At 43.2% G+C, this 71,033-nt stretch overlaps 5 protein-coding genes across 6 annotated transcripts; 1 reads left to right on the top strand and 4 right to left on the bottom strand.

Moving 5' to 3' along the window:
- Positions 1-5,010: 5,010 nt before the first annotated feature.
- LOC127305339 (3-ketoacyl-CoA thiolase 2, peroxisomal) lies at positions 5,011-8,613 on the bottom strand. The gene is made up of 14 exons (XM_051335749.2): positions 8,425-8,613; positions 8,236-8,312; positions 7,610-7,694; positions 7,376-7,502; positions 7,180-7,278; positions 7,023-7,090; positions 6,839-6,946; positions 6,674-6,751; positions 6,328-6,460; positions 6,143-6,239; positions 5,920-6,043; positions 5,732-5,840; positions 5,488-5,571; positions 5,011-5,367 (listed from the first exon to the last, which is right to left on the bottom strand). The coding sequence occupies exons 1-14, from the start codon at positions 8,509-8,511 to the stop codon at positions 5,255-5,257; spliced, it is 1,389 nt and encodes a 462-aa protein (XP_051191709.1). The 5' UTR covers positions 8,512-8,613; the 3' UTR covers positions 5,011-5,254.
- Positions 8,614-12,845: 4,232 nt separating this feature from the next.
- On the bottom strand, positions 12,846-16,866 carry LOC127305338 (telomere-binding protein 1). Its single transcript, XM_051335748.2, has 10 exons — positions 16,500-16,866; positions 16,295-16,415; positions 15,208-16,180; positions 14,937-15,074; positions 14,658-14,750; positions 14,484-14,563; positions 13,972-14,216; positions 13,540-13,791; positions 13,387-13,450; positions 12,846-13,153 (listed from the first exon to the last, which is right to left on the bottom strand). Exons 2-10 carry the CDS (start codon positions 16,382-16,384, stop codon positions 12,998-13,000), a joined length of 2,091 nt encoding a protein of 696 aa, XP_051191708.1. The 5' UTR covers positions 16,385-16,415; positions 16,500-16,866; the 3' UTR covers positions 12,846-12,997.
- Positions 16,867-23,495: 6,629 nt separating this feature from the next.
- LOC127305336 (uncharacterized) lies at positions 23,496-24,903 on the top strand. Of its 2 annotated transcripts, none has more exons than XM_051335747.2 (5): positions 23,496-23,824; positions 23,923-24,099; positions 24,278-24,347; positions 24,430-24,501; positions 24,628-24,903. In XM_051335747.2, exons 1-5 carry the CDS (start codon positions 23,561-23,563, stop codon positions 24,681-24,683), a joined length of 639 nt encoding a protein of 212 aa, XP_051191707.1. In that variant the 5' UTR covers positions 23,496-23,560; the 3' UTR covers positions 24,684-24,903. The 2 variants fall into 2 exon arrangements, with proteins under 2 accessions (XP_051191707.1, XP_051191706.1); XM_051335746.2 differs by having other exon boundaries at positions 23,497-23,824; positions 23,920-24,099.
- LOC127305335 (protein LUTEIN DEFICIENT 5, chloroplastic) lies at positions 24,442-31,287 on the bottom strand. Its single transcript, XM_051335745.1, is given in 17 exon segments — positions 24,442-24,875; positions 25,466-25,724; positions 25,800-25,865; positions 26,149-26,209; positions 28,108-28,239; positions 28,615-28,697; positions 28,771-28,851; positions 28,950-28,982; positions 29,123-29,224; positions 29,313-29,408; positions 29,502-29,663; positions 29,772-29,963; positions 30,055-30,165; positions 30,274-30,345; positions 30,443-30,668; positions 30,777-30,955; positions 30,958-31,287. Coding segments are annotated over 16 exon segments (2,127 nt in total). The 5' UTR covers positions 31,273-31,287; the 3' UTR covers positions 24,442-24,875; positions 25,466-25,508.
- Positions 31,288-57,239: 25,952 nt separating this feature from the next.
- LOC127309176 (CASP-like protein 1U1) lies at positions 57,240-58,414 on the bottom strand. The gene is made up of 2 exons (XM_051340130.2): positions 58,152-58,414; positions 57,240-58,039 (listed from the first exon to the last, which is right to left on the bottom strand). Exons 1-2 carry the CDS (start codon positions 58,313-58,315, stop codon positions 57,313-57,315), a joined length of 891 nt encoding a protein of 296 aa, XP_051196090.1. The 5' UTR covers positions 58,316-58,414; the 3' UTR covers positions 57,240-57,312.
- Between the last annotated feature and the right edge of the window lie 12,619 nt (positions 58,415-71,033).

Genomic DNA, 71,033 nt, shown 5'->3' with positions numbered 1-71,033 from the left:
CCGAGACGGACCAGAACACCGAAGGGGAGCCGGAGAGGAGGCCCAGGGCCTCCACAGCATAGGCTGGCGCGACCTAGGAGGGGGGCGCGCCGCCCTATGGGGTGGGCCCCCCAGGCACCCCCTTGCGCCGCCTCTTCGCCTATAAAATCCCTCGCGACCTAAAAAACCGACAACAATTGACGAAACTCCAGAAAGACTCCAGGGGCGCCGCCGCCATCGCAAAACTCCGTTTCGGGGGACATAAGTCTCTGTTCCGGCACGCCGCCGGGACGGGGAATTGCCCCCAGAGTCATCTCCATCGACACCACCGCCATCTTCATCGCCGTTGCTGTCTCCTATGATGAGGAGGGAGTAGTTCTCCCCCGAGGCTGAGGGCTCTACCGGTACCTATGTGGTTCATATCTCTCTCCCATGGTGTGATCTTTATGAATATGTAGATGTTACTCTTGTCTATTATGCACTCTAGAGGTTACTTTAAATATGAACTCCGGATGTTGTGGAGCTTGTTTACTCCGGCTTGAGGGTGCTCTTGTAGCCCTACACAATGAATGGTGTTTGTTATCCAACAAGAGAGTGTTTGAGAGTAGCATTTATTTGTTCATCTATGTGATCATAGGCTTTGCAATCTAGATGTCATATGCTATTCAAGTGTTTTATTATGTGAATTTTGGAATTACTGTGACCTCGGTGTAATGGTGACAGTGTGTGCGCCGTGTGTAACTCCCTTATGAATTGTGGTGTGTTAGTACCTCCTATGAATGCTCACGGTGACAGTGTGGGGTGTTTACTAGTACTTGGGAATACGCCTTTGAGGTGTGCTTTTGCACACTTGCCCAGTGAATTTGAGTTCTTTATCCAACAGGAGAGTAGTATGATGAAGTGCTTATATTTATATTCAATTATGATTGCAATGTTGAGAGTGGCCACTAGTGAAAGTAGGATCCCTAGGCCTTGTTTCCAAATACTGCAAACATTGCTTATTTACTTGTTTCTTTGCATCTTTACTTCCTGCAATATTTACTTCAGATCGCAATTACCGTTTACCACCATCTATACCACCTGCGTTTTAATATCTCTTCGCCGAACTAGTGCACCTATACATCTGACAAGTGTATTAGGTGTGTTGGGGACACAAGAGACTTCTTGTATCTTAATTGCAGGGTTGCTTGAGAGGGATATCTCTGACCTCTACCTCCCTGAGTTCGATAAACCTTGGGTGATTTACTTAAGGAAAACTTGCTGCTGTTCTACAAACCTCTGCTCTTGGAGGTCCAACACTGTCTACAAGAATAGAAGCACACGTAGACATCACTAATCCACATCCTAGAGACCAGATCAAATCAAGTGAGTCCCCATTTGAGATTAATGTGTTATTCTAGTTTTCTCTCTAAAATTATGATGTTGTCATCAACATGCTAAAATTTCGTTGCATACCTACAAAAAAAGAATTCTATTTTATCAAGAGCATGTGCTATTAGTAAAGAAATATGTTGTTTTAATACATATGTGTTGACGCTTATCGTTGAATCTAGGAACATGAAAGACCTATATGACCACGAAAGAACAAATAAACACATAATACCAATTATTCGGTAACAAACCCCGCATAGACACCTTATATACTCTAGAATTTTCTGTCTACTTACACATGCACTCCCAAAACCTTTATGGATATATTTAAAAGAATATAAGCTTTGAAGCTCGTAAATAATATTCAAAGGATAATAATATAGTGCGAACACATAAATATACTTGTAGATCATCTATGCAAACTCATGCTTGTTATTTTATTTTAAAAGTTACTTTATTCTTACAAAGATGTGAAGTTTTTTATGTCACAAAATATGTAGTGTTCCAATTGAATAGTGAGTCTTATATAAAATATTTTGTCCTAATATCACAATAATTTTTAAGTAACTACATTTATTGTGTAATTGGAAAAATATGTAAAAAATAAGTTGTATGTTGATAGAATTAGTTATAAAGGACATCTTGCCCTAATCACATTTACATGGGAGGTGGTGTGGTTAAAATACATTAATGGGAGCGAGTCCGGTTAGAATATTTCCCCCAATTATTATTTGCAGGCTTGAATAAAAAAAATTAACCTGAAGATTCTAGATCGCATTCCATCAAAACAGAAACATGGGCTTGCATCTTAGACAACATAGTCTTATGCTAAGGAATTGATTTGAGTATTTTTTTAGCCATGTTGTGTTCTATAAAACATTGTAGTTTTTAGAGACATTCGATTTAGTTTTGGTATAAAAAAATGTGTTGTGCGTTGTTCATCTTTCGTAGTTTCACTCGGTGTATGCATGTTATTTATCCAATTACCAAACGAAAAAGGGTACACCGGGAAGTGATTGTTCTAGAGAAGAATTTGTGAAATGTTTGGTTGAAACGGCCGACATTTGTGACTTTTTTTTTTGCCATTATGTCCAAAGCTAAGCGATCAAAACGAGAGCCACAACTTGCCAGACCTGAGGGAAGTTTGAGAACTTTTCTCCTAAGACGCGTGTTCTATGTCGCACGGAAAAGCAAAACGTTTACAAAATAATCTCATTGAATTTGTACATCTTTTAATTTCCCGCAATTGAGAGTTGGAAGTTGAAACTAGGGCGTCATGTTGTTAGCAGGGGTCGAGACATTTGGGGGCGTAGCATTTTCTCATGTTCCTTGATGGTTGCCCGTTTGAGCGGTGGGGTCCGGGGTTTGCTTTTTTGGGCGTACGAGATTGAAAAGACACGGGAAAAAGAAGTGAAAGGTAAAGAGAGTGGAGTGCGGAAATGGATGGACAAAAAGCCATGGTTATCAGCAGCAGGGGGTAGTACAGTGCATCCCGCACCTATCTACATCGCCGTTTTTACTACCTGATCGAACGTCTCCTCCTCTCCACATTCTTGCGAGAAAACGTCTCCTCCCCCTGTCTGGCCTCTCTCGGAATTTTGGATGGGCGTATCTTCTGCTAGCGGTACACCACACCAGTAGGCACTTGTGTTCCATGGAAAGAGAAGGCTCTTGCATCGAAATTTTCCAGATTTCGCTGGTACCAAACGCACGAATGCGGGAGAGCTGGAATTGGAAGATTAGGATGAAAACCAGACTGGTAGAGAATTCGTTATTTGGGCTCGATGTCGTGTGTGTCGTGTGTGTGCGCGTAGCAGGGTGGCAGAAGGTAGTGGTGGTGGTGGCACACTCCTCCTGGCTGCAGCTAAAATTGTGGTGGGTTGCGTGGGGGCAGCGGGAAAGGGAAGAGGGGACAAGCCGACAAGGAGCGCAACTGCTTGACCCCGTGCCCCGCCGACACCCTTCAGCATCACCGGCCCCGCCACCCGCTCCTAAATTAATTAATGCACACTTCGCACGCACACACACTTCTCTCTAGTCTACCTGAACTTCTTCTCCTTTTTTCATTTGGAGAAAAATGCATTTCAAGCCCGAGCTAACAGGATCCTTTTTATTTCGAAAATTCGAAAATAACGTTTTCAAGTTTCAGAAAATCTGAAAGAACATCTACATATAGGAAATGGCGTTACGGCATCTCCAACTGCCCGACGCTAACATACCAAAAGGGGCAAACCTTTTTCTTTTCCACGTTGATGAGAACGGATACTTTGATTTGCCGGGATGAGTACTTAAGGTTTGCCAGTGAAGCGAACGCTTGCGTTGACCGAGCTGTGTCCAAAAGTATCCGCTCTTAAGTACTCGTTTTGATTTTACTATTCAGCGGGATTAGGAGTATCTGGGTTCTAAAAATTTCATCAATTTTTCAGAAAATTTCTGTTGGAATTATGAAGGCGGGGCGTCTGCTAGAGTTACTATTAGATGCACAAATGAAGCAGTAATAACTCACCTACTATCAACATATAATTCTTTTTCAATAGACAAAATGGCTTCAGCCCTCATCCTACACATGAAGCAAGAAAATGGAAACGACAACTATCAGTTTGTTCGCGCCATGAATGCACCTATGCTACCTCACCAACCGATACGCAGCGTACGGGCTCCAGGAGAGAGGGAGACAACTTCTCAAACCCATCTAGGTTTTGTCCTCTTGTCGGCGATGCCGGCGGTCTGCTCCGTCTTCGGCGGCCTTAGAGTCTTGAAGGTGTGGCGGACCACGTCTCCTCACTGGCGGGAGGTTTCTTATTTCTTTTTAGGTTGTTTTTACTGTCTTTTTAGGGATGATGAGACGACGGCTACATCCTGATGGTAGAATAAAGTCTTCTCCGCCCTGTCCCCGCTCTGGTTGTGCACTTAGTGCCAGTGGAGGGCGCGTGGAGTTTTGTGTTCGGCGGATCTCATGAGATCCGATCTATCTTTGTGTTCATCGACATGGTTAGAGGTTTGGCTTTTCCGATCTACAGTTCTCATCGTTGCCGTTTCTTGCTGCTCTGCTGTGTTGGTTCTTTGGGGGTTTAGCGTAACCCATCTATCTACTATAACAAGCTCTACTTCGACAAATTTTGCCTAATTTTGGTGATGGAGGGGCGATGATGGCGGCGCGCCTTCAGCAGGCTCTAAGGTTCATAGTCTCCACTAGGTGGTCCAAAGATTTTCTTTCATAATTTCTATTACTTTTGGTATTTTTTATACTGCTTTTTATGATTGATTAATAGATCGATAGTCCTTTTCGCAAAAAAAAATAATACACCTGTTCTAGGAGCACAGTGGCGCACGTGCCCAGGCAACTGAGCGGCTGGCGGGGCCGAGCGGCCCACCACCTAGGTACGCAACAACGGCCCCACAATCAGCTGACTCGCGATGATGTGTGGCCCAAGATGCGCACCTATGGTGGCAACTGGCAATCATGTCTAGGCAATACCAGCACCACCAGCAGCCTCTCCTGGGTCATGCACTCATAACAAGTACTGCTGTACGAGACTTGTGAAAGAAATGGAAATACTCGTACAAGACCGACACATACTGTAAAATACGCAAGGGGATTTTGCACTGCACGCACTCCCATGCTCGGGCAGGATCGGAATCAGGCAAGAGAGTCAAGGCTGACAAAAGAATACAGCAGACCCATTTTCATCTTCACCGTTGCAACTGTGCTTGTTACAGTGGAAAATCATCTTTATTTGTGGCAAGTGCAAGGGTACATGGAAACTTTATGACACCACAACCATTTTTATGTTCCAGGAAATTACACTTCTTTCTTCTTTCTTGTAGTTATTGGTATCACCCCGTGGGCATTGCTGCTTGAGGATCTATACCTCGACACGTTGAAAATGAGTTCAATTCTGCGCTAGTGCTTCGCATCCCTGGACAGGAAATTGTGGGACTGGATTGGGCGTGCATTGGAGAGCTCGTCCACCGAGTCGCCCCTCTCAAAGACAGCCCCCGCGCCCATGCCAGATCCTGCGATAGACACCCAGCACAACATGGTAAGCAAGTTTACCAGCATGATGTTCTTTAACCAACACCCGTGTGGCGCACACCAAAGTGAGCATCAAAATTCAGAGAGAAGGGGAAACTAACCGATGCACATGGTCACGACACCGAATCTGCAGTCCCTGCCACGGCGCTTCATTTCATTCAGGAGGGTCGAGATGCAACGAGCACCTGAGGAAACAACAGGATCAACGTTACATCATTTGCCCAGATAACGCAGAGAACAGTTTACTTGCGGCGGTAGTGCTTCTGTTAGCACTTAGCACAACTAGTAGTACATTATAAGGTCTAAATGAAAACCTTGCATACAAGTCAGCAAATGTTCGGTTACCTGTTGCGCCAAGAGGGTGCCCCATAGCGATCGCACCTCCGTTCACATTTACTTTCGACCGGTCGAGTCCCAACTTGTTGCAGCAGTACACAAATTGAGATGCAAATGCCTGGGGCATGGATGAATCGGGCATCAGCAAGTGCAACATAAGATGACAGAAAAACTGGGATTGAAACAACTGAACATACCTCATTCAATTCAAAGAGATCAATGTCATCAATCTCAAGGCCAGCAGCCTTTACCGCAGCAGGTATTGCCACCGCAGGACCAACGCCCATAACAGCTGGATCCACTCCAACAGCAACGAAACTCCTACAATGGTGATTAGAGGGGACACAATAATCAGTAATGTAACTCATCAATAACTGGACAGATGCTCTTTCTATACATAAGGAAAGGCAGATGCAACACCTGAAAACACCAAGTATAGGAAGCCCCTTGCTCACTGCTACAGATCTCCTCATGAGAAGAACAGCTCCAGCACCATCACTCACTTGACTAGAATTGCCTACATAGGTTCAATAGAATCTTAATGACATTTCAGCTACAGATCTCGGCTTGCAGTAGTAGTGTCAACAGAACGAGTTCTGCAATACCTGCTGTTGTAGTTCCATCCTTCTTAAAAACTGTTTTAAGCTTCGCCAATCCAGATACTGTGGTCCCTGGCCTAATTCCATCATCAACTGATATCACAACTTTCTTTGCCTCTCCAGTTTTTGGGTCAATTATCTGAAGAATGATATAGTATTAGTGAATACTCGTATCAAATAAACTCTTATAAATATGAAGTATAGTGTCCTTTATCGGCAGAATTAGTCGTGGCCAGATAAAAACACATTTGACAAGAAAAGTTTCGAAGCTCTTAAATGCACCCTGATAAAAAAAAGGTTATCCTGACGAAAACACCAATATAGTGCAAAGACAAGGAACAATGCCGCTTACCTTTGTATGCACTGGAACAATCTCTTCCTTGAATTTTCCAGAAGCCGTGGCTGCGGCAGCTCTCGCATGAGATTCAACCTGTTAAAAAGGCAAAGTTTTGAACACATTTTTTATTTGAGTCAAAGCAATGGAAATAAAACATAGCCGATGCTCCAAAGAACTCACAGCAGCCTGATCTTGCTCTTGTCTGGTTACCCCATATCGTTCAGCAACATTTTCAGACGTTATTCCCATGGGCAGGAGACAATCCTGTGCTTTCTGTAATTCAATTACCTGCAAAGAAGAACGTGTTACCGACACATGAGCAGAGTACATGGATCAAAATACAGTGTGTGCACAGAACCCGTACTCTGGGGTTCACTTCGCCTTCCCAACCAACAGAATTTGTTGACATGGATTCCAGACCAGCACCAATCCCTGTTTTGGATGAAAAGCTGCAGCTCAGCACCTCAAACTCGATATAAAGCAGCTATGCGTAGAAATAGCATAAAGCGTATCGTAACTACCTATGTCATAGAAGCCAGCTTTAATAGCAGCGGCAACATCAGCTACAGCCTGCAGCCCAGACGAGCACTGCCGGTTCACAGTTCTCACAGGAACGGTTTCTACATCAACGAAGAAGGAATTAGTAAAACAGAAACCATGAAACCCCTTCCTTCGTACTATGAGGGTGACATATATGATTGAAAACGTTGTATTTACCAGGAATTCCAGCCAGCAAAGACGCCGTCCTGCACTCGATTGCACGCTGGGAACCTGGGCCTAGCACCGTCCCAACTACAACGTCGCCGATCTCAGCTGGGTTGATCCCAGTTTTGTCCAGAACAGCCTATATATCAAAATACGAAGCGATCAACAAACTGAGGGAACAATAACCTTTTCGGTTTGAAGGAGCCACGGAAGTGTAGCACAAAGGGTGACACGACGGGTGCGTACCTTGAGGACAGGGGTGAGAAGGTCCTCCGGGAACGTGTCCTTGAAACCTCCACGCTTGGCCTTGCATATCGGTGTCCGGTATGCACTGCAGGTAATATGGCAAACAAGAAAGCGATTAAGCATCTCGTCCATTTACGGTCATATTGATACTGTAATCTGAATAGCAGGGTACAGTACAAGTATCTGTCCTCTACACAACCTGGACCTCAACTGTGGTGGATTTAGCACGATCTAGTATAGTATGTCTGGTGTGTATGATGATAGGTTGTGGAAAGCATCAGTCCCCTTCATAACCACCTGAAGTCAACTACAGTTGGGGGACTTGGGGGCTCGGCTGCCTCAAGCTCAAGAACTAACTAATTCATTCCCTTCATGTAAGGGATTGGCATAGATTGGAACTATCGATTTGCCATTAGCGCACACGAGATGCAAGTATAAATCAGGCTGTGGAAAATATCAGGCCCCTTCATAACTACCTCAACTCAGATGCAATTGACTCTGTATCAGCTCAATAGCAAACTAGTTGACCTTCATAGTTTACGCGGGACGGGGATGTAACAAGAACAGAATGGCTGGATCGAGGAGCAGGCAGGCAGGTAGGCGGGTAGGGTGGGAGGAATGCTTACGCGACGATGACGACGTCGTCCCCGAAGCAGGAGCTCCTCTGGTATGCGGCGCTGTCCCCCGCCGCGCACTCGGACGCCTGCACCCCAACAGCGAATTCAATCAGCTCAGCTCGTCAAGCTCCCGGAGGAAAAAAATCGCGGGAAGACGAAAAGGGGAGATCGCGGGACGGGAGGTGAAGGAAATCTCACGGATAGCTGGGGCTGGCCGGTGGCGGCAGAGGAGGAGGGGAGGAGGTGCGCGAGGAGCACGCGCTGCCGGTCGATCGCCTTCTCCATGGCGGAGATGTCCGAGATCGGCTGCGGTGTGGTGGTGCTCGGAGTCGGGGGATAAGTTTGGTGTGATGGGTCTGGTCTGGTCTGGCTGCTGTTCTTATCGAAAAGTGGGGGAAGGAAGGAAGCGAATTAAAGCGGTTGTTTTTTTAGGTTGCAGTTGCGGGTAACGTGACGCAACCGTGTAGAGATTGTGTAGTCTACGTACGGCGCTGCCAACTGCCATGCCACGGCACGTTCGTTCAGACATGGATCGGTATGGTGGTGTATTTAACAGAAGATTTTGGATGTATTTGTGTGTTCTAGAAATGCAGAATTGCGCTGTCAGAAACCACACAGCAGGTGCAAAAACAGCATACAAATTCAGACCACCACTATAATCTTTTTAAACCATTTAATAGAAGATTTTGGATGTACTTGTGTGACCTCGTAGCTACGCGATACCTCCCGCCCGGGAGGATATCTCCTCCTTGCTCCAAGAATCAAACTACCATTCCTCCGGCGTAGTTCACATGTCCCGAGGTACACTTCGCGAGGGCTTCGCCGTTTAGGGCTAGGCTGCCACGACGAGAGTGGTGCAGCAATACGACGTATGTGGAGAGGGAGATAGATAGACACGGCCAACCAAAGGATCGATAGAGACTTCGAGAAATTTGCTTACCAATTTAAGTTGGGAGCACCTCTACAACCTTAAGCGTGTGACCCGACAGGTTCCGTATAGCGCAATCACGAGTACGAAATCTTCAGATTGACCAATGTTGCGATCTAGACATCCACATTGGCTCTTTTGCATACTCAAAGTTTTTTTAACGAGCTTCCCGTGTTGTTATATGTTGTTCTCTTTGTTACACGATGTGTTGATAACCCGAAGCAAGACTTTGGTATCCCCGTAATCAACACTTGATTACTATACCTGTTATTTCATTGATCCGGTACCAATACACTTTTTTCTCGTTTGGTGTATATTGATGATGTCCTATGATTACTATCACAATGTGACTGCGTAGACATGTTACTTACCATCACAATACCAAGATGGCCTAGTTCATATCTTTCCTTTAAATCATTAGGTTTCCCGCACCTTCAGATATACCCGAGTCTTAACCTTTCCAACACTCGGGGTTAACCGGTGAGTGTGGATAAGATCAAAGCATACCTGGCATGGGTATACCATATCGGGTACTCAGTATTACCATCCCTGGTGCAAAGTCCAGGAAGTAATAAGGGAAGGCCCATGAAGAAACCGAGATGAAGTCGAAGCCTAGTTCGTATGTAAATAGCAAAGTTAGGCCCATTTCGGGTGTACCAACATATGTTATGTAAGTAGACCACGAGGTGGAATCTGAGACCTAGCCTACTATATAAGGGCTAGGAGGAGCCACCGAGAGGAGACATATTCCACAACTCGCAACACCCTGTAACTCTAGATCCCGAATAATACAATCTCGTGCCCTAGATCATACTTTTTATCGGCTACCTAGTTTGGCTGACCGGTCTGTTGATTCGCCAACGTTCTCCTTCCTTGAAACCCACCTTATCAATACCCTCTGATATGAGTCACCATAATATTTTCATGGTCAAACGACTTTTACATAATTAAACATTTAAAGATGTATTTTGGTACTAATCATAAAGAATGTCTCATAGCCAGTTACTTGGGTCTGTTCAGTAAGGCCGTTGAGCCAAATGATCCACCCTCATTGTTGTTAGCATAGCCATGCTCATGATCAGAAAATCTTGATTATCTCACAACAAAGAGCTAGTCTTATTAGATGCATAACTAGCAACTATTTTTTTTTATCTTTCTACACATGCTAGTGAGGTTTTTCTTCGTATCTCATATTCGAGGAACTTCACACTTATAGCATAAGGATAAACTTAATAATAAACATGGAATTATAATTAATAAATAATTCTTATTATTATTTCCCCTCTAAGGCATAACTCCTTCACCTCAACCTTGCTCGCGCCCGCGGCGCATCCTGGAGCCTTGCCGCCGAGCAGGGCACGCTCAATGCCACATCTGAGGAGAAAAAGAAGATAAACAGAGGAATATAAATAAAAAATTATGGGAAGAAATAGAAAGAGGACATATATAAGAAGATAGAACATATGAAGGTTTTTTTTGCAAAACTATGCTCTGCTTGTCTGAAATAGCGTCCAACGACATAAGCCACCCGATCAGTGCTATCTGCAACAACTATAGTGACGGGTGGTGGTTTTCTGAGAGAAAAAATGAATAGTGGTGGCGTTTTGTAGTTGTTGCCTAAAATGTGGTGGTATTTTGCAAAAAAAGTATGATATGTTTGCTCTAAGGGAGCTGAAAAGTCAATGTTTGATTGCATTACACAAAAACCACACGATTTTTATGCCATATTAGTTGTCGAAACATACGGAAATTTACACGAGGTTGAATTTAAGAAATATTTTTCCATACAATTACGTGCAAAATAGACCATGGAAACAACTTAATAGATTCAGATCCTACAAACCAAATAAGATATAACGGAGAATTCCGCATTCTTATGAATTTCCTTTGAACCAAAAAGACTCTCAAACATTTTCTTTACATTCATATATGCACAAAGAACATGGTAAATACCATAACATGGATAACCATGACCTAATCTCACATTTGCACTTTTTGCCTTGATTTGGTTGTGCTTTTTTATAATTTTTTCGATAAATGATGCTTTATTACTTTGGATAAGCAATTACATCCAGCCTCTGCATAACCAGGATGCACATAGCCGTTTATGTGTCCAAGTGAAAAGCCTGATAAAACAAAACTAGGCGAAATACATATCGAAACGATGAAATATAAAACGCCTAAGGTGTGGATGGGCCTTCAATCCGTAGACTATGCTGCCACCCATGTAAGGAAAAAATATCTCTCGCCGTAGCCTCCAACCGTGTACAGACCTCCGTAAACAGGTCTCGGTTCTCCACTCGCTGAAGAGGTAACCACGAACGGAGAATAGCTGTGCTTTTTTACAATTAATATATCTTTTCTATCCGCCTGGATCAAACACCTAATTTCGCAAAAATATCGTATTATGTTTTGCAAATGCAATTATAACTTTTCTCTTTTTTTTGGTATTTCTTATGTTTTCGAAATCGCATGAATCAAATGAGCCCTTACGTTTCTCAAAATAGACGAGGGTTCATACCCAAATGCGTGTTCTTAATGTTGTGATTTTATAACCACTAACACAAATATCTTACTCTATAACAAATTCACGGCCCAAGCACAAATTAGACAATCAAAATGTGATTCGTATTGCAGAATGGAAAGAGTACACAGTTGTACATGTACAGGTGCACATATGCAGAAAACCCCCTAACATATGGGAAAACTACAAAATACAGATATATACATCTAACAACAGTTATATGTATTTGGCAATAATTTGAATATTTTAGCCGCATTCTTTTAGAGGTAAAGGCAGGCAGTCTGCCATTCCATTAGATAGAAAGCAGTTCATTACAAGGGACCTTTTGGGGAAAAAGGCGACCAAAAGGATGGCCGAAAAGACAATAGTTGTATTTAGGGGACCTCTAGCCTCATCTATTAAATGCCTATTATCTTAGTTATGGATTTGGCTTCTATTGTTATTGCATTTAGATTTTTAAACAGCAAATTTTCAAGGACTTCTAAAAATGACCAAAGCATAGAAGTTCAAATTTTCGATATGGTGAGTGAATCATAACATTGTTCAACAACTTCCCACGAGCTAAACCAGCATGAAAGACTCTTTCTTCGATCGGATATACGGAGTACGTACTACAGTATATGCTCATAATATTCGCATCCATATCTGCATGGGATGAACCGCCGGATGATTTGAGAGTTCGTCAGGCGGCCTGACGCCGTCGCCCTTGGAGCGCAACAGCCCGAATTGCTTTTTTTCCAGAAACGAACCTATTTGCTAAGCTTCAGCATCAATGCGCCTTCTAGAACTGACCTACACCATGCTACACCAAAACTGACATCGCAGTTTGCAAACAACATTGGCCTCCCCTCAAAAAAGATAATAAACGCACACAAACTTCGCATTTTTATCTATCTTCCAGGAAAGAACCTGGAATTTATTTCCTTAAAAAATACTGGCATCTGGTCTCATCTATCAAATTAGAATAATGTCAATTAGAAACTAAAATTATGTTCAAAAGATAGAAACTACTGGCAGGTGGTGAAGGCAGCTGCACAACAGCTGCAAAGGAGAAACAACCAGTTTCTTAATTTATGGACAGACACACAGTTTGCCGTTTTTTTTGTTCTCCGAATCATTTTTAGTTACAGGCCTCCAACTCAGACCAACCCTAGCTAGGGTTGTGAATTTGGAGCCACACAAACAAAACTAGTCAATCATACCCAAATCTCTTTGGGTAGAATCCCCTAACATACATACATTGTCCACCAGGGACAATTTTTTTACACAAGAACCAGCTTGCCTTCTATCTAGGCAAGACAGGTCGCAGGGTTTCAGCATCATGGTTGGTGGTGGTCCTCGAGCTTCGGCTGGCGGGCGGACCAGTAGGCTTGCGCTGCGAGCACACGGTCGAGGAGGTCCTGCGTCGGGATCGCCTGGCCTCTTCTCAGCTGAGGGGGTATGCTGGCAGTGTGCACTAGGTTCTTCCACTTGTCCTGGTCCATCAAAACATTTTCGGAGATTTTAGGAAACCAGTACGTTTGATCTGATAGAGAAAAATCCAATCCAGTGCTCTGCACTAGCAGAAAGATATGGCAAACAAGGAGCTAACGAGGAGTGTTAGGCAGGGAGGTATAAGCTGTGAAGTGGAACAGTGTCAGGATGAAATTATAGTGATGTCTGCTAGTCGCTTCAAGCATTTCCACCAAACCGTTTTCGAGGGAATTACCTTAAGGTCAACATAGGTCCTTTCTTGGTTGTCGCCGAACGCATGGTATTTAACGTTCTTCCACCTGGACAAACAGATAAACAGGCCCAAGTGAGACAAAATATGGTGTGCAGTGACCTTGCGCCAACTGGAAGAATTATTCTGGGCACAGACCTTCCAAATCCAAGCTTTTCGACGGCTTCCACCAGCGACACCACCTCAGGAATAGAGAAGGGCCTTCGTTTACGTCTTTGCCCGAAATCCCTTTGCTTTGACCTGGGATGTGGCACAATAGCCAGCTCACCTACATTTGAAGTTCCAGCTACATCGATCCCTTGGATTTCTGACTTGACTTGTGCAGCTCCTCCAAAAGAATAAACAGGATCGCTTAGAGCGAAGCTTGGAGAAGGTTCTTCGCACTTCACCCTGAATGGAAATTAAAATCCTTAGATGAGCATAAACAGCGGAAATCAATCAAAGCATTGTTTCAAACATCTGCAGAACAGCTACGCTAGCACAAATTATCATATGCATCTCGACAACCAGTGCACCTAATCCAAATCTCAGTCTAATATTGCAGGAAGAGATGGCTTCGTGGTAACTTACTTATATAACGGTTGCACAATACATGTACCAACAGGGCGCGTTTCTTCAGGAGCTATTACTGAAGGATCAGAATCTTGTTTAGCTTCGCATTCCAGTGAAAAGCCTATGCTATCTAGTTTTGCCCCGTGGCAAATCCCAGCCTGCTGAAGTGTCGTATTGTCATCTTGAATGATCTTTCCTTGAAGAAGTACACGGACACGGAGGCCGCCTTCGATTGTATTAGTGACAGCATCCGTTACAATTCTCTAAAGACAAATTGAAACATGTTATTCATAAGAAGGTAATGTCTATGCAACAACAAATTTTTTTAAAAGACAGAAAAATGATACTAAAATTTAGAATGCTGGAATTTAGAAACCTCATAAGACAAGGAAGCAACAATTGCTGCATATAATATCAATGATAATAGGTTACTCACAGCAATGAGGTAGAGAATATCTTGCTACACTGGGTGCATGGTTGCTAATAAGCCAATAGTTTTTATAAATTTGGATGCCCAAATAGTGTTTTACCTTCAATGAACCAACTGTTGCATCTTCAGGGACCTCAATTAATACCTCAGGGATGTTGAATGACTTGATGATGAACTTGACTGGAAAAAGACAAAAACAATAGTAAGTCATTGTGTTGATGAATTAAGTAATGGTTCCATGTATGTATGCACTACAGAAACAAATAAAGTATACCATTATAACCCTCAGCACCACATGGCTTTTTTTGACCAGACCCAGAAGCACATGGTGGATCTTGACCTCCCATGGGGACTGATGTCCCGCTGGCTGGAAATGGCAACAGGCATTTCAATTCAGGAAATTTACCAAAACAGGAAGTAAGGCTATCCAAATACTGTGCATAAAATGCTAAGTTGTACGAACTGTGTGCAATACTACAATTTAATCATCCTAAATAACTTGCGACCTTGAAATACCGCAAAGGTGAAACAGTAATATAATTAGGCTCCATACTTTCAGTTAGGGTCTCTTCATCAGATGGTTGTGCAGAGTAGCATTCAGCTACTTTCTTTGTCTTGTGCATTGTTCGTTGTGTTTGCGCCCTTCGGCGTGTAGTGGATATCTTCTTTCCACGGATACTCAGCTTGCTACCTATAGATAATGCAACACAATTCAGTACAATTCCTGCTATAACTAGACCAGATAATATAGATTAGCAAAAGAAAGAACTCTTCTTTATGGATGCTATGGAGCTGTAGAGGAAATGATGGTCAACTCCAAATACCTTTATTGGACATCTCTCCACATATCTTATTACGAGCTGCCTTCCTCATCCTGGTGGCGAAGAACCTCCTTGTCCTACAGTCACCTAAATAATGTGGTAGATAACCACCCTTACTTCTCGAAGTGCTTGGATGGACGCGGGGAAATTTTTCGTCGTCATCTCTATCTGCAGCATGCTGCACTTTATAGGAACAGGATGGATCAGACTTAAGGCCCACGTCAGGGCCATCCAAGTGCACTCCTGAGCTACTCCCAGCGATAACCACAGGTACAGGTTTGACATCCATTTCCATGGTGTCAACCGCACTATGCCGGGTTGCAGCAATACCATCTACTTGACTTGTGATCATTACTGGTATGGACTGAGGCTCTTGTTTAACAACTGCTAACCCCGTGGAACAAGGAGGGCACACTCCAACAGTTTCATACTCTGGAATTGTGCCAAGGCCATGGCCCATTGGGTATGGCTTTGTACAACTAACCAGCGAGCCCTCAGCAAACACACCTGGCTCTTTTATTAGCGACTCCGATGATACTGTATCAGCAACATTCTGGGTCGATACACCCTCCCTCATGCGTAAGTTAGTTTGGCTGAGAGATGCACAGATCCCAGCACAGCCCATTGCGTATCCTCTGCAGCAATCATTCTCCAACGCTGCGCTATCGAGCGGCGGGCAACCATTCTCCAACACTGCGCTATCGAGCGGCGAGCAACCATTCTCCAACGCCGTGCTATCGAGCAACATCAGTGGGACTTCAACCAATTGCTCCATTTTAACAGATGTCCTCTTTGAATCCTCATCCAATTGCTCTACCTCAACAGATGTCCCTTTTGAATTGTAACCCTCCTCTGATTCCCCCACGTCGGTCCCGCTGGAGGAACCATCCTCATCGGACGAGAGCGATTCCGCGACCGTGGCGAGCAGATTCAGCGCGTACATCTGCTTCTTCTTCAGCCGCGCCGAGCGTTTCACCTGGATTACAATCAACCATCAGATATGCAGTTGTAAAATATTACGATACAGAATGGGATAATTTGAACCAGAGCAGAGTATATCACACACAAAAAAAGGGAATTGTGTATGTACCGGAGCCAGAGGCGCAGCGCGGGGTTTACGGGGTTGGCGGGTGCCGCTGCCGCTGCCGGATCCTTCATCCAGCTTCTTCCGGAACACCATTTCCGGACCTGAGCCGTGGGCAGAGCGGGCGCTGAGGGGATCTCGAAAGAATTGCAGAGTCAGGTCGGTGGGGTTTAACCAATCGTACGACGGAATCGATTAGACGGGCTCGTACCTTGGGAGGAGCCCGAATGGGCAGAGGTTGCCGACGGGGAGGGGACGGGCAGGCGACGCGCGCGCGCGCGGCGGGGATTCGAGGGGCGCCGGCGGTAACCGCTGGGCTACGGCAAGGCGGATTCGGAATGGGGTTTGGTCGGGTTGGTGGGTGGGTCGGGGCAAGAACCGGTGGCAGAGGAGGCGGGGGGGTTGGTCTGATCCGATCTGGCCGTCGGCGGGGTGGGAGGGGGAGGAGGAGGCCTCGCCGGCGACGGGGACGGCGACGGGGCGGAGGATGGCGGAGAGGAACGGCCGGGTAAAACCCTCCGATTTGGGGTATCTCTGTGTGTGTGTGTGGTTTGGTTCTCTCGCTGGTTCCGATTGCTTCTACCTTGGTAAAACCCTAGCATCTTTTTCAGTCCTTTTTTCTGTACAAGAAAATTTTACACCTAAAACCCACCCACTCGCCCGTCCACCGTGTAATTCCATACCGTGTACTGCAATACTGGATTGGATTATAGAGTGTAGTGGCCAGTGGGTGCGATGTAATGTGTCATGGACATGGGTCTTATACCAAGGCCGGCCATAGGTAAAGAAGTAGACAACCAGGTTTTCGACTCGATTTTAAGGGGATGTTTGGTTCATAGCCACATTTTGCCAAGCTAAAATTTAGTTGACATGTGTTTGCTTTTTTGCTACACTTTTACTGCATGTAGCTAAAATTTAGTTGGCATGTGTTTGTATTTTACTACACTTTTACTTTTACTACATGTATGATTCACTTGTCATAAAGTCCAATTTTTTGCCAACTTTTGCCAAAATTTTGTTTCAGCATTTGAAGCCGCACTTTTGTGGCTAACCACACTATGGCTTGAAAAATTATGGCTAGAAACCAAATATGATCTAAATAAAATAACAATATCCATACGAAGGGATAACTGAAGTGCTCAACTTATGGCTCGAGCCACAACCAAGACTGCAACTTTGAATGCCTTTCTCGCCGAGTATAGGTTAAGGGACAGTGAATGATTATACTTCATGGATAACTTATCTAGTGTAGATGTTCTTGGCAAATGACCAAGATCTTCGGTAAGCTAGAGAAAATGTAAGGTCGTGCAGAAATGTTCCTCGCTTTATGCGGGATTTGAAAGATGGTTGTAAAAAAATGGTGGACCAAGTCAACTCATTATCCCTAAACGAGCTTCTTGACACCGCACCTGTTGTGGATTGCAGGACGTATAGAGACAAAGTGCTTTTTTAGTGGGTGTGTCTATGTCTCAGTTGACTGAGATTTTCTTAAGTCAGAGTCACCTCAGAAAAGTGCAACTGCAGTTCAAAAAAAAGTGAGAAAAGTGCAATCGGTCCAGTTGCACATTTCTGGCAGAAAAGTGTAATTGTACCTTTTTAACAGAAAAGTAACTTAAGCACCTTTTTGTAAGTGACTTAGACTTATGAAAATCTTAGTTGACTGAGACGTAGCAAAACCATTTTTAGTACCTTTACCACTTATTTGCTACCCAAATACACATGCTTCGCTAAAAAAAATCACAGTGTCAACCTTTTTCAAAAATCATCACAAACTTCCACACAATAGCTCGTTTGATTCGCATGATTTCCAGAACCTAGGAATAAAAAAACATAGGATTAAAAATGTCATGTCTTCTCCAATCATATAGGATTAGGAAACTACATGATTTTGGATCCAAAACGAGCGTTTGATTGCACAAGAAACAAAAAAAAAATAAAAGGAGGTTGGAGTGAAGGGAAAATTTCCTCCAATCCATAGTGCAAATGAATCCATTGCAGAAATTTCAAAGGATTGCAATCCTATGAATCAACAACGTTTGTACTACCTCCGATCCAAATTCATTGATTTAACTTTGTCTAGACATCTATATAAAGTTAAATCAATTAATTTGAATCAGAGGGAGTAGTAAAAATCTTATGGATCTAAATTCTTCCAAAATTCGTTTGAATTGAACAAGCCCTAATTAGCTGGGGTGGGGTGGCGGGATTGGCGATCCTCATTCACATGTGTCGCCGCGGGCCTTGTTTTCTCAGCTCCCCACTTTTCTGAAACCCTCTGTTTTGCTCCTGATGGCGTCACGACTTATCTTCTCCGGCCATGGTTGGGGTCGTCGGCATCCTCTGTCTCGCTTTCAAAAGAGGGTGGTGAGTGCGGCAGCATTGAGCTCGAGCAGAGGGACAACCGAGCCACCACGTTCTTAGGCCATGGGGTGAATAATCAGATAGAAAATCATGGTGGTGGCAAAGGCATGGGTTGCATCGATCACAGAATACTGTGTGATCCTAATTGGCTAGAGGTGACCGAGTGTTTGGTGCTTCGAGCAATGATTCGAGGGTGATCCAGCAACGACACCGTAGTATTCAAGGTCGACACACTTCGGCGAATCATGGCATTCTCCAGGCGTGTCCGTCGCTACCACGTTCGTGCGTCCCAAGTGGCTGTAGCGACGAGTTAATATGCCCACACGGACATGGTCGAAGCAGAGCCGGTCTCGATGCGTACGCTCTAGTAGGATGAAACTCCTTGACTCGGCCTTCATTGGATTGGACGGAATATGGATCCGACTTCCTGGAGGCGTTTGCTTTGGATGATGAAGCTCACCTACCTCATCTCGATGACTCGATCGGTATATATCTCGTGAATTCCACAGCTTTGAGACCACCAGTGAGGCAGTGACGGATGCAGAAGCGAGGGACTAGAACTTGAGACGCAAGCGGCAGGCACCAGCTACCAGCTCTCCTAGTAACGTACGCAGCCAAGTTCTTCTCCACAACCCTCAGCTGGCAAGAACAAGTCCAAACGAATCATCCATCATATATATCGCCTCTAAATTGGACAGCACAGGAGCACAAACGAACATAATGTACAGCCAGTGAGTTAACAATCTTTGCATCACATCAAGGACGACCGCATCCATCTTGCTTTGGTCTAATTAATCTGTATTTAAACATAATATTTTAAGTAATAAAGCATCTATTATCGAGAAAAAAAAATCTACTGCTATGCTATATCTGCTGCTTGCATTCACCTGCTGCAGCTCCTCGGCCAAACTCCATATTTTGCATCGTCGCATGCAAAGCCCTCTGCTTGTACAGGTGACGCAGTCATCTTCAAGACCATTCGCGCAGTAGGTTGCGCGCAACCATGCCATCGTTCATGTACCACTCTGAACACAGCGTGGTTGGTCTTGGATTATTTGATGCTCAAGGACTTGCCAACTTTCGGCCAAGAATCCATTAGCACATTGATGACCTGTCCAACATCCTTGAACAGTTGAACACAACGTCGCAGACCCTAAGATCAAGAATCAAAACCAGAGGTGCTGCAAAAGATAATAGAAGCAAGTTATTCTACAATTCAAAAGTAAGTCGGAGAATAGAAAGTTCATACGACGCTTACGCAGAATCTCGGACTCAATAAGCTTTGCTTCCGCCCCAGCAGCTTGAAGTTTGGCATTCAGCTCATTTACTTGCCGTTGGGTTCGCTCGAGCAGCTTATCTTTCTCTGCCAAGGATTTTACCTGGTCGGAAAGCTCCTGAATCTTGAGCCCCCCGATGAGTCTCTTTGCTTTTTTCGGCCATGTTTGCATTGAATTTCGAGGTCTTATTATTTAGCTCCGCTTTCAGCTTGCTGGTCTCTTCAATGGTTTCCCTCAGTGTTTCAAAGCTACTGAGAAAAATCTGTATGTACATACAGATTTTTACTCTGCAAGCACGCACTTGATGTGAAATACATTATACTCTACTACAAAAAGAAAAGTAATAGAGCCAAATTGTTGATCCCGAAATAGTGAGATGTCCACCTTTTAGTATCTTTTTGTGTGTGTTCTTTGTGTAGACTAGATGCAAGCAGATCATCTTAACGAGGTCAACAATAGAAGCAGGACTCACAATATTAGATACAACAAATGTCAAAACGGAATGACTTCATGAGCTCTTGACGGATTTGCCAATGGTTGAAAAACCAATATCAACTATCCTCATGAACATTGATAATCAAACTTTGTTTGTCAAAGTGAATAGTTCTAAGGATAATATATAGATTTCAAAACATGTCAAGAGGAGACTAAGGTCTCTCACCAAACTGAAAAACTCCATAGTTGTTACGCTGGATCATGTTCCAACGGCTAAGAATCTGCCAGATCCTTTTACAAATGGACTATCACGAAATATGATATATCTTGCATTGATGGAAAAAGATTTGAGACTTGGGAGTTGCCGAGGGGGTAACCCAACCTATGTGATTGGAGATCCCGTGAATTAGGATTTGGGAAAACATGTCCTAAGCAACTAAGTTGAGAGAAACTATATACTCCCACTCCGTTGTAGATGCGAATTCTCTCAAAGCTATTGTATGGCAGGTTGACTAAGTTTTAATGTGTTCTAAATACCTCTATGTGACAGAGACACCATCCTACAGGTCGATCTTGAAAGAACACACATATATAAGTGACATTCCTAGTCACAATGTGTGGGATTTTGGTGAATCCGAGTAAGCTCATTTTTCGATAAAGGGAATATATTAATATCAAAAAGATATCAATTACACCCAGCCTCTGCAACAACGCACCACCCTAATGGCACTACGGATGCACACAGCCAAAAAAAAGGAAAAGAAAACTAAGAAATAAAAGTCCCGCTACAGTATCTCGGGCCTAACAACAACAATAGATCCACCGCCAAGACAACACATGAAATACAGACTCTCCAAAAACGACGCCTCCAAGAAGGGAACAGTGCTCTAACACCGTCGTCGCCCGATCAACGATCTTAGGTTTTCACCTAGAAGATAGTCCCCACTCTCAAAACAATGCCTCCAACAAGGTCATTGCCAGGCACAACCAGTTAAGGCTAGACCTTGGGTTTTCACCCTGAAAGGTAGGACTCTGAACTTCACCTGTGTTGTCGCCCCCACTATCATACCGCTGTTGTGAAGCCCAGAACACCAAGCAAGTCCCTCAACAGCGCGAAGAATTGAACCTCCCTTAGCTAGTCCTCCCCTCCGGCCTTCATGTACTTCTCTTCTTCTGACTTTCATCATGGATCCATAGTCACTTGATGTCAACACAGAAAAAGAGCTTCGCGCCGCTCCCTCCAGAACCAATCGGTCGGAATAAAAGCATGGGTGCGCACGACCGAATACCACCGATCCGACAAACTCTGAGCACAAAACACTTGTTACATTCGCCGGCGGAGCCTTCCGAACTCAACACTCCGGCTAGATCACGAGTCCGAGCCTCCGTAGGTCTTCCTCTTCACGCAACAGAGTCCCGAGGACCACATCCTTTATACAGCTCGGACCCCCACGAAGGCGACAATCCCGCGATGTCCACTACAACCCTCCACCGGCGACTCCGTCGCCGGCTTCCAAGCATCTCCATCTCGCCGCCGGAATGCGGTGATAGATCGATAGATCCACCACCACCAACCGCAGGCCGACTCTCTCCGGCGAAGAAGAGGGCCACCTCCACCGTCGTACCCAAGGCTGCTGCCCCGGGCGACCTCGTGTCGCGGGTGAAGCCCAAGATCGCCTCCACTCACCGGCGAGAGGCGGGGGGAAATTGGCGCAGGCCATGGGCCTGGCCGCCGCCCACCACCAGCCCCTGCCGGGAGTGCTGCGGAGAGCCGACGGGAGGAGGGAGCGCAGCCGCAGGCCGCCGCCGCCCATCCCAACCGCGCCGGCCGATCCACCATGGGAGAGCCGACGGGAGAAGGCGGCGCAGCGCAGGCCGCCGCCACCCATCCCATCTGCGCGTCCGCCATGCTCGAGGAGGGGAGATCCGGCCACCGTCCACCATGCGTCGACGAGGAAGGCCCCCCGCCGCCGCCACGCCCCGTGGGTCTTTGCCCCGGAGGCGTTACCGGCGGCAGCGGCGGCGGCGGAAAGGCCAATGAATATGACTTATAAGCACCACCAACGGGTAATCCTATGACTGCTTAGTATCAAACCGAATTGAGTGAAACTTGTTGCACAAGGTTGATGATTTAAGGCTTAGTTCATTGTTCAGTTGTAGTTAACTATAGTTTTCTTATCTAGATGGAAGTTCAACTTAATAGTCTGTACTCAAGTGCGGTTATATTAAATAGTAACAAATGCGTCTCAGATGGGCTACAACCCATGTAGGCAGCCGAAATCTCAAAGCCCATCTATGATACCATTTTTTTGATACTTCCAAAGATCTAGAAATACCATTTTTTTGATACTTCCTTGCCATTTTCAAAAAAAAAATTCAGGCTCTAGCCTCAGTCCAAAGACGCTGCTTTCTCTCTCTGTAGGAAGAAAAAGAAGAGTTTACTTCGATGCATCCGGTCAATTCCGGCGAAACCATCGGCCGTTAGCCCTTCCGGTTCCGACGAGACAGCACGACAACCAACTGGCCGGAGTGAAATAAACGCATGCGACATCGAGCTGAAGCTCTCCACCAACCGTACCAGAGAGACGGATCGGCACTCCTTATCCGCTGCCACGTGACAGGGCCCCACGGGAATCTCGCCGGCCACTCGCTGCTCGCCACATAGGCATCCGAGTTTTTGTACCATTTTGAGAAGAAGCACCGCGTGTCCAAAATTCCACGTCAATCCACATCCGAACCTGGACCGGATTCAGAATTTTGGAGCAGTGACAAAAATGCTGGAAACCAGGTGCAGCAGCAACTTGTTTTCAGAGTTAGGTACATATCCAGATCATCCAGTCCTGTATTAACCACCCCATGGAGGGGTAAAAACACCATGATCAGCCGTTCAGTTTCTGCCACTGTTCTTCACAAAACTACCATGATTCAACCTTTACTGAGCTCACTGCATGTTTTAGATATTTATCAGCACACTTGTCACTCATCAGGTCAAAGATGCAATAATAGAATCTCAGCAGTACCAGTCACTCACTGGTAGGCCAGCCCTTCCCTTCCCATGCAAGCATGCCCATCCAGCCCGGCTCATTGACAATAGACAGAGTGAGCTCCTCCAGTTTCATTATAAAAGCACTCTCCTTGCTGGGATCTGCAAGAGAACACAGTTACAAACCACTGGAACATCCACACAAGAGAAGAGTACATGGCTTGCATCAATACCTTGCAGAGCTGCTCCATGTTCAAAGGGGCCAAGGCCGAGGGCGGCGCCAGGAGGGGCAGAGCCAGCGGCGTCGGGTGTCGGGCGTCGACGTTCATGGACGGGAACGGGCTCCGGCTGGGCCTCGACGAGAACCCTGACGCCATCATCTCCGGTGAGTGGCCCGAGAACTTCTCCCTCATCAGCTACGACGATTTCCGCGTATATCTTCAGTCCCAGCAGCAGCAGGATGCCCAGGCTGGGGATCAGGTGCTTGTTTGTCCTGGCACTCTTCTTGTTGTTGTTGTGTTTGTTGATCTTCTCCGGGTCCTTGCTTGACTCTGAACTTGGATGCTTGGCTACAGCAGCGGGTGGCACTCTTGCGCGAGGCCATGTCGACGCCTGTCTTGATGGCCACAGCAGATCAGACGCTGGAGGAGGTTGAAGGCCACTTTGAGTTTGTGTCGGGCCTCCCGGTTGTAGACAGTGCTCGGAGATGTGTTGGGGTGCTTGTCAAGAGCGATCGAACAAGAGCTTCACATGGGGTCAGCTTCCTCCTTCCTCACTCTTTGTCTGTTTTACACATGTATATACACAAGCTCTTGCCGCAAAGAGAGAAAAATAAAACAAACCCACACCCGCACACATATACAAGTTGCTACCTTATATCAGAGGACATAAAGACATCTTGTTTGCTAATCCATTTGCTACTTGTTGCAACAGTCAAGGACAAAGATTGCACAAGTGATGACCTCTCCAGCGATCACGCTATCATGTGATAGAACAGTGACCGGTAATCTTTGTTTCCACTCATTTTATTTTATTTTCCATTTTTTCCCAGTTAGTTTGACAGTACACAAATGTGATGCCAACAGATGCCGCAGCTCTGATGCTCAAAAAGAAGATCCACAGATTACCAATAGTAAATCAGGACAACCAAGTGATAGGTGAGTAACAGAAACTGTGACAAACCAGGAACAGACGACTCAATATACTAGATCTGTATTATCTCCTTAACATTGACTATTCAGAGTATGTTGCAAGCTTAATGGGATTCTAAACACTATTAACAGGTATAGTTACCCGTGATGACGTACTTCGTGCGTTGGAGGCCATGCTGAAGATTTAGAGGTGCAGGAGGTGCTTGGTACTTGTGGATTTGTACATATGTGTCCGCGGTACTTTTGAGTAGCAGGGAGATGTATAATCTGTATAACTGTTGTAGCCTGAATCACAAAAATAAGCCTGGGAGAACTTAGGAGAGCTTTTCCTTGTAAAGAAGCACACCAGGAAGCTTCTGCTCTATTGTACGGTCTGGTGTCTGCAAATGAAAATGTTTCCATGAGCAATGAATTCCACTGCAAAAAATCACACAACTTAAAGTAATGTTTCAGAAGAATGGTGGCAATATGCTTAAAAAATGATATGCCTAAATTGAGCATGAAATCTAATTAAGTGCAGCCATGCAGATTCATAGAAACTGATGATGATAATAGGATACGGTTTCAGAGGTTGTCAAAGAAAGTTGTAAAAAAGAACACGGTTTCAGAGCCAGTGCAACAGTCTTATCACCAAAGAAGTATAACACAACCAACTAAATAAAAGAGATGACTACAAGATTAACAATGTGAATTAGAAATTCCTTTGCCCTAGCCACTTGGAGGACGAGGACTATATTGCCTCTGAGCACTTCTTTACTGAAGATAAAAACAGCACATCTTATTTACTGGATGTACAGCATCCTTTGAGCTCTTCAGGTAATGATTTATCACAGAAAAAACTTCAGTAGTACAATGCAAGAGAAAGGTGGGAAAAAGGCCAATGAATGCACATAACGAAGAAAAGAACTGACTCAAACGTGAAGGAACTATAACTAGGTCAATTTTCATGTAGGTCTGAGATGTGACGTACTCATTATGTATGTCACTGCAATCTGAGCGTAAAAAATAATAAATCACACTCGACTTGTCGACACCTCCTCTTGCTGATCTTCTCCAGAAGCAATACTAGCAGTAGAAACACCCACCGGTGCAGTAGAAAATGTGCGTCCTTCTGAATCGGAAACAACTTTCATCTGTAAGTTTGGAATTACAGGTGGCCTTGTCCTCCGAGTAACAGTCATGTTCAAGCCCTTGGTTGTGTGAATTGTTGCTCCGGTTGTCATCTCGACCTATAATATATTGCTCGAAATATGAGAATATATTTTATTAGTTATGATGAAACCGAAAGCTGGTTGCAAACATACCGGAGGTGCTCCTGGAGCCATCTGAAAATCAAACCGCTTGACAAGCATTGCCGTTGCCACAACATTCTGAATAGAAATTGCAGAGTGTCAGTGGTTCTCTCAATAGTCATAGAACAAATGACTATCTGAGGGCTGTGCACCCTCTTGGTGCATCTGCTAGGAGAGCAACAAATCTTGATTTTCACAAAAGAACATGAAATCGAAGATACCAAGAAGCCTAGAAGGTGAAATATTGAAAATAAAGACCTTAATACTGCTAAATCAAGAACATCATCCAGTAGATTTCATGAATTCGCAATGCTATTTCGATATCATCAGATGGGAATCCATAAGTATTAAAATGGATTACCTCAAAAGTAGCAAACATATCACCTACACATTTCCTTGGTCCGCCACCAAATGGTAAGTAACTGAAAATTCAACAAGATATAAATAAATACAATTAAGTTATAACTTATAACAAGTTTATCAGGCACTAGTTAGAGTGATAGCAAACACATGACAGAAATATTCTTCAGAAGGAAAGCTGCCACAACTACACAACGGATATCTAAGAGCTTGACATGGAACCTAGGATTATAACCTTTCTTTTGTTGTTTATTTGAAATATGTGCTCTCGCAAGAGATATATCAAGTCTACAGCACTAATAGTGCTGATGTAAGTAGGATGCTTAAGATTTAGGACTGCATCTCAAAAAACATAAACCAAGGACTTGACAGACAAAAAATAGTGACACAAAGAACCAGAAGCCAAAAACACAAGACCCTAGTTGTATAATCTTTTTTTTCTTTCTAATTTCGAGTTTCACGGGATGCTTACGAAATGACATTTATCTACTAAATGGTGACCATCACTTCTTTGTAAACTAATATGTCAACCCTAGTTCAAACTGCCCGCTGCAACCATGGTTCGTATTGTTACATTCACTGCAGCTGAAGATATCTTATAGTCCATACTCCTTTAGAAATATATCGCATGAGCACTATGATTTATCATTCATAACAATATAAAGAATATACAAACTCCACTAATTATGTCGCATTAAGGAAAGAGTCATCTACACCTTTGATCTTTTCTGGTCCTAAAAAGGGATCTGCTGTTAAACCATTTTACTGGTCACTACAGGGTAGGTAGTAAAGTTATGACACATAAACCTACCAGTCTATTCAAAGTTAAAATTCTAATGGTTATTGGAAAGACATATACGTGAATCTTTTTTGGGACATTCACAAAGCAACAATATAGTCACAAAAAAGTGCGCCACAGATAACCAGTGCAATGGATTCCTGCTTCTTGGAAAATCTTAAGATGACAAATCATTGCTGCTTTTTCTATCAGTAGTGCGATTTCCTGTTGCTCACTGGGGCAGTATTTTAACATGATTGTCATTGATAAGATTTTTTATTCATTAACCATAAACTTTAATTCAAGTTATTAATCTCTGCATCACTTTTCATCCTCAATAAGATTCATCTATTGAACCCATCTCATTATCTCTGCATCACATTCTAAGATTCATCTAACTATATTCCATGTAATTGTTGTCTGAAACTCTGAATACATTCTGCAAATCATAGGGATGTGGCTATGTGCTAGTGTGCTACTATCGGTTGGAAATAGATGTGATTTTGGGTATCAATAAGGTCTCCTGTAGATGCATTTTACTATTTTTTCTAACTATATGTTAATAAAAGTATATTGACTTGGAAGCACTTTTCACAATGAATCTATTAATATCATCCGCACAGGACAAACATAAATAATTTTATGACCATCAGTGGTAATATTCAAATTTTGACTGCACCCATCTGAGGACAACATCTAGGTTGGAGCATTGTCACTTATACATGAATAGGTAGTTATATAACTTAACTGATAAGAATCTCAGGGGCAGGTTAGATGCTCTGTGTCATAGTATAGTAGAACATAAGAATAAACAGGAGTTGCACACTCGGTGAACGACTTTGGTCATTTGACCTAAAAAGGTATATGTTTTGTTCTGGCAAGAAGAAGAAATATAACTACAACAAGCAATTAAACATATTCAAAGGTCTCCCAATTAATTCGAAAAAAAGGTCTCCCAATTGTTGCAACAGAAAGTAGAAACAGCTACTCCATTCGTACCAAAAAGGATGTCGCAGATTTGTCTAAATTTGGATGTATCTATTCGCAATTCAGTGTATAGATACATTCAAATTTAGACAAGCCTGTGACGTCGTTTTTGGGACGGAGGGAGTAATAAACTTGATAACTGTAGTGGCAAATGGTGTACCAAAAAACATTTCATTGCAGTATAAGGTATGGAACCTGAATTTTTGGTTTGTCTCATTTGGGTTGGGTCCATCCAAAGGCCACCTTTCTGGATTGAAAACATCTGCATCCTCCCAATGCTTTGGGCATCGATGAAGGTTCCAGACAGATATAAAAATGTCTTCTCCCCTTGGAAAATATAATATATATCTTTAGAATTATAGTATAAAATTTTAGCTTTATATGGAGCAACAATAAAATAAGCTTCGCTACATCTACCAGAATTGACATTAGGACAAGCAGAAAATAAAATATGTTGAGTAAAATAGTCTGCACAAGATTGGGAAGAGGCTGTAATACTGTATGTTAATATATTACTCACACGAGTATCTAAGGAAAAAAAAAAGCGAAAAGACAAAGGGAGCAGAACTCAATGGTTGCCAAGGTGCTTTTGTGATAAACACATAAATAGTCCTTACTCCCTATACTTGACTTGAGACTAAAGCTGGCCTTGTCTTTTGTGACTTAACAGGTGGAAATGGAATACTTATGGAAAATGTTTACCTGCCGATTGGGTATTCCCCTAGCATATCATCCTCAAGGGAGCGGCGAATCAAAACTGGTGGCTGTGGATATAGTCTCAAAGACTGCAACAATGGTAATGTTCTTGTTCAGTGGGAAATTCATTATTGGGGTGAGGTAACACTGTTTGACACTTACTTCGTTAATAACTCGAGTAGTGTACTTTAGCTTTTTCAGATCCTCAAGCGTTGGTAAACCATCTCCTAGAACAGCATCAACCTGTGGATAATTAAGCAAAGAAAGGACAATTATCATTTGAAAGATTCAGATGTGTGAACCTCCATGAAAGAAACACCTTAAAGATAAAGTGAGTCTACCTCAGCTTGGAGCTTGGACATTACATTCGGATACTGCACATTAGCAATATAACCCAATGAGAATAAGTAAAAATATAACGGTTTAGTGAATACGAACATGATCAACGTCACAGTATATTGGATATTGCTATACTACTAGAGCATTAATTTTTTGGTTATTGACCATATCACACCTTAGATAGAAGATAAAATGTCCATGTTAAGACTGCTGCAGAGGTCTCATGGCCAGCTATGAGCATTGTCATCAGATCATCACGGAGCTGCTTGCTGGATACCTAAGGTAGATGGATTGAGCATCACAGCAATGTGAACATTAGAAGGTCCAGACATCTAAAAAACTTTACAAATGCAGCTATATCATACATCATCTCCAGATGCCAACAGGAAGTGAAGAATACTAGGATCTTGCTCATTCATGTATTCCTCATGAAACTGTAGATCTTCTTCATCTACCATCCTCTGCAGCAGTAAGAAAGATAATTCCTAGCGTCATAATTTCGCGAAATACAGCACACAGTAATAACAAAGGTCAAAGTATAAGAAAATGGTTACCTTGCATGTAGCAATTAGTTCGTCGAGAATATTATTTATCAGTACAAGAGCTTCATTGACTTTCCTCTGCCGAGGGGAGATGTCTTTCCATATGGGTATTTCCCAAGTTGGTATAGGAGAAGTGCTCCGCATCTCTGCTTCTCGCAGTGTTACATACACAGCCTGGTCATACACCAACAAACCAGAAAGGTAAGAGTCACAGAGAATAGGGTAAATAAGAAACAAAAAGTAAATGTACTCAGGAACATGGCAAAGTCTGAGAAAGATAACCTCGACTATTCCATTGTCGTAAGATAATGAATCGAACTCATAATTGAACACCGCCTTCCCGATGACATCCAGCGTCAGCCGAGAGAAGAGAGATTCCATCTCCACGTCCTCCCCGTCCATTGCCGCCTTGTCCAACTTCTGGCAGAGCCTGTCGGATGCTTTGCCGAAGAGACCGATCATCGCCGTCACATACTGCCGAGCAAAATTTCAAGTGAATACGAAAATTACACTAGAAAGAAAGTAATAACAGAACCTTAATATTAGGTAAGTACAGCGCTAGAACCTTCTGATGCATTGCTGGTACGATGGCACGGCGTCGAACACGCCAAACCTCCCCATCGGCTGGGATCAATCCCGTACCCATCACAAACTCCAATATCTCGGCAAGAATGCCCTGCACCCACAACGATCAAGCAGGGCTACTCAATTCTGAAGAGCAAAAAAACATTTATACTATTACTGAAGGGAAAAAAAATGGCTGCATCCAAACTGACAACCAAACCTTGGAATAAGCCTTGGCGTTGTCTCTGAGAATGTGCTTGGCTACGGCCGGATCAGAGACGATAAGGAAAGACTGTAAGAAGGAAAAAGAAAACTACAAAACATTAGCAGCATGAAGGGTTTCTCAGAAGGTTGCGACTTTGGCAGCAATTCGGCTAGTGCGCGTTCACCTTGGGCCCGAAGTTGAGGCGGAAGACGCCGCCGTAGGTGAGGAAGAGGTCGTAGAGCGGGATGAAGAAGGCCTCCCCGACGACCGAACTGATCGACCCTGTGGCCTGCGGCAGCTCCGGGCCCCTGCGCGCCGCGCCGGCGCCCGCTACCTTGGTGAGCAGCCCCGCCGCGAGCTCCCCCGGCGGGCCGAGCCTGGCCAGCCTCGCCGCGAGGGGAGCGACCCATCTGATCAAAGAAATTCCGGTCCACCCAATTCAATCGACACCGACCGGATAAGAAAGAAAATTGCGTAGAGACGACGAGGAAAGAACAGTGGAGGCGGGGAGCACTGACCCGGGGCCTTGGGCGGTGAACTCGCCGGACGAAATGCGGGCGGCCAGCTCGGCCTTGCGGCGCCTCTGCTCTTCGAGGGCCGGGTCGGGGCCTCCGGCGCCGGACGCGGAGCAGCGGAGGAGCGGAGCCTGACGGCGGCTGGGTGGCGCCGGAGCGAGGCGGAGGCGGCCCTGGCCGGAGCCGCCGAAGTACCGGGACGGCGGTGCGGTGGAGATGCTGCTGCCGCTGCCGGCGGCGGTGGCCATGGCGGGGTGCAGCGGCATGGGTGGACTGGCACGTCGTCGGAGCCGGGGCAGGGAGAGAGGATGAGGTGAGTCGCGTCGCGTGGAGAGTGGAGGGAAGCGAGCGAGAGGAAAAGGAGAGCTGCGGACGTGGGGCTGGGTGCTCCGTCTGTTGCTAACGACGGCGACTCGCCGGGATTTGGAAGCTGCCGTAACGGAATCTGCCGCCCCGGGCTCACCGGTATCTTCGCTTCGTTCCACGACGCGCGCGGCATCGGCTTCTCCACCAACGCACCAACAGTGCAGACAAAATTTATTACACGTGGAATTTTTGCACGTTTTGCCACATGACAAGCGCGCGTATGTATGTCCGTATGTCGTGTGGCCAATATGCAAACTACAAAAAAAAAAGTGTGGCACATGAGCAATTTTTCGTGTGAAATCGACAGCGAGACGTCTGTGGTGACTTCATCAATTTCAAGATTCGATCTGCCGGCTCAGTCCTCCGAATCTGCTTATAGAGGTAGGGTGTGCGTGTATGCATTTATAGGGGTGAGTGTATACGCGTGTATGTAAGCATCTGCGTTTCTATTGTATTTCTAAAAAAACATTAATGTGAAATCCAGGATCATCTTGTAGAATACTCCTAGAGCATCATAATTTTAGCAGCCTAAAAATTGGACCTAGCATGAATTTTTAGAGGGGGCAAAAGTACGCTAAGTGGTGCAAATAACTTTGCTAAGTATCGACTAAGCTAAATGGAGTATGCTTTGCCGCTCTAAAGATTAAGGAGGGCTGGATATTCATGACCTTGAGCCTAAATGTATATCTCTAGGTACAAGCTACCCTCCGCTCGCAGATGGAGTATGTGAAACTTTTCTAAAAATAAAATACATAGTCTTAAATGCATGGTCCCAAATTCATTGTAAACCTCGAGACTCACATTTCTATGTTAGTCTAGTGGATACTTCTTTCGATTTGGATCCTTTATAATTAAGGATGATTCAGAAATTAGATTCTAGGAGGATAAGTCGTTGAGAAATGCTACACGAGAAAAAATATGCACCTCCATACAATATTATCCGTCACAAGAGCGATATCATGGCTACGGTTCTCGATTCCTACCCACCTAATGTGACGTGTCCTTGCAGAGGGCCGACGAATCTTGGTGGAATACATGAGAGTAGTATTTCTTTCTGGACTCCATGTATAAAGCATTAATCTAGCCAGAAATGCCAGGTGAGAATAATAATAATTGGAATATGAAGATACCGCTAAAGATATTATTTTTTACTTAGTATCTTCGTAGAGGAGTAATCTTCATCAAAGACAGCCTTGTAAAACATAATTAGCATAGAAGTACAAAGTGCGTATTTTTCATCAAGGTGAAACAATAAGGACTTATTATTACGATGCAAATTTGCTCATTCTACATGGTTAGTTATCTAAATAGGTTCTACCTTGTATCCGCCATGTAGTGTTGCTAATATATTTACATCGTATTTATTATAGGTTTAGAATTCTTAGCTGGGTGGGAGCTCGCTTGCCATTATTTGTTCGCTTGGCGATGTAGAAATGATAAGTTTTTTGAGGATAAAAATTCTTCTCTAATGCAGGTGTTATCACCAGATTTTAACCAAATCAGAGGTGGGCCGTGATTGAGATGGGCTTAACAAATATACGTAGAAAATATTCATGAATCGGCCTTGTATAAAGAGTTTGGGCTAAATTGCCCGTGTATCTGTAAATATAGTAGGATACGTGTCGGTTAGGATTAAAAGGTAGAGTTTAGCTCGTATACGGTTGGGATTATTCCCACGTTAGAAAGTCTACGGACTATAAATATGTATCTAGGGTTATTGAGAAAGAAGACGATCACGTTCACAACAAACCAATCTAGGCGCATCGCCACCCCTTGTTTCGAGGGTTTCTTCCGGTAGCAGAGGTCGCCTAGATCGCATCTTGCGATCTAGGCAGAATCTTGTTTATCTGTTGTTCATGTGTTGCTCGTACTGAAGCCTTTTCGATGGCGAGCAACACCGTTATCATGGATATGTTAGGGTTAGCATCGGCACTTTCTCGATGTATTTGATTAGTTATGCTACCCCTGGATATCTAGCCACCCTTGTACCGATCTTAGGTGCAAGGGTGGCACCTTGCTTAGTCATTGTTTAGTAGATTCGATCCGTTACGATTGCTCCTTGTTCTTCAAGGATTAGTTTGATATCTGCATAGTTAGGCCTTACAAACGGGTTGAAGGATCCAGTAGCACGTAAGGTATAGTTTGCTAGTCCTAGAGAAGATGTTCCGGGAATCAACTCCACGTTGGTTTTTAGGCCTTGTCTAGGACTGGTTTATTATCATCTTTCGTGTCTGCCAGGCTCAATTACGTGTAGGACGTTCCGGTTATGTGGTGAAAACCCTAGATCGTCGTAGATCGTTTTAACTTAATATTGATCAAGCAGGCCCACCATGTTATCGTAGATCTCGTACGAATCATGGGTGGATCGGCTCCTTGAGCCGATTCACAGGACAACCTGAGAGCCGATCGAGGCTCGTATTTAATGTTTACGTGTATGCCATGCAGGAAACTAGTCGAAGCAATCCATCACCTTCCTGACCAGGTATAGGTCAGGTGGCACGCCCTTGCACCAGCATCGGACGTGCGTGCCGGAGCTTTGCGGGCCGTCGCCCGAGGGACCAGGGCCCTCCAGCAGTCCTGGGAGCCTCCCGGCTCTTCGTGTTGCCCGTCGCTACTCGTCGGTGGGTTTTGGTGGTCAACACATTCTGGCACGCCCGGTGGGACCTTCTTCTACAACAACTGCATCAACATCCGCATCGGAGATGGCGGAAGATCCAGTCACGTACGAAGACCTGTCCGAGGAGTACAAGAAGAAGTACGACGAGATCAAAGCTCTCTTCGAAACCGACCTCATCGGCTCTTTCCAGAGGACCCGCTCACACGGCATCAGGTGGAAAGGGTTCTCAGCTGAAGGCGCTCTCGATGGAGTGGATCTGTCTACTCCTTCAGAAGAACGCACCAGGTCTCTACGTCAGGAGGTTAATCACATGGTAGCGCACTCGCTACACCGCCATTCTGAGAGCCTGGTGAACGCTTTAGAGCGTGTCACGCTGCGCGTGGTCCAGGAAATCATGAAGCATCAGTACTCTCCGTCAGGACCTGCCCTAGGAACTCACCAAGGAGAGATACCGTTCCAGACTAGACCACCGCTGCCGTTCGCGCTAGCAGCACCAGAAGTGCCGAGTTCACCGGCATACGTCGTCTACAAGATCGGTGGCGATCCTAGTGATTACCAGTTCTTGTATGAACCGCCTAAGGAGATCCTGCACGGATACATGTGCACATATGTGCCAGACTGCAATAACTGGGCGCGCACGAACCAGGTTGCAACGGTAGGGATTTCTGGAACAGCAGGAGGGGTTTATGGATCGGATCCCGAGAAGCAGGCGTGGCTAGCTAAGTGTGCCACTCCAACGAATCATCAAAGCTCAACTCCTACAGCTAGCACCGTAGATCAGATCAGTGCAATCTTGAGGGACCAATTCGGCATGGTGCCGAAGAGGAGGGCAATCAGCTACTCCAAGCCATACCCCAACGAGTACGATTTGATCCCACTACCACCCAAATATCGGCTCCCTGAATTCTCCAAGTTTAGTGGATCGGAAGGCTCTAGTTCAGTTGAGCATGTGAGCCGATATTTGGCGCAGTTGGGCATGATCTCAGCATCAGACCCATTACGTGTGAGGTTTTTCGCGCAATCTCTCACAGGATCGGCTTTCGGATGGTACACCTCGCTGCCACCAGATTCAATCCGGACTTGGAAGCAGATGGAAGAACAGTTCCACATGCAATATCACTCAGAAGATTCCGAGGCTGGCATTGCCGATCTAGCACAAATACGACAGAAGCGCGGAGAAACGGTATCCGAATACATTCAGCGCTTCAGGGCCGTCAGGAACCGATGCTATTCGGCTTGTATGAATGAAAAAGAGGCAGTCGATCTGGCAGTGGTGGGTCTTGCATCGCCGATCAAGGATATGGCTTCCCAAGCAGAGTACACTTCGCTGGCGCATATGGTTCAGAAACTATCGTTATATGAACAGCGCCACCCAGAGTTGTATCAGGACAAGTTCAAGCGCGCGGTAGTCCTGGTTGAGACAGAAGGAGATGAAGACTCTGCGGGAGATCAGGAGGTAGCCGTGGCTGAATGGACTCGGGGGGCAAACCCCGTGTCCTGCAGATGGGTTAAACCACAAGGTCCTGCAAAAGGGTTTGACTTCGACGTAAGCAAAGCTGAGCAGATTTTCGACCTCTTACTCAAGGAGAAGCAGCTGAAGTTACCCGAAGGCCATAAAATCCCCACGGTGCAAGAGTTGAACGGAAGGCCATACTGCAAGTGGCATAACACGTTCACCCATACCACCAGCGACTGCAGGGTGTGGCGTCAGCAGATCCAAATGGCGATAGAACAAGGCCGTCTAATTTTCAGCCAGTACGCCATGAAAGTTGACACGCACCCCTTCACTGCCGTTAACATGGTAGAGTGCACTTACCCTGGGAGGTGCCAGCCAGGTTTCTCGTTCAGCATCAACATGGTAGGACCTGTGTACCACCCTGGTAAGGACAAAGGCGAGAGCAGCCGCTCTCGTGACAAAGAAAAAGAGGGGGCCGTTCCACGTGACCGGCCCCAGCGTAATGACAAGCGCTACATCACAGAGGAGCAAGTGAGGAACGTGCGATACCAGCGACCTCTCTCCGAGCACCTCCTCAACAAGTATGAGCGTCAGTACGACCAGCGCCGGCGATACGACAGCGACGACGAAAAAGATCGTCGGTCTAGCGTGGATAACAGGAAATATCGTCGGTACGATCGAGACGACAAAAGGTATGAACGCCGTGCCAAGGAAAAGTCAAGAGAGCAGGACGACGTGGATAGACACTGGGATTGTCCTTTCTTCAAGCATTGCTGGGATTCAGGGATGAGCCGATTGCCTACAATCGGTAACTGCCCAGAGTGTAGACAGAAAAAGAGGGACGCAGGAGACGTGTCAGTGTTCAAGCGTCTAGGGCCTCTCCCATCTCGGAGCAAGCAAGCTGAGTCCTCTCGGGTGGAAGATCTCGAGGAGTTAGAAGATGACGATGATGAAGAAGATAGATACCACCGGCCAAGGTGGTGCCCTGGACTCAGCCATTCTCAAAAGCGTAGGGTTCAGCGACTACGTAGCGTACAGGAAGCCGAGAGACGATACCTACATGCGTTAAGGAAGGCGCGGCCTGATTTGGCCGCGAAAATTCAGCAAACTCTGGATGAGGAGGGTCGTCCACAGAAGAAAGAGTGGCGCCCCAAACAAAAGAAAGCCGATGATACGACATCGGCTGGCACGAACATGGTGTTCATTCTTCCATCGGAGTTTTGTGCTCCAGGAACAGAAGAGGCACCTATAGCTCAGCTCGACTGCGGCCCACGGCCAGTGATCTTTGAGAAACCACGAGAAAGGAGCTACAGGCATCTGAAAGCCCTGTACTTAAGAGGTTATATCAACGGGCAGCCTGTCAATAAGATGCTGGTCGACACGGGAGCGGCAGTCAACATAATGCCATACTCCATGCTACGTCGCTTGGGACGCTCTAGCGCAGACCTGATCAAAACCAACGTCACTCTGAACAACTTCAACGGCCAAGCATCAGAGGCGCAAGGCGTTCTGAACGTGGACTTAACTGTAGGCCGAAAGACCATCCCTACGTCATTCTTCATCGTCGACAGCAAAAGCACTTACGCTGTCCTGCTAGGGAGAGATTGGATCCACGCTAACTGTTGCATTCCATCCACAATGCACCAATGCTTGATACAATGGGATGGAGATGAAGTGGAGGTCATCCATGCAGATGATTCAGCCGAAATATCAACGGCTGGCATGAACATTTGGGAAACGGGAGGCCAAGAGCCGCTCTCCGGAATCAGGTTGGACGGCTGTGAGTGCATCGAAGTGACAAAAAACGGGGTGAGGCTGGTCTTATCCACCGGCCTGACAGTATAGCAAGAGCAAAGGCAACGGACATACGTGGCAAGGCCGATCCCTGCGATCGGCCCCAAAAAATAAAAAGTAATGATCTCGTATCAAGCATGCCACGTAGTCGTAGTAAAGCACGAACAAGATGTAAACCTTCATTGAGCAATGCAATAAAAATGGGGGCCAATTCCAGCAATCGGCCCATACTATCCTCGCCATACGCTTTGCCTGTGTTTAACATCGATCTAGCAGGCGACGGAAAGCTAGGGTATGGGTTTACATCGGCTGATGAGCTAGAAGAGGTTGACATTGGTCCTGGGGATAAGCCACGACCAACTTTTATCAGCAAAAAGCTAGATCCGCATCTCAGGAGCCAGATGATAGCTCTGTTAAAAGAATACCCAGATTGCTTTGCATGGGATTACACAGAGATGCCTGGGTTAGACAGGAGCATCATTGAGCATAGGCTCCCTCTCAAGAAAGGATTTCGGCCGTTCCAGCAACGTGCACGTCAGATGAAGGCCGATATCCTAGAAGAAGTCAAGAGGGAGGTCGAAAATGTTGATCACCAGGTTCATCAGGCCGTGCAGGTACGCTGAATGGATTTCCAATGTAGTGCTTGTACAGAAAAAGGATGGCCGATGGCGCGTTGCCATAGATTTTCGAGATCTCAATAGAGCCACTCCAAAGGATGAATATCCCATGCCGGTAGCAGAGACATTGGTCAATGCAGCTGCTGGTCATAAGGTCTTAAGCTTCATGGATGGCAACGCCGGCTACAATCAGATTTTCATGGCTCCAGAAGATATACACAAGACTGCATTCAGAGTACCAGGTTCAGTGGGCTTGTTTGAATATGTAGTCATGACTTTTGGACTGAAGAATGCCGGTGCAACGTACCAAAGAGCCATGAATTACATCTTTCATGATCTGATCGGCAAGTTGGTGGAAATCTACATCGATGACGTGGTGGTCAAGTCTGTCTCCGTAGAAGGACACTTAGAGGATTTGCGACGCATTCTGAATCGAACCAGAAAATTCGGGCTAAGGATGAATCCAAAGAAGTGTGCCTTTGGGGTGACGGCCGGTCAGTTCTTGGGTTTCTTGGTTCATGAACGTGGAATCGAGATCGGCTTGAAAAGCCAGGAGGCAGTGCGCACCATGCAACCGCCTACCACGAAGAAGGAACTCCAATGCCTCATCGGTAAAATCAACTTCGTCCGAAGATTCATCTCCAATCTGTCGGGATGAATTGAGCCGTTTATGGGGTTGGTGAAAATTAAATCTGATGACGAGTTTCACTGGGGGGCAGAGCAGCAGCAAGCGTTTGACGAGATTAAGGAGTATCTATCGACACCGCCTGTGCTGGTTCCGCCTCAGCAAGACAGACCATTCTACATTTACTTATCGGTAGCTGACACTTCCATCGCGTCAGTAGTGGTGCAACTTTATGATGGTCTGGAAAAGGTGGCTTTCTACCTCAGCAGAAGGATGTTGGATGCAGAGACGAGGTATCCTGAAATCGAGAAGTTGTGCCTCTGCTTGTTTTTCACCTGCACCAAGCTTCGTCACATCTTTCTGACGGCAGAAATTATCATCATATGCAAATCAGACGTCGTCAAACATATGTTGTCGGCCCCTGTTTTAAAAGGCCGACTTGGTAAATGGATGTTTGCATTAACGGAGTTTGATCTCCGGTATCAGCCTGCGAAAGCAGTCAAGGGACAAGCATTGGCCGATCTCATTGCTGAACGAATCAATACTGATATAGGAGCACTATCTGTACGTGCATGGGCTATGTTCTTCGATGGATCGGCTTGTGACGATGGTTGTGGCATCGGCATTCTGCTCGTGTCACCTCGGGGGGCAACATATTCCTTCTCCATCAGGTTATCTACCCTGTGTACCAACAATGTCGCTGAGTATGAGGCAATACGCAAGGGAATGGAGTTGCTTTTGGAAGCCGGGGCAGAAGCGGTGGAACTTTTTGGAGACTCTAAGTTGGTGATTTCCCAGCTCACGGACGAATACAAGTGCGAGAGTGAGTCACTCTTCCCATTATGGATGGAATGCCGTGAGCTGATGGCACAATTTCGGTACATCAACTTCAATTGGGTCCCAAGATCTCAAAATACCGAGGCCAATGATCTCGCACAGATGGCGTCAGGCTACAAGGACATACCAGACGGGTCAGAAGTTCAGGTGCAGTTCCTGAAACAGGATGACTGGAGAGCCGATATCTTCAATTACTTGAAGGATCCGGCTCGGGGGGCACCTAAGCGGATAAGGTATAAGGCCATGAAATATGTCCTTATAGGAGATGATATATTCTACAGGACGTTAGAAGGGTTACTGCTCAAATGCCTGGGACCAACCGAGTCCAATCGGCTCTTACACGAGGTGCACGAAGGCGCCTGTGGAACTCACCAATCGGCTCATAAAATGAAGTGGCTGATTAGGCGATCAGGGTTTTACTGGCCCACCATGCTTGAGGACTGCTTTAGGTACTATAAAGGGTGTCAAGCGTGTCAGATGTTTGGGAAAATTCAGATGGTGCCTGCATCAGCAATGAACCCCATCATCAAGCCTTGGCCATTTCGAGGTTGGGGCATGGATATGATCGGTAAAATCCATCCTGCATCGAGCAAAGGCCACGAGTGGATTTTGGCCATTACAGATTACTTCACTAAATGGGTGGAGGCCGTCCCTATGAAGAAGGTAAAATCGGAAGATGTTATCAATTTTGTGAAAGAACATGTCATTCATAGATTCGGGATTCCCCAGACTATCACGACCGATGGAGGACCGGTCTTTGTTTCTAAGGAATTCAGAAAGTTCTGCGATGACATGGGGATTAAGTTGATCCGATCGTCTCCATACTATGCTCAAGCCAACGGGCAAGCTGAAGCGTCCAACCAGAGCCTTATCAAGCTGATTAAGAGGAAAGTTGACAAAAACCCTAGGCGTTGGCATGAGGTATTATCGGAAGCTTTGTGGGCCTATCGCATGTCATGCCATGGAGCTATAAAAACTTCGCCATACCAGTTGGTCTATGGGCAGGAAGCCGTATTGCCTTGGGAAATTACGGCTGGATCGAGACATGTTACGTTTCAGAATGATCTAACAGCTGAAGAATATGCAGCCCTGATGAGTGATACTATTGAGGATTCAACGGAACTCAGACTTTGGTCGTTGGAGAAGATTAAAGAGAACAAAGCCAAGGTAGCTGATACGTACAATTTGCATCACTATTTTATATCATAATTTGCTGTTATTCATTGATATATTTCATATTGGGACACAATACTTATGTTATTTCATCTATTTTGCATGTTTCATCATTATTGGGAGATCAAGCACCGGAGCCAGGATTCTGCTGGAAAAAGCACCGTCAGAACGCAATATTTCGGAAGATCAACTCTGGAAGGAAATTATACCAAAAATCCTATTTTTCAAGATGACGAAGGAAGCCAGAAGGAGGAGCCAGGAGCAGCCAGGGTGGGCCCACACCCTAGGGCGGCGCGCCAGGCCCCCGGCCGCGCCGCCTATGGTGCAGGGGCCCACGACCCTTTTCGCCTCCTTTTCTTCGCCAAACCCTTCGTCCCGAAGACCTAAGCCACAGAGGGTACCTCGCGAAGAGTTACAGCCCGCCTCTGCGGGGCGGAGAACACCAGAGAGAAAAGAGCTCTCCGGGCGGGCAGGAATCCGCCGGGGAAATTCCCTCCGGGAGGGGGAAATCGACGCCATCGTCACCGTCATCGAGCTGGACATCATCGCCATCACCATCATCATCATCTCCACCATCATCACCGCCGTCATCACCGCTGGACACCGCCACCGCCGTAGCAATTTGGGGTTTGATCTTGCTTGTTTGATAGGGGAAACTCTCCCGGTATCGATTTCTACTTGTTGTTGATGCTATTGAGTGAAACCATTGAACCAAGTTTATGTTCAGATTGTTATTCATCATCATATCACCTCTGATCATGTTCCGTATGATGTCTCGTGAGTAGTTCGTTTAGTTCTTGAGGACATGGGTGAAGTCTAAATGTTAGTAGTGAACTATGGTTGAGTAATATTCAATGGTGTGATATTTAAGTTGTGGTGTTATTCTTCTAGTGGTGTCATGTGAACGTCGACTACATGACACTTCACCATTTATGGGCCTAGGGGAATGCATCTTGTATTCGTTTGCTAATTGCGGGGTTGCCGGAGTGACAGAAACCTAAACCCCCGTTGGTATATCGATGCAGGAGGGATCGCAGGATCTCAGAGTTTAAGGCTGTGGTTAGATTTATTCTTAATTACTTTCTTGTAGTTGCGGATGCTTGCAAGGGGTATAATCACAAGTATGTATTAGTCCTAGGAAGGGCGGTACATTAGCATAGGTTCACCCACACAACACTTATCACAACAATGAAGATTATTTAGCCGTATGTAGCGAAAGCACTAGACTAAAATCCCGTGTGTCCTCGAGAACGTTTGGTCATTATAAGTAAACAAACCGGCTTGTCCTTTGTGCTAAAAAGGATTGGGCCACTCGCTGCAATTATTACTCTCGCACTTTACATACTCGTACTTTATTCAACTGTTACATCAAACCCCCCTGAATACTTGTCTGTGAGCATTTACAGTGAATCCTTCATCGAAACTGCTTGTCAACACCTTCTGCTCCTCGTTGGGATCGACATTCTTACTTATCGAAGATACTACGATACACCCCCTATACTTGTGGGTCATCAAGACTATTTTCTCGGGCGCCGCTGCCGGGAGTGAAGCGCTATTGGTAAGTGGAATTGGTAAGGAAAACCTTTCTTGTTGTGCTGATTTTATTTACCGCTGCTATAAGTCATTATGGAGAGATCTTCTCTTCAATTTCTATTTGGGAAATCTACTACTACTGCAACGGTAGTGGATGAGGCGCCAGGTGAGGAAGTAATACCATATAAAATACCTATGAAAATTATTGAACGTGTTATGGATAACCGCTATGAAGGGGATGGAACTGTCCACCCCGGTGATCATTTACTGTTTTTGCATGAATTATGCGGGTTATTCAAATGTGCAGGTATTGCTATGGATGAAGTGAGGAAGAAATTATTCTCTTTATCGCTGTCCGGTAAGGCGGCGCATTGGTATAAATTACTGGATAATGGGTATTCTCTTGAATGGAATGATATTGTGCCCCGGTTTTATTCTAAGTTCTATCCTCCAAGTGAAATTCATAAGGATCGGAATCGCATATATAATTTTTGGCCTCATGATGGAGAGAGTATTGCCCAAGCTTGGGGGAGATTGAAGTCTTTAATGCTCAAATGCCCCATTCATGAGCTTCCTGGTAATGTTATTATTGATAATTTCTATGCAAGACTTTCTTTTCAAGACAAGACCTTGCTGGATACTTCTTGTTCTGGATCATTTACACGCAACAAAGAAGAGTTTAAAAGGGATCTTCTTGATCGGATCCAAGAAAATACTGAAGGTTGGGAGAACGACAAGGATAGAGAATCAGGTATAATTTATGATTATAAATGCATTGAAGCTTTTATGGATACTGATAAATTTCGTAATATGAGTGCTACATATGGTCTTGATTCTCAAGTTGCTGTAAATCTTTATAAAGCTTTTGCCTCTCATTATGAATTGCCAAAGAAGAATTTTGATAAGTATCATGAACCGTATAAGGATAAAATTGATTCATCTGTTAATAAATGCATTGTAGTTGAAACTGCTGATCATGTTATTCCTGAAGCTTATATTGAAAAAACTCCTTTCCCTGCTAAAATGAAAGAGTACTCTGTTATAAATAGTGCGGTTCATAAAAGTGAAAAGAAACCTATAGAACCTGAAGAACAAATAAAAGTTGAACCTGCTGTTGCAATAATTAAAGATCTTGTGACTGAAAATGTGGAGGATGGTCATATTATTTTCTGTGAAGATGCTTCTAATATTGTTTCACATCCTAATAAACCCAAACAAGCTAGTGTTCCTATGCTATCTGTTAGAATTGGTGATCATTGCTATTATGGATTATGTGATATTGGTGCAAGTGTTAGTGCTATTCCGTATGAGCTTTACACGGAGATTATGCACGAAATTGATTCTTGTGAACTTGAAGATATTGATGTGGTTATTCAGCTGGCTAATAGAGAAACTATTTCTCCAATTGGTATTGTTCGAGATGTGGAAGTTTTATGCGGTAAGATTAAATATCCTGCTGACTTTTTGGTACTTGGTTCTGCTGCTAGTGATTATTGTCCTATTATTTTTGGTAGACCTTTTCTAAATACTTGTGGAGCTATTATAGATTGCAAGAAAGAAAAAATTTTGACTAAATTTGCTGGTGAATCTTATGAGTTTAATTTCTCTAAATTTACTAAAACTCCTTATAAAGCTGATTTGCCTAGTAATGATTTTAAAATGGAGCAATGTGCATCTATTGTTCTTGTTCCTAATAATCCTTTGCAGCAACATTTGGAGGATAGCGAGAGTGAAATTTTTAGGAAAGAAAGAGATGAGCTTGAGGAAATTTTTCTTCGCCAACCTATTCTCAAGCATGATTTACCGGTGGAAGATTTGGGTACAACACCGCCACCAAAGGAAGATCCTGTTTTTGATTTAAAGCCTTTACCTGATAATCTTAAGTATGCTCATATTGATGATAAGAAAATATATCCTGTTATTATTAGTTCTAAGCTTTCAGAGATTGAGGAAGAAAGGTTATTGGAAATATTGAAGAAGCACCGAAGCGCTATTGGCTACACTCTTGATGATTTGAAAGGGATTTCTCCTTCTATTTGCCAACATGCTATTAATATGGAAGATGATGCAAAGCTCGTTGTTGAACCTCAGCGTCGTCTAATTCCGAAGATGAAGGAAGTGGTAAGGAATGAGGTATTACGACACCTTGAAGATGGTATTATATATCCAATTTCTGAAATTATATGGGTTAGTCCTGTGCATTGCGTTCCCAAGAAAGGAGGTATGACTGTTGTGCCTAATGATAATGATGAGCTCATTCCTCAAAGAGTAGTTGTAGGGTATAGAATGTGCATTGATTTTCGAAAAGTTAATAAAGTTACTAAGAAAGATCATTACCCTTTACCATTTATTGATCAAATGCTAGAAAGATTGTCTAAAAATACTCATTTTTGCTTTCTTGATGGTTATTACGGGTTTTCACAAATTCTTGTTAAAGCTAAAGATCAAGAGAAAACCACCTTTACTTGTCCTTATGGAACTTATGCTTATAGACGCATGCCTTTTGGTTTATGTAATGCTCCTGCTACTTTTCAAAGATGCATGTCTGCTATTTTTCATGGTTTTTGTGAAAGTATTGTAGAGGTATTCATGGATGATTTTTCCGTCTATGGGAATTCTTTTGATAGTTGCTTGCGAAACCTTGATAAAGTTTTGCAGAGATGTGAAGAAACTAACCTTGTTCTTAATTGGGAGAAATGCCACTTTATGGTTAATGAAGGAATTGTATTGGGACATAAAATTTCGAGAGAGGTATTGAAGTTGATAGAGCTAAAGTTGAAGCAATTGAGAAGATGCCCTATCCAAGGGACGTTAAAGGTATTCGTAGTGTTCTTGGTCATCTTTGGGTTTTATAGGAGATTTATTAAAGATTTCTCCAAGATTTCAAAGCCTCTTACTAATCTTCTTCAAAAAGATGTACCATTTGTTTTTGATGATGATTGTAAGGAAGCTTTGATACTCTTAAGAAAGCCTTAACAATCGCTCCTATAGTTGAACCTCCCGATTGGAACTTACCATTTGAGATTATGTGTGATGCTAGTGATTTTGCTTTGTAGGCGCTGTTCTTGGACAAATGAGTAGATAAAAAACTGAATGTTATTCATTATGCTAGTAAAACTCTTGATGCTGCTCAAAGAAATTATGCTACAACTGAAAAAGAATTATTAGCTGTAGTCTTTGCTTGTGATAAATTTAGATCTTATATTGTTGATTCAAAAGTTACTATTCATACTGATCACGCTGCAATTAGATACCTAATGACAAAGAAAGATGCTAAGCCGAGGCTTATTAGATGGGTACTTCTTTTGCAAGAATTTGATCTACATATTGTAGATAGGAAAGGTGCTGATAATCCTGTTGCTGATAATTTATCTAGATTGGAAAATATTGCTTATGATCCTGTTCCTGTTAATGATAGTTTTCCAAATGAACAATTGGCTGTAATAAAGGTGAGCTCATGGGGACAGTCCTTGGTATGCTGATTATGCTAACTTTATTGTTTCCAAGTACTTGCCTCCAACCTTTTCAGCTCAGCAAAGGAGGAAATTCTTTTATGATTTGAGGCATTATTTAGGATGACCCACACTTATATAAAGAAGGAGTGGATGGTATTATGCGAAGATGTGTTCCCGAATATGAACAACAGGAGATATTGAGTAAATGTCATGGTAGTGCTTATGGAGGACATCACGCCGGAGAAAGAACCGCGCAAAAGGTTCTACAATCAGGTTTTTATTGGCCAACTCTCTTCAAAGATGCGAGAAAGTTTATTTTATCTTGTGATGAATGCCAAAGGGTTGGTAATATCTCCAGACGTAATGAAATGCCAATGAATTATACTCTTGTTATTGAACCGTTTGATTGTTGGGGATTTGACTTTATGGGACCTTTTCCGTCTTCAGAAGGTAACACTCATATACTTGTTGCTGTTGATTATGTTACTAAATGGGTGGAAGCTATACCTACAAAAAGTGCTGACGGTGAGACCTCTTTAAGAATGCTCTTAGATATCATTTTTCCTAGATTTGGAGTACCTAGATATATTATGACTGATGGAGGTTCTCATTTTATTCATGGAGGTTTTAGAAAAACTCTTGCTAGGTATGGTATTAATCATAGAATTGCTTCCGCTTATCATCCTCAAACTAGTGGTCAAGTAGAATTATCAAATAGAGAGATTAAATCTATTTTGGGAAAGACCGTTAATAAAACTAGAAAGAATTGGGCTAGTAAATTGAAGGATGCACTATGGGCTTATAGAACTGCTTATAAAAATCCCATGGGAATGTCACCTTATAAAATGGTTTATGGGAAAGCTTGTCATTTACCTTTAGAACTAGAGCACAAAGCTTATTGGGCTGTTAGAGAATTAAATAAAGATCCTAAACTTGCCGGTGATAAGAGGTTGTTGCAATTGAGTTCTCTAGATGAATGGAGAAGTGAAGCTTATGAAAATGCTAAACTCTTTAAAGAGAAAGTTAAAAAATGGCATGATAGAAGGATTATCAAAAGAGAATTTAATATTGGGGATAAAGTCCTATTGTATCGGTCTCGTCTCAGATTCTTTGCAGGGAAATTACTCTCGAAATGGGAAGTACCATATGTTGTCGAGGAGGTGTATCGTTCAGGAGCAATCAAAATTAGCTCTCTCCAAGGCAATGCTACGCAAGTGGTGAATGGACAAAGACTCAAGCATTATATCTCGGGTGATTCTTATAATGTTGATGTTGATATTATTCAAGTGGAAACACCGGAGGCTTACATCAAAGGACAAATTGACAGTCCACCAGAACTCGACTTTGAATAGGTAACAGTACTGGTAATGAAAACTACGCAATTTACTTTCCGAACTATATTTTTGCTGTTTTTGGAAAATATGAGAAATTACGAGTTCGAAACGGAGTGGAAAGGACGCACGAGGGGGTGCCACCATAGGGCGGCGCGGCCTGACCTGGGCCCGCGCCGGCCTATGGTTTGGCCGCCCCGTCGCCCCTTTCCGACTCTGGTTCGATCTGGTACTTTCCTTTTGATGTGAAATTTTTTGCTATATAATCCCCCGGACCCCTGGAGGTCCGTATATCGTGTTTTCGACGTGTTTTGTTTCGAGCTGTTTCTGCCAGGATCTGTTTTCAGTTTAGAAGCACCATGGTTTCCAAGAACAAGAGCAAGGAGTTTCTGGATGAAGATGATCGAGATCTTGGGTGGAAAGAGGAAGATAAGGACGTCAAGAAAGAAGATGAAGAAGAGGTGGAGGAAGACTCGCGCGCACAACCGCGTGCTACCATCGCAAGCATCAAGGTGGTGGACAACCCTTTTAGTGCAAACAAGAGCGCAAGAATTCGCACTGGAGGAGCGGTTCCACGTCATTACCTAGCTCCAAAAACATCTCCATCAGGCACTCATCACCCCTTCCACAATCTAATTTTCAATAATCAAATTGAAGGGACTCCCAAGGCAGCATTGCCTAGCCAATGGGATATAGATCGCTCTAACACTGCAGGAGAGAAGGAACCTGAGGCTGAAGAGTGGGGAAATAACTCAAAGAGCTGGGACTCGCCATCAGACAGACTCTTTAACCGCGTCGAGCACAACTCAGAGATGATTCGCAATCTCATATACAGGATCGACGAGCTTCAGGAGCTTATTGAGAAGCTTGTCAGGAATTCATCACCACCATCGCCGAAGGAGTAATTCATCATCGGTATTGGCATCCCCTTGGTTTGTTCCAAGCTTGGGGGAGTGCCGCGGTATCACATTATCACTACCTTTTACTTTTATTGTCAAGTAGTGTCATATCATGAGTAGGGAAGTTATCATATAAGATAGGTTGCGTTTGGAAGTATCTCTCCTTTAGTTGGTTGTCTGTGTATCCCTTGGTGTGAGTTATCGTTATGGAATATTAATGAGAAGTCTTATCATTTACATATTGCACATCTTATTTTAGTTTGCAATCTCTACTATATGATTCACCTTGTTGTTAGTATTGGTATCACTTTGGGAGCATTGAATAAATCTATTTGGTTTTGGCAAACTTAGCATTGGTCAATAGCAACAACACTTTGAGGTTTAAATAGAAGAGAGAAATACATGTAGATGTTTCATTTTCTTTCTTGTTAGCTCATAGCTTATTATTCTGAAGTTAAAACTGTTTGTGCCTACAAGGAAGATGCATGATTGTCTCTATCATATGTATGTTTGTTTGTTTCCTTCGACTCTTATGCTTGCTAATTAACCTTGCTAGCCAAAGACCTGTACCGAGAGGGAATACTTCTCGTGCATCCAAACTTTAACCCAAACCTATGCCATTTGTGTCCACCATACCTACCTACTAAATGGTATTTTCTGCCATTCCAAGTAAATACTTCATGTGCTACCTTTAAACAATTCAAAACTTAGTATTTCTTATTTGTGTCAATGTTTCATAGCTCATGAGGAAGTATGTGGTGTTTTATCTTTCAATCTTGTTGGGCAACTTCCACCAATGGACTAGTGGCTTCATCCGCTTATCCAATAATTTTGCAGAAGAGCTGGCAATGGGATTCCCAGTCCCAAATTAATTAAACTAAATAGACACTCCTCCATGGTATGTGATTGTTGGACGGCACCCGAAGGATTCGGTTAGCCATGGCTTGTGTAAGCAAAGGTTGGGGGGAGTGTCATCATCATAATAAAACTAAAATAAAAAGGGCACTCCTTCATGGTATGAGATTGTTGGCAGGCACCCGAGGATTCGGTTAGCCATGGTTTGTGAAAGAAAGGTTGGAAGGAGTGCCACACAAAATGAAAATAATATGGGAGCCGCTCTTAGGAGGTTGTCTGGCAAGGGGATTAGAGTACCCGCTACCAGTCGTTGACAACAACAAACACCTCTCAAAATGTTACTTTTATTCTCTTTATATGATTGCAAAACTGAAAAAGCTCTAGCACATGATTTAACCCCTGCTTCCCTCTGCGAAGGGCCTGTCTTTTACTTTATGTTGAGTCAGTAAACCTATTCCCCTCCATCTCGAGCAAGCATTTGAGTAGTTGTGATCAAACCATTATATTGTGATTTGCTACATCATGTCTTTTATTCTTCTTTGTTTAGTACAAGTTTTATCTGAATGAATATAGCTTTGCAAGTTATCAATGATTATGAGAAGACCATTATGATTGAGTATGCAAGTTGTGCCTTATAAACTCTAACATAAGAGCGCTGCTCACTGAGATAAATATAATCTGTTAATTGTTCTCTGACCAAGAACGAAGTTTGCCATCACCAATCATGATTTCTCATGCACCTTTACTTGTGATTACCTTATACTTGTTTCAATATGAGTTATAAGAGGTTGTTTACTATAATGTCCTGTGTGAATGAATATGATGCTTCTTGTCCGTATTTTATTTATCGACTCTTCACTCCATAAACATGTGGTCATGTCTATCGAGCTCAGTTTCGCTTGGGGACAAGCGAAGTCTAAGCTTGGGGGGAGTTGATACGTCCAATTTGCATCACTATTTTATATCATAATTTGCTGTTATTCATTGATATATTTCATATTGGGACACAATACTTATGTTATTTCATCTATTTTGCATGTTTCATCATTATTGGGAGATCAAGCACCGGAGCCAGGATTCTGCTGGAAAAAGCACCGTCAGAACGCAATATTTCGGAAGATCAACTCTGGAAGGAAATTATACCAAAAATCCTATTTTTCAAGATGACGAAGGAAGCCAGAAGGAGGAGCCAGGAGCAGCCAGGGTGGGCCCACACCCTAGGGCGGCGCGGCCCTGTGCCCCGGCCGCGCCGGCCTATGGTCCTGGGGGGCCCACGACCCTTTTCGCCTCCTTTTCTTCGCCAAACCCTTCGTCCCGAAGACCTAAGCCACGTAGGGTACCTCGCGAAGAGTTCTGACCGCCTCTGCGGGGCGGAGAACACCAGAGAGAAAAGAGCTCTCCGGCGGGCAGGAATCCGCCGGGGAAATTCCCTCCGGGAGGGGGAAATCGACGCCATCGTCACCGTCATCGAGCTGGACATCATCGCCATCACCATCATCATCATCTCCACCATCATCACCGCCGTCATCACCGCTGGACACCGCCACCGCCGTAGCAATTTGGGGTTTGATCTTGCTTGTTTGATAGGGGAAACTCTCCCGGTATCGATTTCTACTTGTTGTTGATGCTATTGAGTGAAACCATTGAACCAAGTTTATGTTCAGATTGTTATTCATCATCATATCACCTCTGATCATGTTCCGTATGATGTCTCGTGAGTAGTTCGTTTAGTTCTTGAGGACATGGGTGAAGTCTAAATGTTAGTAGTGAACTATGGTTGAGTAATATTCAATGGTGTGATATTTAAGTTGTGGTGTTATTCTTCTAGTGGTGTCATGTGAACGTCGACTACATGACACTTCACCATTTATGGGCCTAGGGGAATGCATCTTGTATTCGTTTGCTAATTGCGGGGTTGCCGGAGTGACAGAAACCTAAACCCCCGTTGGTATATCGATGCAGGAGGGATCGCAGGATCTCAGAGTTTAAGGCTGTGGTTAGATTTATTCTTAATTACTTTCTTGTAGTTGCGGATGCTTGCAAGGGGTATAATCACAAGTATGTATTAGTCCTAGGAAGGGCGGTACATTAGCATAGGTTCACCCACACAACACTTATCACAACAATGAAGATTATTTAGCCGTATGTAGCGAAAGCACTAGACTAAAATCCCGTGTGTCCTCGAGAACGTTTGGTCATTATAAGTAAACAAACCGGCTTGTCCTTTGTGCTAAAAAGGATTGGGCCACTCGCTGCAATTATTACTCTCGCACTTTACATACTCGTACTTTATTCAACTGTTACATCAAACCCCCCTGAATACTTGTCTGTGAGCATTTACAGTGAATCCTTCATCGAAACTGCTTGTCAACACCTTCTGCTCCTCGTTGGGATCGACATTCTTACTTATCGAAGATACTACGATACACCCCCTATACTTGTGGGTCATCAGTAGCCCGCGCATACAATAAGAAGGTGAGACCAAAGGAGTTTCAGGTTGGTGACCTAGTATGGGAAGCTGTGTTGCCATTAGGGACTAGGGATAAAGAATATGGTAAATGGTCTCCTAATTGGCACGGTCCGTACAGAGTCGACCAGGTTTTGAAGGGTAATGCATACATGCTCGAGCAGCTGGACGGTGTTAAATTCCCAGTAGCCGTCAATGGTCAACACCTCAAGAAATATTTCCCGAGCATGTGGGATGACGGACAGTGAAATATGGAGGCCGATGTATAAAATCGGCCAGTAAATTTTTTTTATTTTTATACTATTCACAGCCGATGCACAGACATCGACTTTAGAAATATGATACCAGTACAGCCGATGCACAGACATCGACTTCAGAATAAAAAAGCCGATGCATAGCCATCGACTCTAGAGGAACAAGCTTAATTGAGCAGTTAACAGATTATTTTTAGGCCAAAGACCGTGGCATTGGGATGATTCTCCCATTGGATTCGCTGAGGAGTTGAATCTGTGCGTTTGAGATCTAAAGTTGGCGTGGACACGGAGTGAACCTGATTGGACGGCAATTTGGGGAATCTGATTTTATTCTCTCAAACGAAGGTTGCAAGTTACTGTGCAAATAGGCAACTGATTTGGCCTTAATAGCGATTCATGAAAAAGGCCGATGCGCTGCCATCGGCTCCTTGCGCGTTGACTTACTCTGGCAATCGGCAAAATTAAGGTGAAACAAAATCAACATAGGAATATTTTCTTCATTAATAGAAGGGATTTCTTACAAAGAAAGAGCCGATTGCTCGAGGGAGAAAGAACAAAAGAAAGGTCTATTGACCAATCTGCTACTACTACTAGACCTATACTAGTAGGTGCTGCTCTACAGGCCGTTACTGCCCTCGTCGTCGCCGTCGGAGCTGCCGTCGGCGCTGCTGCCGGCGGGCTCCTCGTCGCTGCTCCCGTAGCCCTCATTGGGAGCCTCCTCCTCCTCCTCGTCGTCGTCGTCGTCGTCATCTGATCCGGCGTGGAAGCGCTTCGCCGGCGGGTAGTCTTCGAGGGAGTCGTCGTCCTCCTCTTCTTCCTCCTCCTCGGAGGAAGTGTAGTCGTCCCAGGAGAACGAGTCATCCTCGCTCTTCGCCTCCAGTTCCCCATCGGCAAGGAACTGGAGGTCATCGTCTCCGCTGGTCAGGGACTTGTCGTCCTCAGACCAGACGGAGGAGTCGTGGTCCTCCTGGTCCCATTCTTCTGGGGCGCGCTCGTTGTGCGCCGCCGTCAAATCCCACTCCGGCGTGGGTTCGCGGGAGGAGGAAGATGAGGAAGAGGAGGATTGGGAAGAAAGACCCGACGAGGCGGAGGAGGAGGAAGAAGAAGACATTGCTACAGGAGATGGGGGTTTTTTGGGTGCCGATGGCTAGAACAGAGCAAGGGGATGAAGAGGCGAACTGTTCGGCGCGGTTAAATAAAGGGGATATAGTGGAGATTTAATGCCACAGCAGTTTCCGAGGAAGTGGTGCCAAAAGAAAAGAAAAACTGTCAGATCACGCGGAGAAGTTGAGAAGGCAAGGCATCATGATGAAGGATACTGCGACGGTTCTGCTCTGCCACGACATGACCCGACGAAGAAAAAAAACAGAGTGGTTTTGGAATTATCATTACCAAAACCAGGGGGGCATGTGTTATCACCAGATTTTAACCAAATCAGAGGTGGGCCGTGATTGAGATGGGCTTAACAAATATACGTAGAAAATATTCATGAATCGGCCTTGTATAAAGAGTTTGGGCTAAATTGCCCGTGTATCTGTAAATATAGTAGGATACGTGTCGGTTAGGATTAAAAGGTAGAGTTTAGCTCGTACACGGTTGGGATTATTCCCACGTTAGAAAGTCTACGGACTATAAATATGTATCTAGGGTTATTGAGAAAGAAGACGATCACGTTCACAACAAACCAATCTAGGCGCATCGCCACCCCTTGTTTCGAGGGTTTCTTCCGGTAGCAGCTATGCTGCCTAGATCGCATCTTGCGATCTAGGCAGAATCTTGTTTATCTGTTGTTCATGTGTTGCTCGTACTGAAGCCTTTTCGATGGCGAGCAACACCGTTATCATGGATATGTTAGGGTTAGCATCGGCACTTTCTCGATGTATTTGATTAGTTATGCTACCCCTGGATATCTAGCCACCCTTGTACCGATCTTAGGTGCAAGGGTGGCACCTTGCTTAGTCATTGTTTAGTAGATTCGATCCGTTACGATTGCTCCTTGTTCTTCAAGGATTAGTTTGATATCTGCATAGTTAGGCCTTGCAAACGGGTTGAAGGATCTAGTAGCACGTAAGGTATAGTTTGCTAGTCCTAGAGAAGATGTTCCGGGAATCAACTCCACGTTGGTTTTTAGGCCTTGTCTAGGACTGGTTTATTATCATCTTTCGTGTCTGCCAGGCTCAATTACGTGTAGGACGTTCCGGTTATGTGGTGAAAACCCTAGATCGCCGTAGATCGTTTTAACTTAATATTGATCAAGCAGGCCCACCATGTTATCGTAGATCTCGTATGAATCATGGGTGGATCGGCTCCTTGAGCCGATTCACAGGACAACCTGAGAGCCGACCGAGGCTCGTATTTAATGTTTACGTGTATGCCATGCAGGAAACTAGTCGAAGCAATCCATCACCTTCCTGACCAGGTATAGGTCAGGTGGCACGCCCTTGCACCAGCATCGGACGTGCGTGCCGGAGCTTTGCGGGCCGTCGCCCGAGGGACCAGGGCCCTCCAGCAGTCCTGGGAGCCTCCCGGCTCTTCGTGTTGCCCGTCGCTACTCGTCGGTGGGTTTTGGTGGTCAACAGCAGGTTATCTTTTGGTGCAATTCGTTCATGATCGTCACTACAACATGAAGACAATCAACATCTATTTATGGAGGTATATACACGATTTGCGGACACGATAAGGTATATTTTTTTATCCAACATATATGTTCACTTGATCTACGAATTGGTCCTCCTACATCATTATAGGAGCTTTACAGTTTTCAAACTTCGAGGACTACTTTTATTTCACCTTTTTCCTTTTTTCTCATTTTCTTGACTTGTTTTGGATGTGTGCATCTTAATTTTAGAGAGGTTGGTGTAATGCTTAAAATTGTAACTAATAAAATACCCCTTATCCAAAAAAATAAAAATATATTTATCTAGACAAAGTTAAGTCACTTATTCTGAAACGGAAATTTTTATACGCATGAGCATGGTTTCCCTATCATGAGGGCGCAAGTGACAAATGGGGTCCGAGCTCGAGTGAGCTTTTGTTTTCAAAAATTGAAAAAACATATTTATAAGTTTTAAGAAGTTTGAGAAAACTGTGATAATGTATAATGCAAACCAATATGTATTATGGGGAAAGCAAAAAAAAATGGCTCATCAGATAAATTTATATTTTTAAATATATGCTACTTAGTATTCTAATATTCACGCTTTTGTCATTGTTGTGTACCAGGGGCAGAATACGGGGGCGTATTAGGGATGGCTGCGACATTGGCGCCTCCAAAACTTGACACCAAAAATAAACTTTTTTCAAACAAATAGTAGATCTCATTCAAATATTTATGTTATTCTTGCAAATTTTGAATGAAATTTAAAACCCTAAAGCTAAACCTACTATAGTAGCGGCGGTCGAACACGCAGAAGTCGAGAGCGGCGCTCAAAGCGCCGTTGTTGTCGTCGTCCACATCGTCCTCGCGGTCCCGCTAGGAGGAGGACATTCCGCTGCAAGACTCCTCAGCGGCGACGAACACTTCAGCTGTTGTTGAAGTGTTGAACGCCTCCGCCTCCTCGAGCATCAGGTTCTGCAGGTGCATGTTGTTGCCGGTGCCGCTGCCTTTGGCCTTGGCATCGTTGCAATCCACCGCGGCGGAGGAAGTTAGTGCAACAACGGGGAAGAAGTAGTGGAGCAGCGAGATAGTGTGGAGGAGAAGTGATCAGCATTATATATAAAAGTGGAAGTTGAAGGAAAGTGAGTTGTTTCTTAACCGGAGCATAAGCCACACCTATTTTGTGGACATGCATGCACCTGATTATGAAAATTTCAAAAAGAATACTACTCCAAAGTTTCAAAAAAATTGAGATAATGCACGGATGTATATATTATGTTAATACTTACTTGTGCAATTTCCAAGATAAAATACAACCATATATGTGACCTACAGAAAAACGAGAAAATGATTTTTTTTTTCTTTAAACAGTACAAATCTAATCATTATAGTGTGATTTGGACATCTTGTCATTTTTGTGTAGGCCACATATAATCATATTTTTTCGTGAAAACTTACACGGGTAAATTTTAAGAAAATATGTACATGCGGAGATAATGCACATATGTATATATTTCTATTTTTTGTCTTTTAAGTAAGCAGGTGCGCACGCACCCAGGTTCCGTTTGGTATTTCCGAAACATAAAGTCTTTATTAACGGCGAATAGAATTGCCAAGTTAGCTCGTGAAAACCGACCAAAGCCGGCTATATAATACACTCAGGAAATAGCCGTACGGAAGATGACACCACCAGCCGATCTGGCTATCAACATATAGTCGCGAGATTACTCGCATGTGTCATTAGCAGTTTAGCATTGTGGCCAACGACACCAACTTCACGGCGTTCATGTATATCTTTTCCTGTTGTCAGATTCTTTACCTCGGCGTGAAGACAAATGAGCATCTTTCTCATGGTCTGAATTTGTTTCCTCCGAAGTGTGAATACATTTTTTTTTCGGTGCAGATTAGACAAACCAACTGAAGGCAGTTACAAGGCAGCGCATAACCTGACAAAGATCCACTGCTGGTAACGCCGGCCGGCAGAAAGGCATCATACAACGAGTTGCGTGCGGTGGCCAGAATAAAACACGACATGCTAGCTCAATAGCTCTATACTTCCTTCGCTTTCGCATTATTTCACATATAAGATTTAAAATAAAGGTTAAACATTGCAAAGTTTGACTAGTTATACGTAAAAATCATGTTATTATCTAGAAAATTTAAATAATATGATTAGTATTGTAATGCCATGTACTATTATAGAATTTACATTTGATTATGTGTATATATATTAATATTTTATTATAGATAGTTGATCAGAGATTATAAAGTTTAACTTTGACCAAATCGGTAGCGTGTTGGCATCTTCCACTATCTATTTTAAGTTTTTAACATATATCTGATTGTATTGTATAGCGTTTGACATTCTATCAGGTTATACTGGCAGTGACATAGTGTAGCAGACAGTCGGACAGATCACGCCACTGTAACTGTATAACATTTTACAGAGAATCGTCCGGTGCAGGCAGTGAAGCTCAGCACCAAACCTGTACTTGCCGGTTTGCATGAGTACAGGTTACGCGCCTGGAAATACCAACTGCTTCAGCAAAATAAGCATGCTTGGTTGATTTGCCTGGGACGGCAGGACGAGATCAGCGATGTGAGAGTGATGCACAGTGCTGACTGACTGAGTTTCATTCTTATCTCCTGTCGTACACTCGTACCAAACTGGTGATAGCAGGAACGAATTCGATCTTTAATTTGCGTGGCAGCAAGTGAGATGTTGGCACATGGCGCCACAACACGGTCAAAATGTTTCTGTCTTTTACAGGTTGCTAGCTGTTCTGACCACCCAAAAAAGGATCCACCTAGGTTTACACCAGAACTCCAGGACGACTGCATCTTCAGTTTCGCCCTAGCGTTCTCACTACTTAATCTTCCTCACCTGGAGCGCTGACCTCAGATGGTAATCAGGCCTGCATCCACTAATGAACCTTATTCTACCGTTACCTGAAGCTGGATCTGATTGTCTTGGCCGGCTTTGTCTCTATAGTTGCAGTAAGGCAGTACTCATCTACTACCTTCCTCCCAAATCTTAAGATAATATTACTTTTAGAAATATCAAACTTTATCAAGTTTAACTAGATTTATACCAAAAATCACTAACAAGTAAAAAATAAAATCAATAACATTAGATAGATAATAAAATGTATTTTTATATGGTATCTACAAAATAACATTAGATATGTAGTAAAATGTATTTATATGGTATCTACAAAATATCATGCTTGGTTATAGATTCTAAAAGTTCATTCAAACTTTACTTGGTTTTAGTTTTGGAAGAAAAATCTTAAGTTTTAAGATGGGGGTAGTACATGACAGACGACACACTTGGCGCTTGGAACTGAAGACACAAACGGTCCTGACTATAGGTTCTGTAATCGGAGGATAGTTGCTAAGAAGTTCGGTCAACATTATCCTCAACCATATTAACCCACATATAATCCGGACATAATTCAGGTAAATTATACGTTTAATGTTGATCGAGCAACAACCGTTTTGTTTCTTGCTCCTCCAACTACTGAGGTTGCCGCCAACCAAACCAATACACAATAGCTTGAAAGTAGACCTTGCATCATCTAAGCATCAGGCTAGAGATAAAACATATCCGGCTTCCCTTGCACATCAAGATCAAGATGATCTGTAAAACCCTAGCCTTTGCGGCTCACATATATGAATAGTACATTCCATGTGGTTGGGTTGCTTGCCGAGTAGGAACGCTTGGATATAGTACATGTACACATGGCTGTTGCCCAGTCATCGCCCAGTCGTGGTTCTCGCAGCTGTGGGGGATCGTCGTGAGCCACGGGCATCCGCAACACGGCCGTGGAATCACCGGCGGCGGTTTCTTCGTAATTTGTGTGCAAATGCATTTCTCTCCTCCTTCGCACTTTTTCTTTTCGGTAGCAGGCGGAGTGGGCGTTGAAATTTCGGACGGAGCCTTTGACGTGATACTTTCTTTCTTTTTTTTTTCTTCATCTGGCTTTGGACTAATTTCCACGACTGGGGGTGGTGTGATCGTTGGACTAATTTCTATGACTGTGGGCTGAGCCTTTGGCTTGATCATTGTAATACTTAGAGGGGCATGCCTGACATAGATGGAGACCGAGACGGAAGAGGTGGCGGCGAGGGAGAAAGCCGACGACGCTCGTATCTGCCCGCAGAACCTGCCGGCTTGGGCGCAGACGCGGCTGCTGCTGCGCTGCCGCCCGACGCCGCAGGAGGTGATGTCGTCGACGGCGAAGAGTAGTGACGCCGACGTGGACGTGAGCGCCAGCAGGAGCTTGTCGATGAGCTCCACGACCTTGGCTGCCTTCTTCTTCTTCACTATCTCCAGGTAGATCGCCACGCCCTGTAGCACCGCCGACAGCAGGTCGGCCAGCGCCGAGTACCTGCATCACCATCAATTCATCATCAACAGGGATCCTCGTGCTCTGAATCTTTGACTCAACCATGCCATGCATGGACAGCATGGTCCATGGAGAAGTATCTACGATGACTTACTTGAAGGAGTTGTAGTCGCTGTAGGAAACGGTGCCGCCGCCGTTGACGCACTGCGTCGAGGCCGCTGTCATGATCGCCGACGCCAGCGACAGACCCATTGTCGCGATGCGGAACACGAGGCTCGCCGCCTCCGACGCGCCTGGCTTGCCTGAGTCACCTCCCATGTATGATTGATGGAGAATTGGAGGGCAACAGCCAAGGCTCACCAGATCGAGGATGGCTGAGCACTGCCTCAAACAGATTGCCAGCCAGACTGGGGCTCAAAGAACCTAATTAAGCAGTAGACATGTCGACTTACACATTAAAGTCCAAAGATATCGACAATAAACATATACTTCTCCTGCATTATCTCCTAGTATAGTACATGTCAATGGTCTGTTCTACCTACTTGTTATATATTCTGTCTGGGTGCATCAAGAATAAACATATACTTCTCCTACATTATCTCCTGCTAGTACACGTCAAATTGTCAATGGTCTAGTTCTACCCACTTGTACGTATATATTCTGTCTTGTTGCATTTCTCCTCTCTTTAATATAGGTGGTACTCCCTCCGTTTTTATATATAAAGCCACTAAGTATTCCAAGCCAAAACTTCAACAAACAATTTGATCAATAAAGAATAAGTTATGTACTCTCTCCGTCCTATAAAGGTTATCTTAGATATATCAAAACTGAATGTATCTAGACACTATCTAGTGTGTCGATACATCCAAATTTTGACAAATCCTCAACAAGTTTTGTAGTATGGAGGGAGTAAAAAAAATATCGTTTTGTCATATAACTCATATTATGTTGGTTCAATTATTAGTCGAAGTTCTACCTCAGATATATAAAAATAGAGAAGTGTTGTGAATGGATGTAATATATATTTAATATGGTATACATTTGGTATTGTAGATATCTATAATTTATTTTAATAAAACTTGGTAAAAAATAATGGAGTTTGACTTTCCCAGAAACCATTAGAGACTATATTATGGCAAGGAGGGAGTATTGTAAAAAACGGATTTGCTAAGTCTCAGGTGACTGAGATCTTCTTATGTCTCAGTCGACCTGGGAACCGTTAGATCGTTCTTCAAGATACGTGCATATTGCGCTGTTTAGGAGGGAAAAATAATTCAGCGGTAGGGCGGGCGCTTGAGGAGTCGATACGATGTCCTCGCTTGTCGCACACCAATTGTTCAAGCACTAGGATGAAACTTGTTTTATGTATAGTTATCACTACGGTTGATTCATATAGTTTATCTTGTCCACTAATTAAACGCCATTCGTGCTGATTTTTTCCTTTTGACTTCTTTCTCATTATTCATATTATTTGCATACTTTTTTTTCATTTCCTAGGTTGCACATTTAAAGTAATGTTGCACCTATATCACATCAAGAAAAGTGCAACCATGCTTTCTATGTATTTTCTTGTTTTTTTTTTGCATGTAGTATTTCTCTAATTTTGTGTCATTTAAATAGATTGCACTTTCTTCGATAATAATGGAACTAACATTTTTCTAAATTTTTTATATAGTTATCTTACGAGTTACACTTTATTTTCTACAAAACGTTTATTAACAACCGGTTTTTCGATAGAGAAGAAATGTGCAAGTAGCAAAAAAAAAAATAGATATACGTTGCACTTTTCTCTAGAAATATGCAACTAGCAGCCTATATTTGATGTGAATTGCACTTTTTAAAAGAAATGTGCAACTCCAACGGGTTTTTAATATGAGTTGCAATTTTTCTTGAGAAATGTGCAACAAGCAAATGGTTATTGATACGAGTTACACTTATCTAAAGAAAATATGCATCTAGAAGTTCTTTATTATGAATTGCACTTTTCTCCAAAAATGTGTAACTAGCAAACGATTTTCGATACGAGTTGCACTCTTTCTCAAAAAATATACAACTACCAACCAATATTCTTTGTGAGTTGCATTTTCTAAAAGAAAAATGTGCAACTCTATTCGGTTTTTCAATATGAGTTGCACTTTTTATCAAAAAATGTGCAACTAGCAACCCATTGGTTATATGAGTTACGCTTATCTAAAGAAATGTGCAACTTGAAGTTCTTTTCATACGAGTTGCACTTTTCTCCGCAATGTGTAACTAGCAACCGATTTTTAATATGAGTTGCACTTTTTCTTGGGAAATATGCAACTAGCAACCTATATTCGATGTGAATTGCACTTTCTAAAAGAAATGTGCAAATCCATCTGGTTTTTCAATATAAGTTGCACTTTTCTCAAACAACGTGCTACTAGCAACCGGTTATTGATATGAGTTGCACTTTTCTAATGAAATGTGCAACTTTTTATATGATTTGCACACTTTCATCAAGAAATGTGCAACCAGTTATTGATACGAGTTACACTTTTTGAGTAAAATGTGCAACTAGAAGTTTTTTTTATATGAGTTGCATTTTTTATGAAGAAATGTGCAACTAGTTATTGATACGAGTTGCACTTTTCTAATGAAATGTGTAGCTAGAAGTTTTTTTACATGAGTTGCACTTTTTATGAAGAAATGTGCAACTGGTTATTGATATGAGTTACACTTTTCTAATAAAATGTGCAACTAGAAGTGTTTTTTATATGAGTTGCACTTTTTATGAAGAAATGTGTAACCGGTTATTGATACGAGTTACACTTTTCTAATGAAATGTGCAACTAGAAGTTTTTTTATATGACTGCACTTTTTATGAAGAAATGTGTAACCGGTTATTGATACGAGTTACAATTTTCTAATGAAATGTGCAACTAGAAGTTTTTCTAGACGAGTTGCACTATTTTTCAAGAAATATGCAACTAGCAACCGTTTATTGATACAATTTAAACTTTTCTAAAAACAAATGTGCAACTACAATTTATACTGTCTGCAACTAGCAACCGTTTATCAAAATAGCGATAGAAAAAATGTCGATGATACAAGTAAAAGAAATTCGTGAGTCTTTGATCAAATACAAGTATTTGTTCAAATGCTCGGAGGCTACTTTTTAGCAGAAGTTTGATATGGAGCTGATTCAAAGAAGACAAAAATATGAGCGTACATCCAAGTATAAATACTCGACTTTAGCTTCGGGGGCTACTCCCATCGGGAGCGCTGGTCGCTGACACGCGTACAGCACGCGACCGTTGGGAACCCCAAGTGAAAGGTGTGATGCGTACAGCAGTAAGTTTCCCTCAGTTAGAAACCAAGGTTTATCGAACCAGTAGGAGTCAAGAAGCACGTTGAAGGTTGATGGCGGCGAGATGTAGTGCGGCGCAACACCAGGGATTCCGGCGCCAACGTGGAACCTGCACAACACAACCAAAGTACTTTGCCCCAACGAAACAGTGAGGTTGTCAATATCACCGGCTTGCTGTAACAAAGGATTAGATGTGTAGTGTGGATGATGATTGTTTGCAGAAAACAGTAGAACAAGTATTGCAGTAGATTGTATTCGATTAAAAGAATGGACCGGGGTCCACAGTTCACTAGAGGTGTCTCTCCCATAAGATAAGTAGCATGTTGGGTGAACAAATTACAATTGGGCAATTGACAAATAAAGAGGGCATGACCATTGATGTCTACGTTCCCCCTCCTTTCCTGTAGACAGTGTTGGGCCTCCAAGAGCAGAGGTTTGTAGAACAGCAGCAAGTTTTCCCTTAAGTGGATCACCCAAGGTTTATCGAACTCAGGGAGGAAGAGGTCAAAGATATCCCTCTCATGCAACCCTGCAACCACAAAGCAAGAAGTCTCTTGTGTCCCCAACACACCTAATAGGTGCACTAGTTCGGCGAAGAGATAGTGAAATACAGGTGGTATGAATATATATGAGCAGTAGCAACGGTGCCAGAAAATAGCTTGCTGGCGTGTAGTTGATGGTGGTAGTATTGCAGCAGTAGTAACGCAGTAAAACAGTAAACAAGCAGCGATAGCAGTATTTAGGAACAAGGCCTAGGGATTACACTTTCACTAGTGGACACTCTCAACATTGATCACACAACAGAATAGATAAATGCATACTCTACACTTTTGTTGGATGATGAACACATTGCATAGGATTACACGAACCCTCAATGCCGGAGTTAACAAGCTCCACAATAATGCTCATGTTTAAGTAACCTTGTAGTGTAAGATAGATCAAAAGACTAAACCAAGTACTAACATAGCATGCACACTGTCACCTTCATGCATATGTAGGAGGAATAGATCACATCAATATTATCATAGCAATAATTAACTTCGCAATCTACAAGAGATCATGATCATAGCATAAACCAAGTACTAACACGGTGCACACACTGTCACCTTTACACACGTGCAGGAGGAATAGAACTACTTTAATAACTTTGCTAGAGTAGCACATAGATAAATTGTGATACAAACTCATATGAATCTCAATCATGTAAAGCAGCTCATGAGATCATTGTATTGAGGTACATGGGAGAGAGATGAACCACATAGCTACAGCGGAGCCCTCAGCCTCGGGGGTGGATTACTCCCTCCTCATCATGGAGGCAGCGATGGCGGTGAAGATGGCGGTGAAGACGGCGGTGGAGATGGCTCCGGGGGCAATTCCCCGTCCGGCAGGGTGCCGGAACAGAGAGTTCTGTCCCCCGAATTGGAGTTTCGCGACGGTGGCGGCGCCCCTGGAGTCTTTCTGGAGTTTCGTCAATTGGTGTCGAAGTTTTAGGTCACGACGGCTTAAATAGGCGAAGAGTCGGAGTCGGAGGGGCCACGGGCTGCCCAAACCATAGGGGGGCGCCCCCCCTGGCCGCGCCGGGGTGTGGTTTGGTGGCCCTGTCCCCCTTCTCTGGCGGTTCTCGTGTGTTCTGGATGCTTCCGGGTAAAATAGGAACTTGGGCGTTGATTTCGTCCGATTCCGAGAATATTTCGTTACTAGGATTTCTGAAACCAAAAACAGCAGAAAACAGGAACTGTCACTTCGGCATCTTGTTAATAGGTTAGTTCCAGAAAATGCACAAATATGACATAAAGTGTGCATAAAACATGTAGATAACATCAATAATGTGGCATGGAACATAAGAAATTATCGATACGTCGGAGACGTATCAGCATCCCCAAGCTTAGTTCTGCTCGTCCCGAGCAGGTAAAACGATAACACAGATAATTTCTGGAGTGACATGCCATCATAACCTTGATCATACTATTTGTAAAGCATATGTAGTGAATGCAGCGATCAAAACAATGTATATGATATGAGTAAACAATTGAATCATATAGCAAAGACTTTTCATGAATAGTACTTTCAAGACAAGCATCAATAAGTCTTGCATAAGGGTTACTCATAAAGCAATAAATTCATAGTAGAGACATTGAAGCAACACAATGGAAGATTAAGTTTCAGCGGTTGCTTTCAACTTGTAACATGTATATCTCATGGATAGTTGTCAATGCAAAGCAATATAACAAATGCAATAAGCAAGTATGTAAGAATCAATGCACAGTTCACACAAATGTTTGCTTCTTGAGGTAGAGAGAGATAGGTGAACTGACTCAACAATAAAAGTAAAAGAATGGTCCTTCAAAGAGGAAAGCATCGATTGCTATATTTGTGCTAGAGCTTTTATTTTGAAAACATGAAACAATTTTGTCAACGGTAGTAATAAAGCATATGTATCATGTAAATTATATCTTACAAGTTGCAAGCCTCATGCATAGTATACTAATAGTGCCCGCACCTTGTCCTAATTAGCTTGGACTACCGGATCATCACAATGCACATGTTTTAACCAAGTGTCACAAAGGGGTACCTCTATGCCGCCTGTACAAAGGTCTAAGGAGAAAGCTCGCATTTGGATTTCTCGCTATTGATTATTCTCAACTTAGACATCCATACCGGGACAACATAGACAACAGATAATGGACTCCTCTTTTATGCATAAGCATGCAACAACAATTAATAATTTTCTCATTTGAGATTGAGGATATATGTCCAAAACTGAAACTTCCACCATGGATCATGGCTTTAGTTAGCGGCCCAATGTTCTTCTCTAACAATATGCATGCTTAACCATAAGGTGGTAGATCGCTCTTACTTCAGACAAGACGGACATGCATAGCAACTCACATGAAATTCAACAAAGAGTAGTTGATGGCGTCCCCAGTGAACATGGTTATCGCACAACAAGCAACTTAATAAGAGATAAAGTGCATAATTACATATTCAATACCACAATAGTTTTTAAGCTATTTGTCCCATGAGCTATATATTGCAAAGGTGAATGATGGAATTTTAAAGGTAGCACTCAAGCAATTTACTTTGGAATGGCGAAAAATACCATGTAGTAGGTAGGTATGGTGGACACAAATGGCATAGTGGTTGGCTCAAGTATTTTGGATGCATGAGAAGTATTCCCTCTCGATACAAGGTTTAGGCTAGCAAGGCTTATTTGAAACAAACACAAGGATGAACCAGTGCAGAAAAACTCACATAAAAGACATATTGTAAACATTATAAGACTCTACACCGTCTTCCTTGTTGTTCAAACTCAATACTAGAAATTATCTAGACTCTAGAGAAACCACTCATGCAAACCAAATTTTAACAAGCTCTATGTATTTCTTCATTAATAGGTGCAAAGTATATGATGCAAGAGCTTAAACATGAGCACAACAATTGCCAAGTATCACATTACCCAAGACATTTTAGCAATTTACTACATGTATCATTTTCCAATTCCAACCATATAACAATTTAACGAAGAAGAAACTTCGCCATGAATATTAAAAGCTAAGAACACATGTGTTCATGCGAACCAGCGGAGCGTGTCTCTCTCCCACACAAGCATTTATTCAAACAAAAACAAATATAGAAACAAACAAACAGACGCTCCAAGTAAAGCACATAAGATGTGACTGAATAAAAATATAGTTTCAAGAGAAGGAACCTGATAATTTGTCGATGAAGAAGGGGATGCCTTGGGCATCCCCAAGCTTAGACGCTTGAGTCTTCTTGATATATGCAGGGGTGAACCACCGGGGCATCCCCAAGCTTAGAGCTTTCACTCTTCTTGATCATAGTATATCATCCTCCTCTCTTGACCCTTGAAAACTTCCTTCACACCAAACTTCTCATAAACTTCATTAGAGGGGTTAGTACATAATCAAAAACTCACATGTTCAGAGGTGACACAATCATTCTTAACACTTCTGGACATTGCTCAAAGCTACTGGAAGGTAATGGAACAAAGAAATCCACCCAACACAGCGAAAGAAACAATGCGTAATAAAAGGCAGAATCTGTCAAAACAGAACAGTCCGTAAAGATGAATTTCTAATAAATACTTCCGTTGCTCAGATAAGAAAACTCAAAACTAATGAAAGTTGCGTACATATCTGAGGAACACGCACGTAAATTGGCATATTTTTCTGATTTTTCTACAGAGAAAACAGCCCAGATTCGTGACAGATAGAAATCTGTTTCTGCGCAGAAATCCAAATCTAGTATCAACCTTCGATTAGAGGCTTCACTTGGCACAACAAAACACAAAACTAAGATAAGGAGAGGTTGCTACAGTAGTAAACAACTTCCAAGACACAAATATAAAACAAAGTACTGTAGCAAAATAATACATGGGTTATCTCCCAAGAAGTTCTTTCTTTATAGCCATTAAGATGGGCTCAGCAGTTTTAATGATCCACTCGCAGGAAATAGTATTCGAAGCAAAAGAGAGCTTCAAGAGGCAAATTCAAAACACATTTAAGCCTAACATGCTTTCTATGCAGAGGAATCTTGTACACAAATGAATTCATGAAGAACAAAGTGACAAGCATAAGAGGATAAAACACGAGTAACTTCAAGATTCTCAACATAAAGAGGGGAAACTTAATATTATTAAGATGCATATAACCATATTTCCCTCTCTCATAATAACTTTCAGTAGCATCACTGATGAAATCCACAATATACCCATCACTTAAAACATTCTTATCATGGTTCATATGCATAGAAGTATCATTAATTTTGGCATAAGAAGAGTTATTCTCATTAATAGTAATTGGAGCAAGATTATTATCAAGAATTTGAACATGGTAAACAAGTTGCATATTAAAAGAATTGTTTTTGGTAATCCAATCATGACTATGACAAGTTTCATAAGAATAATTATAACCTATATCATAGCATTCTTTATAATAATCATCAAAGATCGGAGGCACAGTGTCATCATAAGAAATAGAATAGTTATCTTTCACAGTCGGTTTATCTATGACCATACCATCATTGTTATTAGAAGGAGATGTATCAAACACATAATGATCAGTAGCAAAAGGATTTTCAAACACCTCTTCCCCAAGCTTACAGCTTTCTATATTATTATGGGAGGAAGCATGGATAGCACTGACACTATGGCAATTATTATCATCATTTTCAGAATTAGTTTCCCAGAGATTTGCAATATCAAAAGTAGTGTGCTCATTCAAATCATGATCGCTAATGTATGTAAAGGGCATAGGAAGATCATTGATACGTCTCCGACGTATCGATAATTTCTTATGTTCCATGCCACATTATTGATGTTATCTACATGTTTTATGCACACTTTATGTCATATTCGTGCATTTTCTGGAACTAACCTATTAACAAGATGCCGAAGTGCCGATGTCTTTGTTTCTGCTGTTTTTGGTTTCAGAAATCCTAGTAAGGAAATATTCTCGGAATTGGACGAAATCAAAGCCCAGGGGCCTATTTTCTCACGAAGCTTCCAGAAGTCCGAAGGAGAGACGAAGAGGGGCCACGGAGGGGCCACACCCTAGGCGGCGCGGCCCCCCTTGGCCGCGCGGCCCTGTGGTGTGGGGCCCCCGTGCCGCCTCTTGACCTGCCCTTTCGCCTATAAAAAGTCTCCGTGACGAAACCCCGATCGAGAACCACGATACGGAAAACCTTCCAGAGACGCCGCCGCCGCCGATCCCATCTCGGGGGATCCAGGAGATCGCCTCCGGCACCCTGCCGGAGAGGGGAATCATCTCCCGGAGGACTCTACGCCGCCATGGTCGCCTCCGGTGTGATGTGTGAGTAGTCTACCCCTGGACTATGGGTCCATAGCAGTAGCTAGATGGTTGTCTTCTCCCCATTGTGCTATCATTGTCGGATCTTGTGAGCTGCCTAACATGATCAAGATCATCTATCTGTAATTCTATATGTTGCGTTTGTTGGGATCCGATGAATAGAGAATACTTGTTATGTTGATTATCAAAGCTATGCTTATGTGTTGTTTATGATCTTGCATGCTCTCCGTTATTAGTAGATGCTCTGGCCAAGTTGATGCTAGTAACTCCAAGAGGGAGTATTTATGCTCGATAGTGGGTTCATGCCTCTGTGAATCTGGAGGAGTGACAAGAACCACTAAGGTTATGGATGTGCTGTTGCCACTAGGGATAAAACATTAGTGCTATGTTCAAGGATGTAGTCACTAGTTACATTACGCGCAATACTTAATGCAATTGTCTGTTGTTAGCAACTTAATACCGGAGGGGGTTCGGATGATTACTTTGAAGGTGGACTTTTTAGGCATAGATGCGGTTGGATGACGGTCTATGTACTTTGTCGTAATGCCCAATTAAATCTCACTATACTCATCATGATATGTATGTGCATGGTCATGCTCTCTTTATTTGTCAATTGCCCAACTGTAATTTGTTCACCCAACATGCTGTTCGTCTTATGGGAGAGACACCTCTAGTGAACTGTGGACCCCGGTCCAATTCTCTTTACCGAAATACAATCTCTTGCAATCTTTGTTCTACTGTTTTCGCAAACAATCATCTTCCACACAATACGGTTAATCCTTTGTTACAGCAAGCCGGTGAGATTGACAACCTCACTGTTTCGTTGGGGCAAAGTACTTTGGTTGTGTTGTGCAGGTTCCACGTTGGCGCCGGAATCTCTGGTGTTGCGCCGCACTACATCCCGCCGCCATCAACCTTCAACGTGCTTCTTGGCTCCTCCTGGTTCGATAAACCTTGGTTTCTTTCTGAGGGAAAACTTGCTGCTGTGCGCATCATACCTTCCTCTTGGGGTTGCCCAACGAACGTGTGAAATACACGCCATCAAGCATATTTTCTCGGCGCCGTTGTCGGGAGATCAAGACACGCTGCAAGGGGAGTCTCCACTTCTCAATCTCTTTACTTTGTTTTTGTCTTGCTTAGTTTTATTTACTACTTTGTTTGCTGCACTAAATCAAAATACAAACAAATTAGTTGCTAGTTTTACTTTACTTGCTATCTTGTTTACTATATCAAAAACACAAAAAAATTAGTTTACTTGCATTTACTTTATCTAGTTTGCTTTATTTACTGTTGCTAAAATGGCCAACGCTGAAAACACTAAGTTGTGTGACTTCACAACCACAAATAATAATGATTTCTTATGCACACCTATTGCTCCACCTGCTACTACAGCAGAATTCTTTGAAATTAAACCTCGCTTTATCGAATCTTGTTATGCGAGAGCAATTTTCTGGTGTTAGTTCTGATGATGCTGCTGCCCATCTTAATAATTTTGTTGAACTATGTGAAATGCAAAAATATAAAGATGTAGATGGTGATATTATTAAACTAAAATTGTTCCCTTTCTCATTAAGAGGAAGAGCTAAAGATTGGTTGCTATCTCTGCCTAAGAATAGTATCGATTCATGGACTAAATGCAAGGATGCTTTTATTGGTAGATATTATCCCCCTGCTAAAATTATATCTTTGAGGAGTAGCATAATGAATTTTAAACAATTAGATACTGAACATGTTGCTCAAGCTTGGGAGAGAATGAAATCTCTGGTTAAAAATTGCCCAACCCATGGATCGACTACTTGGATGATCATCCAAACCTTCTATGCAGGACTAAATTTTTCTTCACGGAATTTATTGGATTCAGCTGCTGGAGGTACCTTTATGTCCATCACTCTTGGTGAAGCAACAAAGCTTCTTGATAATATGATGATCAACTACTCTGAATGGCACACGGAAAGAGCTCCACAAGGTAAGAAGGTAAATTCTGTCGAAGAAACCTCTTCCTTGAGTGATAAGATCGATGCTATTATGTCTATGCTTGTGAATGATAGGACTAATATTGATCCTAATAATGTTCCATTAGCTTCCTTGGTTGCACAAGAAGAACATGTTGATGTAAACTTCATTAAAAATAATAATTTCAACAACAATGCTTACCGGAACAATTCTAGTAACAACTATAGGCCATATCCTTATAATAATGGCAACGGCTATGGTAATTCTTATGGGAATTCTTACAACAATAATAGGAGTTCACCCCTGGACTTGAAGCCATGCTTAAGGAATTTATTAGTACACAAACTGCTTTTAACAAATCTGTTGAAGAAAAGCTTGGGAAAATTGATATACTTGCTTCTAAAGTTGATAGTCTTGCTGCTGATGTTGATCTTTTGAAATCGAAAGTTATGACTAATGAGAATCATCATAATAAAATTACTACTACAGCAAATGCCATTCAAGTTAGAATTAATGAGAATATAAGATTAATGGCTGAACTGCGTGCTAGGTGGGATAGAGAAGAAAATGAAAAACTAGCTAAAAAGAAGAATATAGCTAAAGTTTGGACTATTACCACCACTAGTAATGCTAATGCTACACATGTTGCTGCACCTCCTACTCATACTAATAAAAGAATTGGTGTTAGCAATGTTTCCACTTCGAATGCAAAGCGCGAAAAACTGCCTGAAACTGCTAAAACTGCTGAAACTGCTTGTGATAAAGCTGCTGAAATTTTTTCCAACATTGGGGATGATGATCCCATTGCTTTAGATTATAATGGTTTGAATTTTGATGATTGCCACATCTCTGAAGTTATAAAGTTCTTGCAAAAACTTGCTAAAAGTCCTAATGCTAGTGCTATAAATTTGGCTTTCACGCATCATATTACAAATGCTCTCATAAAAGCTAGAGAAGAGAAACTAGAGCGTGAAGCCTCTATTCCTAAAAAGTTAGAGGATGGTTGGGAGCCCATCATTAAGATGAAGATTAAAGATTTTGATTGTAATGCTTTATGTGATCTTGGTGCAAGTATCTCTGTTATGCCTAAGAAAATTTATAATATGCTTGACTTGCCACCGCTGAAAAATTGTTATTTGGATGTTAATCTTGCTGATCATTCTACAAAGAAACCTTTGGGTAAAGTTGATAATGTTCGCATTACCATTAACAATAACCTGGTTCCCGTTGATTTTGTTGTCTTGGATATTGAATACAATGCATCTTGCCCCGTTATATTGGGAAGACCTTTTCTTCGAACTGTTGGTGCTATCATTGATATGAAGGAAGGTAATATAAAATATCAATTTCCTCTCAAGAAAGGTATGGAACACTTCCCTAGAAAGAGAATAAAGGTACCTTTTGATTCTATTATGAGAACAAATTATGATGTTGACACTTCATCTCTTGATAATACTTGATACACACTTTCTGCGCCTAGCTGAAAGGCGTTAAAGAAAAGCGCTTATGGGAGACAACCCATGTTTTTACCTACAGTACTTTGTTTTTATTTTGTGTCTTGGAAGTTGTTTACTACTGTAGCAACCTCTCCTTATCTTAGTTTTGTGTTTTGTTGTGCCAAGTTAAGCCGTTGATAGAAAAGTAAGTACTAGATTTGGATTACTGCACAGTTCCAGATTTCTTTGCTGTCACGAATCTGGGTCCGCCTCCCTGTAGGTAACTCAGAAAATTAAGCCAATTTACGTGCATGATCCTCAGATATGTACGCAACTTTCATTCAATTTGAGCATTTTCATTTGAGCAAGTCTGGTGCCATTTTAAAATTCGTCAATACGAACTGTTCTGTTTTGACAGATTCTGCCTTTTATTTCGCATTGCCTCTTTCGCTATGTTGGATGAATTTCTTTGATCCACTAATGTCCAG

The sequence above is a fragment of the Lolium perenne genome, chromosome 6 (assembly GCF_019359855.2).
Source record: "Lolium perenne isolate Kyuss_39 chromosome 6, Kyuss_2.0, whole genome shotgun sequence".
NCBI lineage: Eukaryota > Viridiplantae > Streptophyta > Magnoliopsida > Poales > Poaceae > Lolium > Lolium perenne.
The sequence above is the reverse complement of the archived record's forward strand: the minus strand, read 5'-3'. Positions and strand labels throughout refer to the sequence as shown.

Coding starts and splice junctions, on each gene's coding strand:
- LOC127305338 (XM_051335748.2), bottom strand. CDS start 16,384: ATGGTGTTCCGGAAGAAGCTGGATGAAGGATCCGGCAGCGGCAGCGGC. Junction 16,181..16,294: donor GCGCTGCGCCTCTGGCTCCG/GTACATACACAA, acceptor ATTGTAATCCAG/GTGAAACGCTCGGCGCGGCT. Junction 13,154..13,386: donor GGACCTATGTTGACCTTAAG/GTAATTCCCTCG, acceptor TTGATGGACCAG/GACAAGTGGAAGAACCTAGT.
- LOC127305339 (XM_051335749.2), bottom strand. CDS start 8,511: ATGGAGAAGGCGATCGACCGGCAGCGCGTGCTCCTCGCGCACCTCCTC. Junction 7,695..8,235: donor GACGACGTCGTCATCGTCGC/GTAAGCATTCCT, acceptor TATTACCTGCAG/TGCATACCGGACACCGATAT. Junction 6,947..7,022: donor AAGGCGAAGTGAACCCCAGA/GTACGGGTTCTG, acceptor TCTTCTTTGCAG/GTAATTGAATTACAGAAAGC.
- LOC127305336 (XM_051335746.2), top strand. CDS start 23,561: ATGGCTTGCATCAATACCTTGCAGAGCTGCTCCATGTTCAAAGGGGCC. Junction 23,825..23,919: donor ATGCCCAGGCTGGGGATCAG/GTGCTTGTTTGT, acceptor GCTTGGCTACAG/CAGCGGGTGGCACTCTTGCG. Junction 24,100..24,277: donor GAACAAGAGCTTCACATGGG/GTCAGCTTCCTC, acceptor TTGTTGCAACAG/TCAAGGACAAAGATTGCACA.
- LOC127309176 (XM_051340130.2), bottom strand. CDS start 58,315: ATGGGAGGTGACTCAGGCAAGCCAGGCGCGTCGGAGGCGGCGAGCCTC. Junction 58,040..58,151: donor AGCGACTACAACTCCTTCAA/GTAAGTCATCGT, acceptor ATGGTGATGCAG/GTACTCGGCGCTGGCCGACC.